Genomic DNA, 69,869 nt, shown 5'->3' with positions numbered 1-69,869 from the left:
GTCAGTGTGTGAGGCGTCGCAGAGTCTAGTCTTGAGGGGGAGAGGTTCAACAGATTCATGAAGAAACACAAAAAAGGAAATGTGCTTTAGTAGAGGAAACACTTGAAAAATGCTGAGTTTACCTTTACTCGCATGTGTGTATATAAAGACCCAGACTGGAGATTATTAAATCCTTTTTGTGTGCATGTGTGTGTGTGTGTGTGTGTGTTGCACACATCTGTCCCCTTGAGGAAGCTCATGATTTTATAGCCCGTTGACTTATTGCCACAACGTAAGCGTCCAATAGCTAGGGGTGAGACCATAATGAAGTTGCCCTTTATTGGTTTAACAGTCAAAGTCAAGAGGCCACTTCCCACCTGCAGGACACAGCTCTTATGCAAAGGTGTGTGTGTGTGAGTGAGAGAATATAGTGTGTACCACTTTATATTTTATAAGCTTGTATATATTTGTAGGGAGATTATAGGCTAGCAGCTATTGACTTGTACAATAACCCATCAGAAGACCTTAAACCCTTAAAAGTTATGCTCATTTTGAGAGTATACATAAAGTAGATAAAAGTTTCAATCAAAACTGTTGACAGTGAGGTTTGTGGATTAGTCAAAGAAACCGGGACACTGTGAAAGTAACTTTGTTGTGAGACCTTGAATTAAATTTCACTCACTTCCAGTGAATCATCAGAAATCTCGGAGGCTGAACAACTCAAACAAGCTACAAGACCAGTTACTCGCAAAACCCAAACTATCTGCCAATGTAAATTGGCCAAATGTAAATGATAAAATATATTTTTTGTGAATTGACCATGATTGATTTGGAAAGTCTGTGCTGCATTCAGTCAACAGATGTAATGAACAGCTCTTCTTGTTATTGAACCATTTAACTGATTAATTGTTTAGTGTTCTTGAATTATCAAAAACTGGTGTAAAAATATCACAACTTCCCAGAGCCCAAAGTGACAGACTGGAATAAAGTGTTTTGTCCAATTAACAGTCCAAAACTGAACGATTTACACTGTATGACGAAGACGAGCAGCAAATGAACCAGAAAACATTTGGGATTTTTGCCTGTAAATGACTGAAAGAGCTAATTACCAATCAAAATATTTGCCCATTACGTTTCTTTTGATTGTCTAATGTTGATGTGACTTTGAAAAAAGTTATGTAATAAGACATGATGTTCTCTGTAATGGACTATCTAATCTTACCATCTAACTAAAGAAAGTTTCAAGAGTCTGCAAATTGATTTTCATGTCATGAAAATTAATAGAAAACAATCTTGGAACATCAAAACACACACGCATCAAAATCTAAAACACAACAGAGTGTGTGGAAAGATCTGTTAAGGTCACGCTGAGGCATCAGCGGCTGTTTTTATGAATAAGGGCCATCAGGGGCCATTCATAGCGAAATGACCAATGACACAACATGAAGAAATGCCACAGTAGAGGGTCTTATGACCAACCGCCCCACTGCCACACTAAATCAATAATCATTAACACTGTAGCTATGTAATGTTAATTACATACATAGCATTTTCAAAGCATTACACTGAGTCACACAAAGGAGAAGCTGAGATGTTTACTCTAATCGATTGCACAGAGCTCTTCTTATGACTCATTGTCCTAATTTTTTTTACAGATATAGATCATGCACACTTCGTTTGTGCTCATCTGAGGAAAATTGATATTGCTGCGGAAGCACATATTAAGGCTAAATAGATAAGCTCCTCGTCTTTCACTCATGTTAAATCTGGAATCCACTCACAGGTTGCAAGCCACAGCATATTTACCCTCCTGCCTGCCAAGCACACACACACACACACACACACACACACATGCACACACACACACACACACACACACACACACACACACACACACACAAACAGTATCGCTGCCAGGCAGGGTGGAATAGCCAGAGATGTGCTTCAACTTGCCCAACGACATTCCCCAGAAACCATGGCAACCTCGCAAGGTATAGCGAGAGCGTGTGTGGTGTGTTTACTTGCCTTTAAGGGTCTCCAGTGCCCATCAGCCTCACACAGTCTGACTGACTGCTCCAGCCCTCACTAGAACCACTCCACATCTTTCAGGAGCTGAATAGGGTCAAGCCTGCATGGCAACAATCTCTTCTTCCTTTGTGGCTGCCTGAGATCCTTAAAAGAAACCAGGAGGGCATAAAACTCATTCACTGACTCACCCACTCACTTGCACACACACACACACACACACACACACACACACACACACACACACACACACACACACACACACACACACACACAGAGGCATGTACTGCTGCAGAATGTGGTGGTCTCATGGGAATGGAAGGGTAAGTGCAATGCAACCTCAGGCTGACCCTCAGTTGAATGAAGGTGCATGCATTCATGCACACCAACACATGTACACACAAATACACTAAACTAAAGAAGAGACTCAAGCCTCAGTGTTTCAAAGGTAAACCCATCCAGCTCGTCCTGTCTTTAACTCTTTCCAGTAAGTGGCTGCTATACTATGACACCTGGGTTGTGTACAGTTGGACGTGGATTCCTGAGCAGAGCTGGCTACGGGTGAGGACAGCTAAGGGTCAGTTTACACATCTCTCCCTCTCTCTTTCTCTCCCTCTCCTCAATTATTCATACACTATAACATCCTCTCCTGCTCCCAGCCAATCACCATATGCCAAGAATGAGGAGAGGAGGCTTGGGGGAGGGCATGGAGAAACTTGGGAGCGAAGAAAAGGGCTGATGAATCCATGGGCTCCACGAGAAGCTGCCACTCACTCATTCACTGTGGGCTCCATTATCTCTTGGAAAGTATAAGACACGGAAGTATCTGATTCCACAGGGGCACGAACTGTAGATGGAACACGCGCGCACGCATGTACACATGTACTCTCATTATATACATCAGCTTGCACGAACACGGGCGCGCTCTAGAAAGTCGTCACTGAACAATGCCGCCACAACTGCTGTGTAAGCATTAGCATAGTAATGATGTCTTCAACACAGGGTCAGGCACAGCTCTTAGGTTATTAGACCCACTCCAGGTGCCTTAAATCTAAAAATGACCCTATTCAGCTGTCATTTTATGTGTCAACGCCACATCTTTCTGAGGGCTCACTGATATTCATGGAATGAAATATGCATCTGTACGCAAAGCAGGCTAAGTGTGGCAGAACGTGTGACAGTGAAAGGTCTTAGAGCACGAAAGGATTAGGATTCTTGCCTGGATGAAGAAATAAAGTGAGAGAAAGACTCACGGCCTGATACATACGGAGAATATAAAATGTTGTCTATTGTGTCAGCATTAAGTGAAAAAAAATAGAGTTTTTATATCGGAAGAAGCAGGAGAAGGAAGGAGTAGAAAAGGAAAAGGTCTACACTGATCAAAAGGTAAAACATGCTCTTTGTTAAAATGAATATCCACAGACAAAAACTTCAAGACATCTTTTCATCCATAAAGTATATATTTCACATTATGATCTTTGTATCTTGATAAATTTCTTCGAGAACATATCCTCCTGCAGTTCACTCTTCCATGAAATTGGGGGAGATAGATTAAAAAAGATGTCCAGGTTTCTATTCTCTTGGATACTGTGGGTCAAGCTCCAAAAACACTGGGTCCTACATAATACACCATAATACAGCTTTTATAAGAACCTCTCTGAACTTCCACATCTTTCAGATCCCACGCTTGCAGTTTGTAATGCAAGCTTTCTCTTGAAAATGTCAAGTTTCAAGCCGAAAGTGAAGTAATTACTATTAAGATTATAATTTTTTTATTTCTAATTATTATTATTTATTTATTTATTTTCAAAGTTTTGAAAGCTTGGAGCCATGGAAGGGGAGGGTAGTACTCTTTATGATAAATAAACTGACTTTAATATGTACAATTAGTGAAGTGCCACTTTAAAACAGACCGTATGAGTAACAGTAAGGTTAGGTCACGTCAGTTACCATATTAAGTGAATGGACATAACCTATCCAGAATGAGAGGCTACATATTAATACATCAGCTATTATCAATCAGAAAACAGACACATGTCCTTAATACATGGCTGTTTACACTTGCATGAGTAGTACATATTGTTGGGAGGGTCTGAGCAAATAGCCTAATCACTGTTCCTCCCTGGGGGTGAGGCTGCCACTGACCACCTTCCCATAATGCACTCTGGTGGCCTCAGGGCAAAGGGTGTAGCTGTGTGCTGCAAGGAATCTTTTCTCCTGCCCTGTAACAGAGCTCTTACCTTTCTTTTATTCCGCCCTTCTTCTCTGTCCCTGCTCTTCCTCTGTGTTTGAACACAAAAGACAGCAGAGCAGCAAGAGGTTAAGACACAGCAGCAGAAACAATGAACCAAAAAAAAAGAAAACACTGACTATATTGGATTATGGGGCAAGAGAGCAAGACAGAGACGCAACAAAAAAGGGAAAATAAGGAAAAAGAAGAAAGAAAGAGAAAGAGAAGCAGATCAAATTCTGTCCAATTACAGTAGGAGCTGAGGCGTAAAGAGAAATGGTTAGAGGAAGGAGGAGGTATTCTCACTTACTTAATGTAACTAGACAGAGAGGAGAGGAGAGGAGAGAAATGTATAAAGGACACAAGGAAGGGAACAAAGTCCATATACAGACATTTAATAAAAGGTTTACAGCACATTAAAATATACTTGTATACACCCATAAGGTCCTTATACTGTAAGTGTTTATGAATGTACAGCATTGTTAGCTATTATAACTTCTCCTATATTGTATATAATTAGGCTATATACAAGGACTTAAATAAACAAACAGAAAACGAAAGATTTATTAATATTATAGTATTTATCTATCTGCTCTGTTTGTGAGGACAATATTAATGAACTATTAATTAATGGACTATTATCAAAGAAAGAAAATAATAGTAATTTAATATAATATTGCTATTTTAACACACCTGCGACATTAATTCTGTTCCATCTAATGGGTAACTAACAAAAATGAGAGCAGACAAAATTCCTCATGTAATGCCGCCAGATGAGCAGCAGCAAAGTGGGCTGTTTCCCCTTTTATGCCTCAATATGCTTATTACTTCAACATACAAAACCCATATAACGGCTTTCTATAGAGTATGCCTTTACTCCACATCATCTGAGGCTTTAATGAGGACCAAAAAGGAAAGGAGAGGGATCTCTGTGAAACTGAGACGTGTGTCCCTTCACAGCATCACTGCTTGATCTTCTAACGGAGCCAGATCTTCCACGGCTCTTTCATGCCATCATCGTTACTCCTTTTACAAAATGTCCAACCCTGAAATGAGATGTTTTCTGATTTCTTTTTTTTTACCCACATGCACTGCTTTGATTTCTCTGTAGGGTTTGAAAAGACTGGTAATTGGAGCATAAGGGAAGCATTTAAACTGACATCAAAGAGAGTAATATGTCCTACTTTTTTTCACGAAATCTTATTGCAAATGCACACGTCTGTTTTTCTGCCGTTTGGTTTAATGACATTTTTGACACTGTGAAACATAGAGGCATGTAATAAATGTGTCACAGTCTTGTTATTAAATGAACATTTATGTTTCGGCAGCGGCCAGTAATTTAATTGCTGTTTTCCACACAAGATTATCTGTGTGATTGCGCATGTGTGTGTTCCAGCGTGTTTGTATGCACACTCTGATTAACATTCAAAGTCAGCCAGTGAATGATAAATTAGGAGCAAGTTTTAATTCACTCACCACTAAAGGGAATTACAATCAAAATAAAGCATGCACACACCCCAACAAACACACACATGCATACACAGAAAGAGAGAGAGCGAGAGAGAGAGAGAGAGAGAGAGAGAGAGAGAGAGAAAGATAACCAAATTAGTACAAAGGGGAGGAGATTAGAGAGCAAATGAGTTTACCCATACGCCATGACGCTGATTACTCTTTGAGACAAATATCTTTCCCATCATGATTTTCTCCTTCTCCCTCTCCCACTGTTTACGACTTGATTGTGCTTTATGTCTCATTACGGAGTGCAAATGAATGAGGAACAGTGGCAAACAGTGGATGACCTCATATTTAGAGGACACTTTGTTCTGTGGAGGGAGATGATGTTTGCCCTGAATGTGGCTTTAATGTGAGACTCCTCTGAAGTGAATGAAGCACAGCTGCAGTTAACAAATGTTTTCTTTATCAATTCATCCGTTGGTTTTGTTTCATCTGATTAAACGTCTGCGTGATTAAATGTCAGACACATTGATAAAAAAAAATAAAAAATGCCCATCACAATATATCAGAGCCCAAGGTGACGCCTTCAAATGACTTGTTTTATCCAATCAACAAAATCCAAACATATTTCATTTACAAGTAAACTCACATTTGACAAACTGGAGCCATGATGAATGTCCGTGTTTGATTAATGGTAGAAACATTAACAATGTTCATAATTGAGTAGTAATTATCAACATTGCTGTATGAATTAGTTTTTGTAGCGTTGACTAATCAATTCATCATCTTCCCTTTTGACCTTGGAAACAGCAGTCAACAAAACCATCTAACCTCAAAGCCATTCAGTAGATGTGCCAGAGCTTTTGATCCAATCACATTGTCTTCATCAGAAAATGGAGTCTGTCTGCTTGTTATAGAAATGTAGCCGGTAGGTAGTGTTTTTTTTTTTTCCTAAGTGTATTTATTGTTGTTTATTTCTATGACCCAGTAACGTTGATACATAGATGCATTTTTATGAGACTGTATGCAGGTATTTGTGTCTCTCGTGACTCTTTCATGTTATATTCCTGTACCTTCACCAAACTAGACGGGAAGGTCAACAACACTGTTCTTGAAGGGTTGTGTTGAAGTGTTAAAAAGTTCAGTCAGCCGAGAATGAGCTTTGAAATGCAACTTTTAAGCAAAGAAGAATGGGGGGGGTCCTTAAAAAATTTAAATGTAAACATCTGCATTTCCATGACAACTGGGCAGACTCCATCTGCTGATGAAGATCGTGTGATATGATCACACTAGGCTGGAGCTTATGTGCTGGGGAGAACAGCTGGCAGTTTTCAAAATGGTACAGAGGCTTCATAGACGTGAATTAGGATTTAATCGCGGGCAATAGAAAAGACCATAGATTTGTTTCAACCTAGGTGTTAAGATTAACTTATATGTCCTTGGAGCAGCTAGTTTACTGAATGCCACTCCTCATAAAATAAAGAAACTGCCATTCTGAGTGGACAAAAGCCAAAAACAGAGACTGTACCACGAAGCAGGTCAGCCAGTCTCTAATTCTTATTTAGCTCTGAAAATGGGATAATGATGATAATGAGTATGATTACCGAAATGGACGTCTTGGAGCACAATAATCTAAACTGTCCATCACAAAGAGGAAAAAAGGATCTGTGCATTTTTTTGTGTGTGCCTGTGTGTTACAGCTTACAGTACTACTCTGTAAATGAACTGGCATTAGCATGCTCTGAAAGGAGCAGAGCCGGGGTTGAAGGGAGCAGGTGAAAATCTCACTTTGAATCATTTCCCCTCCCGGTCCCGGCCATTGTTCCTGTCCTCACACATGGCAGAGGCAGAAAGAAAGGATCCTATTATTCCGGCCCAAGCCTGTTCTCCTCGTTTATCGTTTAAAGAGGGGGAAGAGAGGGGGAATATTCTGATGGAAAGCAGGGCCTCTGTGGCAGCCGAGCAGTTGTGTGCCAGCTGAAAAGACTCCGCGGGCTGAAGCTGCGGCGGTGCCCACCACCTGCCGAGTTCTTTCTCCTTCATCTCTCCCTTCTCTCTCTGCTCTCTTTCTCTGCCTTTCACCGTCAAGCGCTCGGTGACTCAGCAGTCCAGGTTCAATTCAGGCAGAGGCCTCATGAAATAAAGAAAAAAAAAAAAAAAAAAAAGGGTACAAAAAGAGAGTGAAAAGATTAATTTCTTGAGTGGGAGAGTGAAAGGCGGTGAAAGAAGCAGGCAGATACATAGGTACTGTATTTTGTTTTGCATCGAAAGACAGGCCTAAGTTGCACCTGGCTCTGGATTTTGAAGTGATTTTCAAGGGTGTTGAAGAAGGACAAAGTTTATCTAACTGTCCACCAGAAATTCACACAGATTCTAGTTTTTATATCTCATGCAGTGCACACGGTCTGTGCCTTTCTTGGCCTTGTGTTCTTGCCATACTTGCAACACAGGCCTTGGACATCCTCCCCATGCTCCATAAACAGACCCACTGAATTTAAGATCAGGTATTGATGCTCAGAGTGTACTCAGCTGCCATCAATACTGATGGGTTATTGATGAAGGAGTGAGTGAATCCTTGTACCGCACCATCATGAGACAGTACTGTCAGGGAAACATCTGTGTGTGTGTGTGTGTGTGTGTGTGTGTGTGTGTGTGTGTGTGTGTGTGTGTGTGTTGAAATAATGAGATAGGGCTAAAGGAAGGTGTTGTCATATATACGTGTGCACACTCACACAGCAAAAATCAATGAAATCCCACACAAATGGAGATATATACCTTGCCTGCAGCGTTGCACTTTTGTGCCAAGACACGTGTCTTCCCAGTGGGACGGGATCCACTGCACTCTTCCCCAAGGAAGAAGGGGAAGGAGGGGGGCACGGTTAACTACATGGATAGAGGGAACAGCCCCACGGGCAGAGGCAGGAAGATGAAAAGATGCAGCTATGAAGAAGAGATGAAGTGTTGGAACCTGGGATGAACAGGACAGATTTTGTATCAGAGGCAAAAGCAGCAGTGAATCAACATTTCCCCTGGATCTCTCCACTGCTCTTCCAGGAGCAGCATCTCATAACGCCTGTACAGACAACCTGGGGCTCTGAGGCATTAATTCAACACATTGTTAATAATTGATGTGCATCAAAACATTGAAGAAATATGCACACATGATCAGAATGTATAAATTCAACTTGTGGGTGATCCACTATCTCTCAAGAGGGGTCGGATTTGTAGGCAACTCAACAACCAATCAAACAATATATTTCCTCAAGCTTTACAGCAACTTCTGACCAATAGCAGCTTATTTGCATTCATTTTCTGCATGCATAGTTATCACTGCCAATAAACTTTTCTTTAACTTCTACTTTTACATTATGCTCAGCCTGATCGCAGAGCTAAACTTTTACACAGCAAAGGCGGTGAAGCCGAGCACGTCTCTCAGACCTCTAGTGTGTCGGGTTTTATAAAATCATGCTGCTCTGCCAAGCATTTCTCAGACCCACAGAACATGAATATTTCACTCGGTGCAGGCATCATACAGCTTCAGTGACGCACCAGAATAAGCTGAGTATGTGATAATGCCAGAAACAGTATAGAGAAACATGTATTTTTGAAAACTTCTGAGAAATTTAAGGAGCTTTTTCAGGGGTGTGTGTCTGCGTCGCAAATATAAAGTTAGCAGCCAGTTAGTTTAGCTTTGTACAAAGACTGGAAATGTGGGGAAACAGTTCAACAAAATCCAGCTATCCGCACCTCCAACACTCACTAATTAACAAGTTAAATCTCTTTTGTTTATTGACAAGTTGTGGTTTTACGCGGGTTATGTGCTTGACTATTCCAATCTAACCAGCTGCTGGCTATAGCATTATTTTTAGTCTACACACATGAGAGTGGTATCGATCCTCTCATATAACTCTCAGCAAGAACGAAAACAAACATATTTCTGAAAATGTCAACCAATTTCTCACACAGAGGTTAAAGTATAGACAGTGACCAAGGAAAGATAGACCCCTGCTAAATATCAGCATGGAGACAGGAGGGTCATCTGTCACTGGAGATAAAGAAGGGTGTGGGTTGTGTGTGAGTTTCTGTGTGTGTGTGTGTGTGTGTGTGTATATACCACTTAAAACAGACGCTGTCCATCTCCCTCGCCCACCCTGGGCAGGCCAGGCATCAACTCATCCACATTCCTCAGATTATAGAGGGCCATCCAAGACGAGCAGAGGCAAGCCTGGACCCAACCTGGGCAGACCCTGGTAAATTCCACTCATGCTCACAGACCCAGTGGGATAAGAAAGCTGGGGAGAAGTGGGGGCATTTATTTTTCATTTTATTTATTTTTAGGAGTTTCTCTCTTTGCTCTGCAACTGACAAAAATCGAAAGCAGCATTTGTATCTGCTGAGCTGTGTGCTTCGTGTACTCGAGGAGTACAGGGCAGCTCTCAACGTGAATGACCCCTGGCAGGCACTCCAGGTCTTTTCTGTGGGTAATGTCCACCCTGTACCCACCCACCCCCCCCTGCTTTCACTATTGTGTTTGCTTGGCGCTGATGTTCGGGGAGAGAGGGGCTCGGAATGGGGGAGGGCAGGGTAGGGCTATCGACACCAGGGCCATTGTTTCTCAGCGACCCCCCATTCAGGGTCATTTAGCATGTGACACCTCCAGGGGCACAGTGCATTACTAATGGCACAGAAGAGCAATAAACGTGCCAGCTCCCTACTCTCTGACCTGAGTCAGGATGATGTGAAATAAGGCAGGAGAGATAAGGGGGAAGGAAGAGGGGGGTGGCAAAGGGAGAGAGAGAAGTTACAGACTCAAAATTAGGGACAAGAAAGCAGAGGTGAGACATACTGGACGGATGGCAGTGAGAAACACCAATGTAAAGCAGACAGACACTGAGGGAGCTAATCTACATACCTGAGGAGGGCGTGTGCACGAGTCTTTGTGGCCTATGAGTTAAGCATGTGTATACTCTAAGTATTGGGCTGGCCAGCAGCCTGCAGCCATGGGCATTCCTGCCTGGGCATCAAAAGGAATGAGACAGAGACACTGGGGGGGGGACGACTGTGGATAGCCAGGAAAAGGCTAGACGAGATAGAGATGATACTGTACTTGAAACCTATAACAACACAGAAAGAGGAAGCATATCATGCGCAGTTTTCATTGAGATTATTTGACACTTTATTCCATCCAACAGGGATGGTTCAAAATAAGACTTTTTCCAGTGTTTGCGACTGATACAAAATCAACTGAGACAGTAAAAACTGTTAATCCCAAAAGTAGTTGGATACTAGTAGAGTACTAATTAGCAGTATCTCAGTCATAATTAAGGTTTTTTAGGCAAGTTTTATCCCAGCTTCATAAAGAAGCAAGAGATCTGAGAATCATGACAACACATGCCAAATACAAGAAAACTGCATTTGCAAGAGGGACTAGTGAACTAGTTGACCTGTTCATAAATTGTACATAAAAACAAGACTGAGGCAAACTGCATGAGGCAGAAATAACCGAAATGAGACAAGGAGCATGCGACCAGTGAGCTGGGGGACATGATTCATTAGGTATTTCCTTTGAACTTACACCAACGCAGCGACCGAATCCGACTTAGTCTCAAGAGAAGGACACAAAACTAAGAAAAGTCAAAGACAGTTTTGGTTTTCAATCAAGCTTTTAATGAAAAGATCATAAAATAACAGTTTATTTTTCCTCACTGCTGTACATTAAGACTGCAAGGTTGTGAGTGCTGAGGTCAGCTGTATTACACTTTTATGACACTTTGAGTTTTGCGAGCCCCACCGCTATGCACGGCGGTGGCTCTGACCTGAATACGAGCTCTCTGAGGAGTGGAGATAAAGAGAGACAGAGAGAGAGCTCAGCCTGGGTGCTGCCAAAAGCCAGAAAAAAAAAAAGGGGGTCACCAAATCCCACCTTAAAATACTTGTGTGTGAGCGCACGTTAGGTTGTGTTTGACGTCTAGACGACTGCATCTGTGTTTGCATGACTGGAGGTGTATGCGCATGCATGCCAGCAAGAGTGCACCTGGGTGTGTACACCTTTGCATATGAAGTGTGTTTGCCAAGGGGAGGGGGGAAGAGGGGAGGGGGGGGGGGGGTTCTCTGCCTTTAATTATTCAACAGCAAAGACCCTATATGTCCATTGCAGAGCCTCTCAGCCCACAGATCCTGATACATTATTGAGAGGATGTTCCTGAAGAAAATGGACCAGAGAGGAAGCCTGATACACCCACTTCATGGGCACCTCCACTAATCAACTCTTCAAGCACTATTTTTTAGCAGCTAATCGTGTCTTTCCATTAATGTAGTGCACATCAAGGTGACACTGTGCCTTTATATATTTATAAACAGATGTAAATAAAAGGTTATGTATGAAAATATGCTGCTACAAATTCAGAAAAGGATATTTTGGTTACAGATGGACGGCAAAAAAAAAAAAAAGAAAAGAAAAAAGAAAAGAAAATATATAATAATATATAAATAGTGAGATTTAATGTAATGGCAAAATAGCACATTTCTGTAAACACTGAAAGTTTTGAGGTAATTTGGTGTTTTTTGTTCTAGTTACTACTGCACAACATCACTGGAGGCACAGTAAATACTGATGTGAAATATAAAATGCAGCAGAGCGGAGGATACAGTCGCCTGCGCAGTAACAGAGATTACAGAGGGTCAAAGGGCTGGAGCAGGGGGTCAGGTGTATCCGAGATAAAGCAAGGGACAGTAAAGCTTAGACAAGTTTTAATGGCACTGGAGGCCATATTAAAACTGGCTTTGGTTTAGTCTGCCGAGGTAAGAAGGAGCATCTCCATAATAACTGGACAGACCAGCCCCTCTACTATGCAAACGCCTGGAGAGGATGGTAGTAGTAACAACTGCACACGGTGTAACAACAATAATGCCAAGAAATGAGATGGACACTTGAATGCTTAGAGCCGAGTACAGCCTCTCGGTTGAGTTTCCTGCTTTGTATATTCATTTTTAAAGCTTTTGTAACACTGCATAATGATATGATACTTCAACAAACACACAGCAACAATGATGAGGTAAGAAGAGAAAGACAAAGAGTAAACCGTCAGTTAAATGGGAACTGATATGAGAGCGTCCGGGTCTTCCCAGAGGCTTTGAAAAACATACAAAGTGCACTTAGTAAAGCTATCTCACCCAAGGTTTCTAAAATCCTCCAATGTGGAACTAACGGACACTAAAAACAGAAAACGTCATGTAAAAAGAGGTGGAAGAAGTGGCGAGTGGTTTAAGACAAGGATAGTAACAATAGTCACGAGGAGAACACTACCGTTCAGAGGAGAGACGTGTCGATTATGTGCATGTTTCTGCTGTGTGAATGTTTGTTATTTTCAATGGCTGCAGCATTGGCAACACCCAGGGAGAGCGAGCTTGAAAAAAGATACAGTAGCCTCCGCTCTGCACAGGCAGGTCACAGTGTCCTGCCTGTGTCCACAGACACACACAAGGGGTTAAAGTTCAACTCCCCAGGTGTGCAGTCGTTCAGTGAGAACTCAAGAACACATGGGCACAAAATACCCATAGTGAATCACATGAAATAAAAATCCTACAGACTGTCAGGTATAACTGAGAAAGAAGATATTAAATGCCATAGACCATTTTCTTTGAGATGAAAAAAAAAAAAAAAAAAAAAAAAAAAATCAGTTCTCCCACAAAAAAGTAAACTTCACAGATTGTGGTTAATGGCTATGTATTGTGTCTCATTTTTGATTCTCAGCTTGAAATCCTTAAAACGAAAACAAAACAAAACAAAAAATAGGGGGTCCTGCCTCCACCTCAGTCTCACACACTGAGCAAATTCTTTGCAGAGGTGAGGGCAGGACCAGAAATAAATACATTCATCACTGACAATAGACATTTGATAAAAAAAAAAAAAAAAAAAGAAAAAAAAAAAAGAAAAGAACACAGTCAATAAGTGTTTGCACCAACTTTGTATGAGGCCCAGCCAGCCAGAGGTTTGTGCTGCTTTTACCCACAGAACACAGGCAGCTAAAAAAATAAAAACATCATAAAAGCGACAATAACATTCACAGTTAAGACTACCAGATAAGCCTGTTTACATGCAGTGAACAAATCAAAGCTACATTCTCCAGATAGGTTTTCGAGAACCGCCAGCATAAGAGATGTACCATGTTAGTTAAAACCACCCAAATCATTCAAGCATCACCCACCCACTCCTACATATTAAGAGACCCAAGCAGCAGAGGTAGTCCTCAAGTGCATTTGGGTAAACACAGAGACACAACACTGAGCTAAAGACCCTGACTAACAATGCCTTTTGATTAATACGTCAAGGATGCACTGCGCACCCCCATCGTCTGCCGTCCCATCTGAAGACAGGCCAGAGGGCAGGGGGACTGGGGCGCAGGGTCACCCCAAAGCCAGCTGGCAGAGGAGGGAGGGGGATGGTGGGGCGGGGTGGCCCCTAAAATCCACACACCCCTCCTCTACATTGAATATGCAGCAGTTCAACCCATGTTTGACGCTATGCTTTTGTTTTGGCAGCAACCTCTGTGGAAAAGCATCTAAAAAACAAAAAAAAAACAAACACAAAACCACCTCTCTGACTGGCCGAGCCTCGACTGAGGTCTGTAAAACTGTAAGAGTTTATGTAAACAATGAGATAAATACATATGTTTCTTTTTAGAGCCACACATGGTTCCATAATCATTCAAATGTGCTTTGGTTTAAAAAATAGTTTGTGGATTTGGGTATGAGCTTTTTTTTTTTTTTTTCTTCTTAGTTCTTTGTACAACTTTGCAACTATTTCTGAACATACTGTATTACTAACTAAAATGTAGACTTGTTTCGAGCTGCCTCGCCTTTGTCAAGGCTCTTTGTGTTAGTTGAAAAAGTACCCCCCTGTTTGTTTTAAATATGAAACTAGTGTTTTGCTTTTCCCATGATTAAAATACAGAGAAATCGATACAATACTATGTCTTACAAATGTAGCTGAGAGTCTGCATTCACAGATGCAGAACAATCCCTGAAGTATTTGAATAGTAGTAGTACTAGTAGTAGTAGTAGTAGTAGTAGTAGTAATAGTAGTAGTAGTAGTAGTATGGTCACAGTTTGGAGTTCGTAGTTTTTTTTTTTTTTTTCTTTGTTATGTCAAACAAGCAAGCATTCAAATGCAGCTGCAAAGTCTTCTGCAGAGATGGCTAGAGATCTTGTTGTACAAAAACACCTTTTGCATGACAGACATTATGCTGTACTGCAGTAAGTGCCGACAAGTACAATAACGTTTGAAGGCAATGCATTGTGGACTCCCTCTTAAGCTAGAAGAGGTCACAAGCAACAATGGATCAGGCGATAAATAACATGTTTGTGGTTGGGGGGGGGGGGGGGGGGGGGGGGGGAGTGTGAAAAATTCATAGATGTACCATGCAATCACTAAACAGCAACTGCTTCAAACAGCAAGACACCGACATCCAACATAACAAAGTAACAACTCTGGGAGTCCAGGACGCAGGTACCTTAAAACGGTAGTGATGTTTGTAACTGTAGCTGCATCCCTATGATAAACATTTCACAGACCATAACATGAGGACGAAAGAGGAATTAAAAAAAAAAAAAAAAAAAAAAAAAAAAAAAAAAATCAAGAAGACAGATAAACCAACATAATAGAGGAATGCCTATACCAAAAACTTGTAGTGAAGGTTCATGCTCCACAGTGTAACTGTTAAGAGTAGATACACTGGACAGGTTTCAGTGAAACCGACAGACAACAGAGGGGCGATTCCCAACCTATGGTTGCTTATGATGAGGTAAAGCTTTAGAGGTTAAAAATAATTTAAAAATCATTCTGTGATATAATGAAATACAATCAGGAACAAAAGGATGCTGCAGGAGACCGATGAGCTGTCCAGCTGTCCAGTGCATCTCTGCCTCTCCCTTCTTATTACAAGTTTTCACAAGTCTGGCTCAAAAAACTAACAAGCAACTTGAACTTCACATTAAAATTCTGATTATAATTCCTATCTTTTTTTTCTTTTTCTTTTTTTGGTCTGAACAGAACACATACAATGTCATCAAGTCCTGTTTTTAAAGTCAGGGAATATAAAGTGATAAGGACTCTGGAAAAAAACAAAAACAAAAAAACAAAAAAACAAAAAAACAAAAAAACAAAAAAACAAAAAAACAAAAAAACAAACAAAAAAAAAAACATGTTCAGAGAACACATTTTCTAACTTTACCAGTTTGGTTAGGTGGTAAAGTTTACATTATACCGGCCCACCAATCAGCACAAGCTTTCCTTGCAAACCACAAGAACCTTCCTCAGTCTCAGAGTCATTGGCCAAAACTCCATCAAAAGAGTGGATTTCTTTGTCTGGACTTAGAATATAATTCATAATTTGTTTTATACAGCAAAAAGAAAATCAAAAGTGAAATAATTTAGTATGCTATATATCTTAAGTACATCTTTTTAAAAACTTTGGTTATGAACTTGTCTAGCAATGTTTGTTAGTTAGCTCTGTTCTCCTCAACATTCATAAGATCTTTGGAACACTATACATCTAAACTAACTAACTAAACAACCACTATTTGCTCCAGGCAGAAGCTACAGTACACTTTGAGGTGGGGCCACACTGAGCAGGGCACCCGGAAAGCTATATTTGACAAGTACAAACAACAGCTAAAACAATATTAATGTGTAAAATCTATGAGCATTAAAAAAACCTGTGTTGAGAGATGGGCAGGTTAAAGCATTAGGTGAAAAGTTACCATAATCTACACACTTTTTACAATTAATTACATAGGAACTTTCAACTAATCAACATAGAGTTCATAAGAGTAATCAGAGGTAGCGAGGTCACAAGCCTATATAAATAGACTTTTCTTTTTTCTGAGGGGAGGAAAGCTATACAGACAAAAAAATAAACGTACCCACTGAACGTAATGTTCAGTCTAAAACACCCTCTTCTTACCACCCACCCCGCCCCACCCAACCCCAAATCCCTCCCCTCCACAAGAAAAATCCCAAGACCTTCCAGTTTAAACATTCACTGAAACATTACAAGTTCTTTAAGTAAAACAAGTACCTCAAGGGGTTCATCTTTCCAACCAGGAGTCATTCCTAGAAGCACTAGCAGGCAAAACCTAAAACAATGAAAATCCTCTCTCTATCACCATCACTGTGAACAGCTGCAGAGAGGACTTTTGAATATTTGTCGTCTGTAAAAACTAAAATTTATTCCAATGTCATCCCACCATGAACCTTCTTTCAGGACTTTCAGTTAAAGCATGGAGATGGTCCCAAACCCAGTTATCCCTCCTCTTACATACAGATCCCCATCACCAACGTAAAGGATATAAAGCTGTCAGGGTAAAAATAACCTTTTTGCTGAATTATTGCCAGTATTGTTTGCACGGGTTTTTGGTCAAAATAGCAATGGAGTACAGAGTGGACTCTCAAGTTAATCTGTTTGAGGAACAATCTGAAAAACTCAAAGACTCAATGCTCAAAAAGTAGAAGAGAGGAAGGCTGCTGAGGGGTATGAGGTGAGGGGGGCTTGACATTATATTAGTACCCACATTCACATTTGACAGACTTGCAACGCAGACCAGAAGTCATGCCACTCCACATCATGGCTTCGTGACTTTGGAGAGTGACAGGAGTAAATTGTCCCTCTAGAACTCCTGAGAGGTGAGCAGACGATAGAAACGATGACACGATCCTTGCATCAACAAGATCCCACCGTCACCAAGAGCCCACTGTGGCAAACAGCAACATCATTCACTTAGCCAGGGCGTCGTAAACTGGAATTCATATGTAGAATGTCTGCATGTGAACGTGTTCGTGTGCGTTTCTTTGCTTTTGAGATGGAAAAAAAAAAGAAAAAGAAAAAAAAAGAAAGGTAGAGAAATTTTTTTTTTCTATTCCCAGAGTTCTTTGGCTTGATGCATTTCTAAGAGGGCGAGGTGTGCATTCTCAGGTGACTGATGAGGTTGCGCTGCTGGGTAAACTTCCCCCCGCATAGCTGGCATTCGTACGGCTTCTCCCCAGAGTGAACACGCATGTGCTCTGTCAGACGGTACTGGCGTGTGAAGCGCATGCCACACTCTTCACATGCAAACGGCTTGAGGCCAAGGTGGCTGCGCATATGGCGCGTCATGGTGCCCCTCTGGGTGAACATTTTGCCACAGATGTTGCAGGGGAAGGGCCTGGTCAGCCAGTGGCTCTTTTCATGTTGTCTCAGCGTTGCCGGGTCTTTGTAGCTCTTACTGCAGACTGTGCACTTGAATGGACGCGTTTCAGAGCCAAAGTTGGAGGGACCAACAGGGGCAGAGAGGTCCTCGGCCTCCTCCTCATCCTCCTCTTTCACAAAGGTCCCTCCCTCCTCTTTGATGTAGAGCTCATCCTCAGTGTGTGTCTCCACGTGAGCGTTGAGCTGCTCAGAACTGGGGAAGCCCTTACCACAGGGAATGCACACATAGAGGTTGTCTCCGAATGCTGGCTCAAAACCTTCCTGCCTGTACACATAGTTGGCGCCTGCCGTTCCTCCTCCACCCCCTGCACTCTCCCCATCACTTTGACCGCTCTCTTCACTGTGGTCCTGGCCGTTCTCTCCTCCTTCTTCCTCATCTTTACACTGGAAAGACTGATCAGAGGTGAAGCTGCTACCACTGCCCCCTCCAACCCCAGACGAGCGGCCATCTTTAGGACCGACAATCACACCATTAACCAGGGGCCTGTCATGATCTTCAGACTTCAACCCTGATGCCTCTCTCTTAGGCCATTCGTTCTTGCGAGCACCCTGCCGGGATTTCTTTTGGGGTGGGGGCCCATCTGGCTGGTTTTGGGTTTCCTCTGAGGTTTTAGAGGAAGAATTGAGCTCCATGGTTTCTGAGCCACAGGTGTCTACACCTGGTAGGGTGGTCGAGGAGTCGTCCAGTGAGGCACTGTTGGTTGTGGATACTGAGGCAGATTGAGGAGATTCTTGGGAGTTGCTGTGTGGGCTGAGGGCATCAGTGGCTGTGCCCGCAGAGGGAGGGCTCTTCTTGGACAGGTCTAGTCCAAGGTCTGGTTCCCCAGCACTTCCTCCACTGCTGAGGTTACCATTACTGCTGCCATTCCCCCCATTCCCATTCTTCCCAGAGCTGCCAACAAACATCTCATCATCTGAGAGTTTGTCCCGAAGGCCTTCATCTGGCTGTGGCTGGTCGGCATCGGAAGGGGTTGGAGGATAGTGGTTGTTGGGGCCAGCAGGGGTAGAAGAGGAAAGGCGCTGGTTGTTGAGGCGTAAGCGGCTAAGGGGACCTGGAGTGGAGGGTTTACCTGGCAGGGGTTTCCCACCACTGCGCTTGAGCTTCTTTCTGCACAGAGCAGCGAGGTCATGGAGCTGGAGGTAGCTGGCTGCGGTTAAGAGGGCACTGAAGTTCTGCTCACTGCTCTGGTCTGATGAGGACAGGAGCTTCCCAGTGTAGATGAAGTCCAGAACTTGTCTGAATACAGAGGGATTTACCATCTCTGTATCAAGGTTAATGAGGTTATCGTGGAGGACCAAAGACTTAAAGTAGATGCTGCTTGCGGCCAGGATGTTCTTGTGGGCACGGAAGAGCGCATTCTCCACCACGATGATAACGTCACACAGGAAGCCCTTGGCTCTCTGCTGGTTGAGTTGCAGCAGCAGGTGTTTGGCATGATTTGGCAGTTCCATTTCCACCTTCCTTCTTTCCTTCTCTCTCTCTCTTCCTACACGAGCACCACCTGAAGCTGAGAGAAAAAAAAAAATGAAAAGGTCAGCGTTACATTGCAGACATGAAGAAGCATTAGATTGATTACTTGATCAATAACAGGTTGTTCAATACAATGTGTAAGCCAGAGTAAATAAATGACAGAAGAGTAGTGGTCTTTAACAGAGGACACCGAATGTTTCCACACTCAAGTTGGAAATGTATGAGAAAAAGTCAGAAAATGACGACCAAGGAACGTGTACGAGTTCAATGTAAAGGCATGGTAGAAAAACAGAGATTGGATTGTTCAAAGTCAGTCATCAAGTTTGGTTTAGGTTTATTGCAGCCTTCAGTAGGATTAAAGTGTAATAGAGGTTTAAAAAAAAAAAAAAAGCTCCAATGCTTCCATGTCTGTCATATGTAACAATTCAAACTGCATGCGCCATGACTCCCAGTGTGAGGAAATCAATCTAAGCTTTTAGCTCTCTCAGGGAAATTAGGAAAACTGTTAGCACAGCGTGCCACATAATCACACGGCAGCTTAGAAACTGGACCCTTCCCTCCCTATCGTCTTCCTTTTTAAACAAATTGCAACCCTACATGGATCAAGTTCTGATTGTGCACATTGCCACAGTTCTGGCACAAAAGCCGAAGGGGCGGAGAAGCACAAAGGGTAAAGTAACTACTTTTCTGGGATGCCTCCTCTCAGCTTCTCTTCCCTATCTCTGCGGACTAACTCTAGTTTCGATGGGGTGCCCTCTTTGGAGACTCGGCTCACTCTAGTCTCCATTAGGTCACGGTAATGTCAGCCCTACCCCATTGTCTAGGGGTGGGGGGTCGGTGGCACAGCAGGGCCGGGGGGAGGGATTAGGTGACACCTGAGCAGGTAAACTACACAGGAGCTAGGGCAGAAGAGAGGGGAGGGGGGGGGTGTGGCTCAAAGACAAGGACACTACCACCTGATCCGCCAGAGAGGCCCTCATTTATGGAATTAGGGCAGATGAATCTCATTTACTGTTAAACTACATGCTGATGAGCTGTTGCATACCACAGTGCTCCACTTCTAGGGTGACACTGTGAACACAAAGTTTGTTCAAGAAGTTTAATGCAATCAATGCAAAAAACCAACCCACATCTCAAGTATGTTAGCAACAGTAATGTGGTTTAGTCGAGGCAGCACAGTCTGTCCCTGACTCATGTTGAACATATTCTGAAAGGCCTGGGAATGCTGGGAAAATGGACACAAATCTTTAATGCCCCTGATCAGAGCGGGGTATACCGTATTACAGGAGATTACACTTTATCTCAGGCGTAAATACATATGAAAATGTGCCATTTCAACCCAGTGCCAATTTAGAGATTTACTGAAAAAAAAAAAAAAAAAAATCATATTTCATAATATGCAGCAGGGAAGAAGGGAGTGGTTCCTCAACTGAACTGGAGTGAGAGAACCGGCAAGCCCGAAGGCAAAGATACAAAACTGAGTGATGTTTATCAAAAACATCTCGGTAATAAAGGTTGATCTGAAAGCTGAAATCTGGCCAAAGTTCATTCTAAAAAAAATCACAAAACCGAGGGTTGCTTGTACCGTTTTCCTTTTTTTGAATACCAACCAAGATTAACTGCATAAAGATAAAGAATGTAGTTCAGCATCGCCATGTATTTAGTTTCATCAGTTCCTATGAACATTCAATTCAGCTTGTATAAAATTAGGTTTAAGCAAGCTTTCGTTGGATCTGTATGCTCCACCATGCAATCTGAAATTTCCAGAACAATAATGACATACAAGGCCCTACAGTTAAGCTCCTCAATCACTACAGACTCTAATGAGAAACTGCAAACACCCAGTGAAGACGGTGACAATACAGGAAGGGAATTTGTTAGATTGCGGTGGTAAGAACAGCACATGGTTGGAAAATTAGTCTATTACAGGCAAGAGTGAAAATTGGGACAGAACAACAAGGCGGAATTTGTAAGTTGGAGATGGTTGGCTGATGTATCAGACCGGCTCTGCTGAAACAGTCAGGCTAGCTGATACAATCAGCTGGAGTGATCATTACTCTCAGGTCCAGGCCTGGGCTTGCCTTCTCTGCTTTGACACTTCTACTCATGGTCTTCTTCCCCTCCCCCGTCTTTCCTCTGCTGCTCCTCTCTCTCTCTCTCTCTCTCTCTCTCTCTCTCTCTCCCTCCCTCCCTTTCTCTCCTCACCAGCCTCTCAGCGGGCATGCAGACACATCCCAGGAACAGTTTGCCATCCCGAACGTGAATCATAATGTGCTATTCGGAAATACATAACCCAGACCCAGAGTGTGCTACACGGGGCATATGGCACTCAACCCTGCAGGCAGGCAGTAAGGGAGAAGAGGGCTGCTGGAGAAAGAAGGGCCTCTGCTATGATGCCAGCCAGGAAGCCATATATCAGTCAAGTCTCTCTCTTAACGTACACACACACCTCTGCAGGCTTTATGGGGGGATTCAAGAGGCTTTTCCAGCAGACCGACATAAAAGGGGGCTGGGCTCTGAGTAGAGAAGCCAGCTCAGGAGGGGAAGGAGAAAAAAAAAAAAAAAAAAAAAAAAAGAGCCATCCCCCACCCCCCTCCTTTTCTGCGTTCTCTCTCTCTCTCCTCCCCCCATCACCCACACAGCTACCCTCTCCCCCTGGCCCCTCCGGTGCTGTGCCGTGCCGGCTGGATTCCAGGGAGCTGCTAATGGATTACGGCTGATCTATATGCAGCTAGGGTGGGACACGTGTAGGCCCAGCTCCCCTTCCAATGGTGCTGCCCAGGAAAACAGGCTTAATACCACAGGGGACAGATAGGTCTGCACCATCATGGCAGCTCCATCTGTGAGTGCAGGGTGCTCTTTGCAGTTTGTAGAAACATTTCCAATATCATAATGAGGCTGTTATTCTTTTCCAGCATCACAGCCTTACTGTTATGGCGAAAAGGCAGGGATGGATGAACCATTAGAAAGATGATACTGCTAGAACAGCTAGAATGATGTTTCCAGTATGCAGGATGACTAGTTCATATGTATGTTATGTAGTTGGCGAGCAGCTTTTCCAGCAGGATTGGATTCCAGTATTTTTAAGCCCTCGGCAAAGGCTGACAAGGAGATTGAGAGATGGTGAGATAGCTGGTCAGGAGGGCTGTGAGAAACAAGACTTGCTCAGACCAAATATGGCACCACATACCAACCAAAGCCAGCCATGGGCTTGGACTGCAGACCAGGGTAGATGTTGCCCTTCAAGCATAGCCACAGGATCAACTTACCTTGCCTGCAGTGTTAACCTTTTCAAAAACTGACTGTGGTTTAATGATAGAGGCCAACAGCATTTTAAAAACACAGCAACCTACTGTTTGGCCTGAACCTGGACTTGTTTCAGGAGGCTGCTGGTGAGGACATGAGCAGACAGGGATGTTTACAGGGACTTGACAGACATGATCAGGAAACGTATCCATGTGTTGATCCGGGACTGAAAACTAGTCAGTATCGAAGTGCCCCCAGCAGTGAATTAATGTTGGCCTCTCTCTACATTAAACTGGTTACACCAGAGATCTGGATGATCTGGCTTTACTTCATTTACTGCTGCCAGTCATTGCATCCTTTTTTCCCAAGGAGTTTATGGATTAAACAGCGAGCTAGTAAACCTTTCAGAGTCAGCGTTCATGCGGCGAAGGTGACTGAGAGAGCAGTGGGCTGTGGCACTAATCTCCTGAACAGAGGGTAGAGAGCCAGGAGAGAGGGCAGAGGTGAGGCAAAGTCCTGTGGCGCAATAACAAAACACACCCTACTACTGTGAAAGGTCATCTGCTAACAACCAATAGAAAACAAGACTGAGAAGGATTTTAAAAACATATTCAACCGAAGCTTTATTGCAGGGTGATCTTTTACACCATTTCCTTTAAACAATATACAGTAATGACCGTAAACCTGTGAGGATGGTCGCACTGAGCAGGGACAGACGGGGAGCTAGAGTTAGATGTGCAGGTACAAGACTTTTGTAAGCACACAGAGAAAAGGAGCTAATCATGTACCCCAGCAAAAGGCCTTGATGTGTGTGCACACTCGCAGACAGTGCTCTTAAACACATGCACGCAGCACACACACACACCCAGAGAGTATACTGGTGGGCAGAGGGAGTGGGGGAGGGGTTAGGGGGATGGTACAAAGCCAGTTTGAAATACAAACACTGAGCAACCACCTCTGAGCCATTTCAACATGGCTGACGCTGCTGCATGGGTAAGGTTGATCCAAGCAGGACTCATGGGTACTGCAATTATCTGAGTTTCAGTTCTCTCGTGAGCAAAAGGACGGCTCGCAGTACAATGAGGAGATTAGAGAGAACAGCTGTGCTTTTCAGCTACCCACTCTGTGTGTTCCTTTTCACCTGTGTAATATCTGCTGCGTCGGAGGAAACGCCATACACATCTCTCTAATGACTTCGACATGATTTCGGTTTTAAGAAATCAGGCTAAGGCAGCAAATTTGAGAATGCTGTAAAACAAGCAGGTAAATGGAGGTGGTCGGCGTATTAATGGTGGAGAATATTTTCCCTTTTTTCCCCCCCAGAGCATTTGGCTTCAGCAGGCTGCGCAGTGGGAGAGCAGACAATATTTTCTTACTGCGTGCATGTTTTACAAATAGTCTGCTGTTCGGCTGTGGAAAGCAGCTTACTTATCTCTTTTTTTAATCAGAGTTCGGATTGGTTACAAGGATGCACTTATACGAGTAATGATGTTTCCTTTCATCCTGCCACACTGCTGCCAAAGCGATACTTTCCCCATCTGAAGTCTTTGTCATGCACATGCACGCAAGTAAAAGCCTTTTCAGAAAGCCTGTTAAGCGTACACATGGCAAAGAAATCAGGTTTCTCCAGCTGAAATCTAGCAGTTTTAACCAGGTTTGTCTTAATCCCTTACCTCATTTACAAAAAAACTGTTTTTTCTGTTTTCATGTTTAAGAAATCAGACTACTGCAAAAAGTTAAAACCTGGGTAAGTTATGCGCTTGTGACTGCACCAAGCATGATCCAATATCTCTTAAAGAGAAATAAGTAATTTAACACAATCATAGTTTAATTCAAAAACTCAATATAGTCTTATTTATTTGCATTGAATTCAAAGTATGCCATTCAGTCTTGTATTGAATTTTCTTCAGTGATATATAGAGAGCAAGACTATTCAACCAGGTGTCATGTAGAGCAGAATATGCAGGGGGTTTTTTTTGTTCCAACCAGAGACTGCAGAGGGTGAAATAATAAGTGAAATCACCTGCTGCGGTCTTGGCTTGGAATAAAAACCTGCCTACACTTGTGTCTCTGTGGCAAATGGCTGAATAGTTCTGATGCAGAGCATCTGCTGGAATTCTGGAGGCTGATCCAATTCTAGTTATAATCTCGTCAGAAAAGCTGCAGGAGAGACGTCCTGCTGTACAAAAGCTCAAAAACATTTGGACAAGAGGTAAAGGCTGATCTTTCCTGTCTTAGAGACATGGATTTCTGCAGCATTGTTGGATATAAATGCTAGTGAACAGGTGCATGACCCTCGTGCTGCACGGCTGAAGGGGGAAGTACATGAATTACAGTATCCCTGCAGCAGTCTGGGTAGAACTCTTCCAATTAAGACTAATTTTCTGTCAGGCAGTTCAGCCATGTTGCAGACAAACAAGTCCTGCCCAGGGTGCAATGGAATGAAAAGAGCCCCATCCATTTCATCACAGGAGGGGGTCAATGGTTGCTGTGTACCCCACATGTGCCAGTGCTGTGAAGCAAGGGAAGAAAAGGCAAGACTCTCTCTCACACATACGCACAAGCACGTGAAATCTCTTACACGTGCACAACTCAACCTGTAATCAAACCCATGGCTGTATTTCTGTGTGAAAAAAAACATTCCTGTCTAAATAACACCTTTTTTCCATTTCAGGTTTTTCTTGCATCCGGGCATTAACACCAGTGAAATGAAGGAAAAAGATTTTTTTCTGAAGATTTTTTCTTAAGTGAGAAAAGCAGTAGTGTGAGACTTAACCTTTTTTTTTTCCCCTACATCACAATTTAACAACAGGTCATGAATGAATATGTTCTGTGGTGTGCATGTCAGCCACAGGTAATACTAGACACTAAAGCCACAACCAAGTCTAGAGGGAGTAACAGGTATACAAGTAGCACACACACCCAAAACTTTCCCAAACCCACCCCCCCCAATTCATATTTATTGTTGTGACTGTGTTGGATACAGTTGTAAACTGGGCCTCATTTAATTCAAGTCAAAATGATTTAATCAGCATGGGGCATTTCATGTCATGATTAAAAAGGTACGATAAACCATTAAAACATCACGTTACAAAGACGGACAGGACAGAATACCAGATTTAAGATGTAAGTAAGAAGCTACAAAAACAGTGCTGGAAGCCATATGTCTAGTCCTGTATTTTTCCTTATATTTACAGTGGCTACACAGACTTTTTGATTGTTATTGAACAATCTAAAAATCTAAAAACACATTTTCACTTTGTCATTATGATAAAGACTGATTTAATCAATTTAAATTACATCTTTAACACAATAAAGTTTTCAAATTGTGGGTCTGAACAACACTTTCCTTTGCAACTGCATCTGACAAGAACCAGGAAGCAGCAACATAATGGGACCAGGTGGAATTCAATGCACAGTATACACAGCTTATCTTATGTATTTCCTGGTTTGACAGAATTTGAATGAGCCTAAAAATTAAATGTTTAAACTCCTCATATCTCCTCAATCATTTCATATTCCTTATTGAATATATTCCACTTTAGCAAAAGGTTACAGACTTATACATGATTTATGTTTTAAATTATAGCACATAAAACAAACAACAAAAAGAAGTTGCATGTTGCAAAAAAAAAAGCATGTTTGGACCCTTCTCAAAAATAGCAAAGAGTTACTATGCTATTCTCTCTTTCTTTCTCGCTGCCATGGGTTTCTGTGTGCATCTCTGTGACGTCTATGCTGCATTGTATTTTGTGGCTCAGTTGCTGCATCCAAAATGCCCCCTGGAGAAATTAAATAAAGACTGAAATGAACACAGACTTTCACTGAGGCTGCCAGCAATACTGGTTTGCAACCGACACCCACACACACTGAATCCAACTGTCTATCCTCACCGAAAGTGAAGTAATCAACCGCCTCACTAACAAGCGAACATTTGATGTGATAAACTGGCCTCTGTCCTAAGAGAATGAACTTTGTTGATGAGATAAAAACCCCACATAAAAAGCAGCAGACCCACATGACCTGGTGCCTAATGCTTAGGTTAAGGACAGAGGGCATGTTGGGTAAGGAGAGATCCTGTATGGTCCAGTGTTTTAGAGAGCTGCCACCCCCTCCTCTTCCTCCTCCTACTCCTCCTCCAGCCTTTACACACTGCATAACCTTCTGGCTATCAGCACTACATTCCACAGACTGTTTCTTCTTCTCAAAGACAACAACAACCCTGCCCTGAGGTGTTTTAGCCACTGAACGAACAAAACTGCCCTCGAACAGGCAGCACAGAGCAGAACAGACAGATCGGTATAGATACGACAGCCCATCACAATCTATAAGTCCTCGTCCAACATGTCAGCAGAACATATAGCCTAAGTAACCTTCTTACTGCAATGCGCTGCCCACACACGCCACTGTAAGCCATGATCACAATGTACACAGGATACTGTGTGTATACTGGGAAGGGACAAGAAGGGTGAGGCAAGACCAACTTGCCGATCATGAGGATCATGAGGCGCGCGCACGCACACACACACACACGCACACACACACACACACACACACACACACACAGGCCTCAAATTACCCTCCAGGCCTCACTTTGTAATCCATAGTAATCAATGAAACCAGTCACACTGATCAGTTGACTTGCCTAAATTAACTTGTTTGACACTTATTACTAGGTATAATGTATATTTCACAACATATACAAAGTGCAGATGGTTAGGCTTGGCAACAAAATGACTTTATTACACTTTTTGGTTAATGTTTCCCTCTCATTTCTGTTAGGCGTTTTGATAGAGATACCAGTTTACTATACATCTGCCTCTTAGTCTAAAGGAGTGGTCAGTTCAAATAAAACAGTGTGCTCAGTTCATAATTTCTGCATACCTGTATAAGTTTGTATGGGACACTATCTTCAAAATAATGGGATCACATGAACTACACACTGAGTACTGCCAGTCTTCAGAGCTTATTACTGTTACAGATGCAGCATTGTCACCACACTTAAGGCAGTTCAGCCAGGAGCTTTGTTCCAGCTTTACAAGCCTCATCAAATTAGATTATGTACATGAAGTGTAAAATGTGTTTAGATATTCCCCGTCACCAACGCAGTTGAAGAGTTGAGCTAATTGTTTGGCCAGATTTTAGGCTGGCAGGCAGCGCAACTGCACACTTACTGACTACACTTCTGGGTGGGTGTAACCAGCCCAAATATAATCCTATAATCTTCATATTATAGGCTACAGCACCCTTCAGCCCTGAAAAGGATAAGAGGTTGTGAAAATAGATGGCTTTAACTTCACGTTGCGCTAAATATGTGACAAAACCCAAAGAGAAGAGTCTAGAAATGTCTCAGCTTTGAAAAACAACAGTGAAACTTTGCATTTGTCAAAACTCCTGACAAACAGTCTACTTTAAAATGAGTTGATGCAAACAACTGCCCTGGTTGTATTCAGTCTGGAGAATGAAAAAAAAAACAGTTAACTTTGTGTGATTAGGCAACAAACAAGGCTATGCAAAACCATTTTGTCACGCATGACGAGAACAAAAACAGGAAAAACGTTGTGGCTAACCAACTTCAAACCCACATTTTATAGACAGACTTAACTGGTGCCGAACGAGTGAGGACCTCTGGCTTCTGCTGGCAAAACACGTTTTACTCAAGCATCAAGTGTGACACAGTTCATACAAAAACTGGAAAAATTACCATTTCTATACTGTCCCACACATTGTTAGAAATGCATAACAGGTACCCCATTTCCCTGAACCCCAATACAACAGAATTGCATCTTGTGTCATTTCTCCCAGCTGAAATGAAGTAATGTAAAACAGACCTGCACTGGAACTGGAGATGTTTTAACAACTAAAATTTTGGTTATACAAAAACAGCAGCCAGTCAGAGGACGCCACATTACTGACATTCCTGCACCTTATTATCTCCATGCCCCTTGGTACTTTAACAGCTCTAATCACCTGAGAAGCCAAGCTGCCTTCACACCTGAGCACATACATTGTTTTAACAGCTACCAAGTGATTGGTGAGGTTGGCCTGAGCTTGATAATCAAATATTCAACATTCAAATGTGAGTCTTTTTTGACTTTGTCATAACGATAACTTACATGTGGAAAATGAACATCATGCAACACTGTTTCTATAAAGCACAGCAGGTTTGTGTCACGGAGTAACGTTACACCCACACTGTAGCTGATCACAAAGATGGTCGATGTACAGCAGTAGCCCACCTATAGGCTATAAAGACATACACAATCCCCTTCATCCACAGAATTCACGTGTACAAGACAACGTTTTAAACCACGGGGTATATCTGCATACATTGGCCTTGGTATATTAGCAAGTCAATCCCGTTAAATTATTTTTTTTAAGTAGCCATCCCTAAGACCAAGGTGGCTTAACCTACATATAAACAATACAGATTACACTATGGGTATCGGCTGTAACATCTCTATGATTATCGGGTAGATTGCGCAACATACCATGCGTAAAATCCACAGGATCAGCCCGGATTCATTTAAACACATAAGTGCAATTTACTGCTATTTGAGGGGGTGGGGGGAGTCAGCGTTATCATAAGGCTACATGACAGGGATCAATTTAAATGCAACCATCGCCTCATTACCTTACATGTTTGCAAACAATTCATTGAACTCACGGGATTATAAAACGGAGAAAACGAGGTAAAGTGTGGAAACATTTCAGCGTTTCTTTGAAGCGCTGCGACGAGACGTTAGTGGGTCCTTTCTGTCGCCTACTGTGCTTTGCCAGCCTGGTAATTATTTGGTACACACTCGTCCCGTGAGGTATCTCCTATTAGCCCACGACGCCGAAATAAACGCCACAACATTTGCAAGCACATTTATTTGACGGTTTCGAACACGGAGCAGCGATAACCTCGAGCAAAAATAACGTGAGATCCCCTCGGCTTGCCAAGCAGATTGGTAGAGCCAGAATAGGCATCAGCGGAGCCCCTTTTTGTTGGCACGCCGTGGAAAAAACACCACCGTAACGGCGAAAAGCCTTGCGATCCTTGCAGCAGCTGGGAGAAAACCGATCCGATCGACACGGACATAAAAGCAGCTCCGTGGTGCATTCACAATCCAACTCAAAGAGAAATAATTTCTGTTAAATACCTTATTACATCGGTAGGATCGTTCTCAAGCGTTCTTTAGCCTACCATCCTCTTGCTCATCTCACAGCCTTCGGGACGCCATGTTGCAAGCTTATGACGTTAGGCTTCCTCACCCCTGACCCACATTTGAATAGAAACCAGCCCAGAGTGCAGCAGAGAAAACATCCCACTGTGGGAGGGTTTGGCCACTTTCTCAGCCCAGGACCCCTGGCAACTTTACCTGCAAGATGGCAGAGGGAGGAAGAAAGACAGAGGGTGGAAGGGGTGGGGGGTAGGGGGGTTAATGCTGTGTTTTAAACTGTGGTTTAGGCATTCTTCTCCCAGCAGCACGACTCAGCCATGCATGGTCCTAGATACTATACTGCTGAATGCAGGTCTGCGCTGCAAAAATGTCTGACTGATTTTGTGTAATGTTTAGGCCTGTTCCTCCAATTAAAAAAAAAAGAAGAATTAAACAATACATATGTTGTAGGAGAGGGTGTGACCAAAACTCGCAGTTTCGCCTGCAATAAATAAACAAGTGTTGGGCTGGTATTGAAATAAAGTGGTAGCGTTTATGTTTTGCTACAGCATGTTTTTAATCAGGGCGAATGAAATGATCGGGTATGACTTCACTCTGTTTAAATGTAAAATCTGTCTTCACTACTGGACGATGTAAATTCAACATGTCATGTATTTAATACGCCTATTGGAAACAAACCGGGTTCGACTGTGTGGGCCCATATTTTAAAATCACTTTTATTTATTTATTTATTTATGATGACAGCAATTTGAGACTTAGCCTATCTCAAAGACTCTCAAAGAATGACAATGTGCCACTTTTGATGTGTTTTACTGTTTGGTTTTGACAAGGCTCGACAACAGCCAAACTATATATAGTTTGTCAGTATGTTTTTTACTGATATTTTTGGGGTCTTGGAGTGTAGGACTATGTACAGGTCGGTTGGTGACTAATCTTCCGGGCTTGCCATATGATTTAGAGGCATCAGCAGAGAGAGAGAGAGAGAGAGAGAGAGAGAGAGAGATGGCTGAGGTTCAAATATTGGGCACCAGATGTGCGGAAGTGTGGCGATCTGTTGGCTCCTCCTCTCAGTACAGGGAACCGAGACCAGCCGTCAGCCAATAGCAAACAGGACACAACTTCACTGATGGGTTTGACCAGTATACCATTTATTGGATCTTTATCAGCGAGATTACTTTGATGATGGCTCCTGACTGAAGCTGTTAATGAATCTACAAGGCCCCGTGGAAACGCGGACTGATCTTTATATTGTATCAGTCCAGTCCCCCTTGATTCTTGCTCACGGTTCACATCCCGTGGATGACCAAGTTATGGCGCTGTGCCAAAGTGTTCTTCTGACACTCTGTGGTTTCCGCGGAAACTGCATCCTCTGCGGGGAACCGCGGCACATTAGAGTTGCATAATCACGATGGTTAGGCGCACTGCATGTGTTTCTGTTTTATTGACTCGCCCTGGCTGACTTCACGAATAACCACAGCTGCAATGAGGCAAACGTGATAAACTTTACAAATGATGTGACGTGAATCAGCCTGTTTCCAGTGGAAATGTATATAAGAATTGGGTGAATAGCCTACAGCAGATTAATCCGCACGGGTATTTCCCACTTTTGCTATAGATTCATTGACACACGGTTAACATTTACCACAGCAGCAATCTATTTAATGAACGTGTCAGGGAAAGAGTTTCTGTAAAGAGGAAGGAGTGTTATCAGAACAAGTCGCCACACTTGTCGCTGTGCATACTTCACTGTTTTTTCCAATAAGGAAGCTTCTTTAAGAGAATCGATGCTGACTAAAGAAAACCAACATGCCTAACAGAAAAGACAAAAAGCTTTCAGTGACTGACTTCCATGAATTTTTATTAATTGAAATATGTGGTGTAAAAAGTAACAACAAAATTTCCAGCATCTCCCAGGAAGCCCCAAGCCTGAACAATGTTCTCAGCGTTTCACCGCTGGCGTGCTTCCCCACCAGTCTCTGATCACTTTGGTTGCTTTGGCATGTATTTCAAAACATTAACTTTGACAGCCATCCACTTGGAAATGATCCAACTTTTAAATTAAGCCGCGCGGACTGGATAATTAACGGGACGAAGTCGTCCAGGATACACGCTTCATGAAGAGAATGAAAGAGAAGGGGGGGGAAAAAAGACATTTGCATCAATTTCAAGATTCAGTTCCTAATTGACAAACCAACACAACACTTAGGGCATCTGTCATTGAAGACAGGAATACGACGAGATAAAGAATGTCAAGCAAGATCCAACAAAAAAGACAATTTAAAAGCATATAAAAGCATAACGTGTATAACAAAGCCTAAAAATCTATAAAGCATTTGTTTAACTGGAGCCTACTTCTACAGCACGCCAACAAATGGTGTAACTGGCAGATATGTGAGAGGGCATCCAGATTATTGTCAAACATGAATTATAATAAGGGATCATAAAAACAACAATTAAACAGCCGTTTTCTGCACCATGTATAAAGTGACTCTTGGCTTGAGTGTGATCAAATCTTTGCGTAAATCCTCTGAAAACCAGATGTAACTATCACGAAAGGCATCTCAGTAGAGCACTGACGAGTTACCAAGGTGTAAACCCGTCAAACATTGTCACCTTCTTACCTCTTCCTACAGCAGGGTCTCCACACTTTGGTGAACAGCGTCGCTCTGAGCGCACTGCACCCTCTGATGTACAGAATGGGGGTCAGGGCAGCGTTAACTCGGGGCAAAATGCGAAGAGGGTCAGTGCCTTCATTCTTAAAGGTGTAACACGTTAAACCAAAGAAATTACAGGCTATAACGTGAAAGAATATAGGAAGCCAGGTCCCTAAGAAAAACGCAGCCACCACCAATATGAGATAGACCGATGAGCGCTTGCTCTCTCTCTCCTCAGAGGGCGGCTCCCTCTCCAGCTGGAACCTGGCAATGATGAACAGTCTAATATTCAGCCCTATCATTATAATCAGTGTGAATATGTTCCCCACAAACGTGCCAATGCTCGTGATCTGTTTGGCTACCCCGACTGTGACCAGGTTGTTCACAGCCACGATGAAGAACGCATAGACCCAGTAGGCAAAGATGACCGCCAGGGTTCTGTTTCGGGTCATGCGGTGGGAGTATTTAAAAGGTGACACCACCGCGTGGTACCTGTCGGCCTGCGCGGCCAAGATGGCCATGTACGACAGACCTAAAAATGTGGGTGCGATGTAAAAGGTTCTCGTAGGGGAGTCGAAGAAATCCCTCACATCGAGAACACCAACGTAATAATAAGACACGCCGGTGCAGATGTCACTGAGGCAGGTGCTCAGCATGTACATGAAGCGGTTCTCGCTGCGCAGCGCCCCGTTCAGCAGTATGGAGAGAGACACAGACATGTTGAGCAAAATGATGGTTGCAGCCAGGAAAATACTGAAGAGAAGCATCAACACATTGCCGAAGCTTGTGGGGGGCAGCACAAGAGACCAGCCATGGCTGCTGTTACTCATCGGTGCAGAGAAGACGTGTTGTGCAACAGAGGTGCTCAGGTCTTCATTGCACAGCAAAGACTGGCAGCGGTGCAGTGTGGAGACTGCTCAGCTGAGGGGGTTTACTTCTGCTCTCATTTATGTAGGAAGCACAGTCAAGCTTACAAGAAGACCTGGGTGACTTTAATTCCCCTGGCAACAAGTCAACAAGCTCCTGATAAAACATTCAGACATCTTATTAAAGTAACTGAGGTAATAGACCTAACAATTATAGTTAAATCTGACTAAACTCATCTTTAATCTTTTTTTTTGTTTACATTATATTCACATCTTATAGTTCTGGCTGCAGGGCTTCTTATATAAAGTTCTGAGTTGAAAGAACATATTAAAAAAAACTAAAACTAAACAGGTTCTGCAAAACTTCACCCAGAGTCAGGGACAGCCTCAGGGCCTCAGGACCTCACCATCAAGAAAGGCCTTTCAGCATGTGCATCAAACCAACCTTTAGTTTAATCCCCCAAATCTGTTATTACAGCTCAGATCTTATTATAAATTACCTCTGGCAATTTTAAAAGTCTTTCTGGGCTAAACTTTTTACCTCTGTTTAAGTTGTCTGCACCGTTTCTTATCATTCTTATTCTTATTATACTGTTTTACTTTAATGTAAAGTACTGTGACTTAATGAAGGCACCTCAGCTGTATGAAAGACATCAGGAACATTTAGTAATGGACATTAACCTCTTAAACAGTTTGTTTGAATTTAAAGACAAGAAAGAAAGTAGAGAGGGTTTTTGTCAAACATGTAAACAAATCACAGCTGCTGGGGGCCACTCATGTTTCATATAGTGTTTGGATCCTACATGAACAGCAGAGTTTGAACAAAGAAACTGCCAACATGTGTTAACTGTGCAAAGTGTCTATATTCTGACAGACTGACTTTGGTAAAGAGTGTTTCAGTGATGTCATATTTTTACACTCCAGGCCTCTAAAGGCCTTCAAGTCCTATTTGGGAAAAGAGAATGATTTTGTCCAGTGTGTGTGTGTGTGTGTGTTTGTTGAAAGTGAACAAAAAGCATTTAAACATCACAAAATCACTGAAAAATCATGTCAACTTTATAGAAAGTGGGCCTTTTTCAGGGGTTAAGGAATCGGTTCATTTGCAGCTTTACTGCAACAATGGAAGTAAATGAAGCATTGAAAGATAATGCAAACAAATTCTTGAGGTGTCCCAACTTTTGCTGATGATTTACAAACCCCCTATACAAAGCCAGTGTTGTAACACACTGTTACTACACTCTCTGAAGCATTATTTGGACTATACTGTACAGAAGGCAGTAGTGTTGTTTTGTTATCAGAATGGTGAGAAATAGACAAAGGGAGACAGACTGGTTGGTCAGGGTTTCATCCTACAGCAAGATAATAACCCAAAACATTAGAAGAATAGAACTATGGCTTCACATAATGAAAGACTTAAACCGCACGGAGCTGGTTTGAATGGGACAAAGGGTGAAAGCAGAACAAATTATACAAGTGCAAAACATTTGTGGGGACCTCCGCTGCAGTGCTGGGAAGAACTTTCTAAATAATATTTGATTTCCATTGAAGAAACATGAGGGTTGAACTATTAAAGATTAAATAGAGTTCAACAAGATGTCCTAAAACTTTTGACCGGTAGTATATATTGAATATAAACTGAATTCGCGACATAAAACAGACGTAAAACACTCCTTTACAGGCTATGACGGCATGTGTGACAAGAATCGTGATAAGAATATAATGCCAACCGAAAAGACTGTTCATTCTACAGTGAAACGATGGTTCACCCCGCCCTCTAGTGGCTGAAAAACGCAATGACTTTACTGAGGTATGCAAGTGATCAATGCTTATTTGTTTAGAAAGTTTCACCAAACTCTGTGCATGTGTCTGTTATGACGTGTTTATGTTGTTATAATACCAGCTATGTGTGTCGGTTAGGTTTTAAGATTGAAACGAGCACTTTATGTCCATTCAGGGTAATTTGGTGGACATTTACTGTTGCCTATATGATCATAGTCTACAATGGGACAAAATAGACATTTGGGAAAACTGCATCATCCTCCATTACAACAGTGTCGTCAAAAAAGAAAGGATTTAGACAGAAGTGCAAAGTCAAGAAAGAGACTCACTAAAGTTTTTCATTACACAGATGTCTTGTTTTGCCATCCCTGTTTCCTCAAATCACGTTTCTATCCAACTTAACAGCCACAACAAATAGGAGAACAAATGTCTTGACTGGCTCAGGCTGCCCTTTCTATTTGCACAATGACGATATGTTGTAAATTTATGTATTCGGTAGGTCGCAATGTTGATACTGAACACAGACAGTAGTAGACAGTAATAGACAGTATCAGTAGAATATTCATAGACCGTTTTCAAAACATCTGATGTTGCAGTACAACATGCATTTGTAGTGAGCAGGCTACACTTTCTTAATAGTTAGGCCTAAGTTCAGGTACTCAGTTCAGTTCAGGCTAGGAAAAGGTTGATGTCTGGTTTAACAGCCAACAGAAAAGCTGATTTCAGACACATCTCAGTATGACAGTGTGACAGTCGCGCGCTGTGTATGGCAGCCACCCACCTCTCATGCCGCTGCTGATGATAAACGTAGCGCTTCATTAATTTCCTATAAAACCTATTAGCTGCTGAAACTTAATTATATGCAATAATCCACGTTTTTTGGCTGTTGAAGAATATCAGCGTTCATTTAGAAAATAAGTGAGTTTTTACCCTGAAATCAAGGTAGGCTAGTGGTGAGGACAATGACGGAACTGAACTTGATAGAAGTATCATATTTTCTATTTGTGGGTCATCCTGGACCATGCAGACCTCAGACCTCAGGTGAAGGGCCGCAATAAGTCACTAAAACGTGTTGTAGAAACATCAGGACGCACAAAAAGGTGACTTGCGATCGTCTTATTACTTCACCAAACACCCCCGGGACTTCTTGTGATCAGACTTCTTATATTCTTTCCATAGGCCTATCCAGTAAACATTTGTTTATGCGGGAGCCTCATGCTCTCCAGAGATTTAGAGGTGTGCTTGAACTCTAACAAGTGGCACCATTCATGTATAAATATAACGAACGCTCGTCTCGTGGCGGAGCGTCAGGATGCTCCTTAACGGCACCGTCCCTCTGTCGGTGGATTTCAACACTCCGGAAGACTTCATCATCTTCATCTTCCACATTCTGTTCGCAACAAGCGCCGTGCTCGTCGCCGGCTCGGTGGTCATCGGGATCTCTTCCTCCCGGTCTCTCCGAGGCCAGAACCGGTTTATATTCATGTTGAACACGAGCATCAGTGACACTCTGACCGGCTTCTCGGTCTACTACCTCGGCCTCTTCGACGTCCAAGAGGGCTATCCCTCGAGGAATGGGACATACTATATTTTACCCTCATTCCTGGGTGTCAATGTGTTAACCTTCCTCTTTGCTCAGTTTGATCGCTACTTTGCCGTGTGCCATCCATTCTTTTACAACCGCTACATAACGCGGGGTTTTGTCATTGGAATTTGCGCCTTTTGCTGGATTTACACATACTCCATCCTCACGGTGCAGAATATGGTGCCCATCTCAAAGGCGGCGCAAATAAACGCGTTTGGTGTAATGACTCTACAGATTATAGTTCTCATTAAATTATTGATGACAATTAAATTATACATTATAGCCAGGAATCACCTGGTGAGAGAGGCGCCCAGCGCTGAGAGAGACAACAAGAAGGAGTCGCTGCGCATCATTGTGTTTGTGGTTATTTGTTTCTTGGCCCTGTGGTGTCCATCCTTTGTCAATATAATTGTCAGACAGTTGACTAGGAAAGGTCTGAGGTTTAAAAATGAGGCCACTAACCTGTTCGCCATCTTGGCACGCCTAAATGCACTGGTCACCCCGGCTCTGTACATCTGGGGCAGCCCGGCGCTGCGGGGGGTTGTATGGAGAATAGTGTGGCGGAGGATCTGCCCCAGACGGAGGGCAAGGTCGGTCTCAACAGTTACCGTGATTTAAAATGTCCCTCTCTTGTTGTTTAGGAACATTTGATTTTTGTCTAATTGTGTGTAAATAAGAAATATTCTGTAAGACAATTACTTTAACTCTCTCTCTCTCCCTGTCTCTTTTCAGAATTGGCTTTATCTTTGATGGAGTGAGAAACAAATTATAATGAAGCAGACAGCATCTGCATCATCATAAAGGTACCCGAAGGAATAAATGGCCAGGTCACGGGGCTGACATGGCATGTGTTTCAGTCAATTTGGAATTGATGGGATTTTTCAAATGTTGTTCAAAATGTTTCAAATGTTTTTTAAAGACTGAAACAAAACGCACTAGACAGATTGAGTTGGACTTTTGTGTGCGTGAATTCCAAACAATGGTGAAATGTGAAAGGCTGGTTTAAGATTAGGTGAGGGCATTACAGTCGGGGGCTGGGGCCACTAATTCCGACATTTCATTTGAGAAAGGATGTTCAGATGTTTTTCACAAGAAACACACCTATGTACTTGTCATATACACTAATATTTGGATAACGTTTTTGTAAAAACTGCCTCTATTGCTTGAACTAATGAATATGGATTGTGTGTTTTTTATTTTCGGGAATTCATCAAGGTTGGTTACAGAAGCCTATTATTTCAGCATAATTTGCGGACCTGATCTTTTTTGTGTCCAGACCAAATAATAAACGCGACAGCCAACAGGACGGACGTGACAGCTTCTAATAGCAGAAACACAGAGTAGGCCTCTGAACTGCCACACCAATATATTCATTTCATAAAAGCACAACATGCGAAGAGAACACCCATTCGATTTAGCACAAGGTGTAGTCTATATGAAACCGCATATACTTGTAAAATCCGGTTAATGTTCATTCATAAGTTTATGGAATTAAGCATGATGGCCGCTGCCAGCCGCAGGGTCAGGACCACGGACAGCGGTGTCGCCTGAACGACGAAGATCAAGGTCGATAACCGCGGACAGCTCCACTACAGCTGACAGCCGCAAGTTCAGCACCTTGGTCAGCTCCGTATCGTTGTTTCGCCCCTACAAGATGGACCATGAATGATTTTTGTAGAAAAGGGGAAGCTCAACTTCTATGGGCTACGAATTCATCGATTAAAAGAAAAGATCACTTAACTTGGGCAGCTTGTCTGTTGTTGAATAAACATAAAAGGGAAATTCAAATAAATAAGTAGAAAAAAAGCCGGTTTCGTGGCATGTGTTATCATAAACACCCATGTACTTTTAAGACAAGGTCGTTTTGGATGTACTTCGAACAATGACCGGCCTTTCTATCAAATTCGTCGATGTGCGGGTGGGCTTCACGTCTAAAGTGGGACTAAAATAACCCAACCAATGACTGGGTTGGTTTGAACCAAGTGCTGCGTTTTACCTTTTAACCAAACTTGGTGAGTGAATTAACTCTATTGCTGGGTTAAATATTACTTATGAACTGGGTTACTTTCTGTCTCACTACTGCTGGCTATAATACTACTACTACTACTACTACTACTACTACTACTACTACTACTAATAATAATAATAATAATAATAATAATAATAATAATAACAATAATAACAAAAGCATTATTATTGTTGCATACTTTAAAATAATTTCCCATTATCAAACAAACATATATTATATAAAAAGACGCCCCTGTAAATGTGCATTTTACATTTTTGCCAAAACCAATGCATGCATGAATACAAATGTACCACTGCACACACACACATCTGATAGTACAATTGGACAACATAATTTTATAAAACCAAATCACAACTGCCACAATCCTTCAACACATGTCCAAAAAAAAGAACCTTTACACGCACCCAAAGAGTGGGCAGAACAACCTCTTGTCCTCTAAAACGTCACAGATGAGGACTCATATCTATCGATATGATACACTGTCTTCTGGAGAAACTCCAGGTTGTCATATGTTATTGTGCTGCCCCTCCACCCCCCAAAAATGAATAAGATAAAATAAATAAAGTAAGGAAACTGAAATAAAAAGTTTGAACTGAAAAAGCCTTACAGAAAAAAAACAAAAACTTAAATGTTTATCAAGTTATTTGAACAAACAGAAGCCTATTCATTGATATGTAAAGTGATATGAGGTCATGCCTCATGGGGAAATGACAGTTTACATCGGTAGTGGCTTATCAACGAGCTATATAAAGAGAAAAAAAATCAAGCCGCATTATTGAAACAATGCTCCTGTCCAACATCACAGACTCTCTAACTGGAGAAGTGCCTCTCTCAGTGAACTTCGACACTCCTGTGGAATATCTAATTTTTATTTTCCAGATTCTATTCGCTACAGCTACTGTTCTCGTAGCCGGGCCTGTAGTCATTGCCATCTTGTCTACCAGAGCGCTTCGCCTCCAAAACAGGTTTATTTTCATGCTGAACACCAGTATTTGTGATACGCTCGTTGGGTTTTCAGTGTATTATCTCGGTCTGTTTGATGTTCAGGAGGGATATCCTTCAAGAAATGGAACTCACAATATGTTACCTTCTCTCCTAGGTGTAAACATAATGACATTTTTATTTGCACAGTTTGACCGTTATTTTGCTGTGTGCCACCCATTCATCTACACACGTTTTCTAACCCGGCGAGTGGTTATCTCAGCAAATGTCTATTGTTGGTTTCATGTCTACGCTCAGACGATCATTTCAAATTTCTTGCCCCTTTCCAGAGCAATACAGTTGTATGTTTTCAGTATTATCAGCTTACAAGTCATTGTGCTCACCAAAGTGGTCATGACTATCAAACTGTATGTTATTGCCAGATTCCAGGTAGAGAGAGACCCCCCCAGCGCCGAGAAAGAAAACAAAAAGGAGTCCTTGAGAATCATCATTTTTGTTGTCATAAGCTTCTTGGTGTTGTGGAGCCCCTCTTTTATTAATATCGTACTCAGACTGGTGATAGGAAGAGGGTTGATATTTAAGAACGAGGCCACCAATCTTTTCGCTATCATGGCTCGTTTCAACGCCGTGTGCACACCGGCGGTGTACTTGTGGGGAAGTCAGGCTCTGAGGGAAGCCCTGTTTAGGACAGTGTGGGGCAGATTGTGCCCAAGATGCAACAGGAGGTAAGAGGTTAAATGTCCCTATACTGCTGTAAAGATGCTATTCCATTCTCTTAATAGAAAACTTGTCATAAGCAGTTGATAATCTGCTTCTTTCTCAGAATTGGCTCGTGTCCTGTGAAGGGAAGCGGCGAAGGAAGGCCGATGAAGATTCATTGATTGTGACACGTGTTAACCGAGGACTACTGCAAGGATTTGGTGGCAAAGGACTTTATGAAAATAATTAAAAGTAAAAAGGAGAAAATATTCAAACTGTAAATCTAATTTAAAAAATAAATGTTTTTATCACACAATATGTTGTCACCGACAGGTTGCTTCTGACACTGAACTGCAGTTTGCCCGTCTGGTCTGGTCGGGATTTTTGTGAATTTATATTATATTATATCTATATTGTTCAAATAATTAAATAAGAAGAGTAACTCCTCAAAGCTCACTCTTGCGTCTTTATACTTCAATTATCCTAAGGTATTCTAATGCAATGGAATATGACATATCACTGATTTAACGAACATTTTCCTGTAGCATCATACGAAATTGACATTTTGTTGTGGTCAAGTTCAGTTCAATATATTATTATTGACATTCTCATTATTATCACTATTACATTTTAATGAACCAGATAACCGAATGAATTATTTTTAGGTCATGGTAAAATGCCGATTTTCAGCATATGTGGATTTATAACAGTGTAAGAGAAATGTGTGTAGGAGAGAAGTTAGTCAACACTGCACCAAGAAGCCGAGCAGATCTGTAACATCAATATATTAGACTTTTTCTGCTGGACTTTCCTCTTTCATCTGTAGTGCTAAAAAGCTCAAGATAAATTTACTTTATTTGCACAACTATATTCCAAAGACAATAAAATAATACAAAACGTTAAAAAAAAAAGAAAGAAAGAAAGAAAGAAAGAAAAGAGATGCTACGGACCAGACTGACCTACTGTGGATTGCGGGCATGTAATAGGCCCAGGCCTGTTAGCTAATGAGGCCATGCTGTCTGTTGTGGACAGCTCCTGGTGCTGAAATTATGTCTAATAACCCTACCTGACGCAGCCTTTAACAGATGAATGAGTACCAGTTCATTATAATCAACTGTCTCTTGTTTGAACATTTTGAGCCCACAGCAATATTTCACCAATAGTCCCATAAACACAAATGGCGGTTAAAACTGTTTTACTGAGCACTGGTCTGTTTTGGTTAATTAGAATCAGATATATTTTGTCGTACTTTAAGTCTTTTTAATTGGCTATTTCATTTAAGTCTCGGTCTGTGCTGATGAAAAAAATCGCTGTAAATTTAAAATAGCACCCTCTGCTGGTGTTTTTGGATAACATACAACTCAAACGAGTGATAAAAGCTCATGTAAATTCACATATAGCCTAATATTAATGCAGTGATATGTAGTGTTGGGAAGGTTACTTTTGAAATGTAATAGGTCATTGATACCCTGATGTACTGTAACTTTAATCTAGTCCGTTGGTGCCCTGTGGAAATGTCACAACTTTATGAGCTCTACAAGTTAATATTTAATGAAAACTCTGCTGAATTAAGTTAGTGAGTCTTATTATTAGATCACCTATCTGACCCGAGTTCTCCGCAGATATGCCAAAAGAAAGCTCGGCCAAAAGATGCAAAGCAACAGAATGCATCTTATCTGTCAGTGTTTTACCTATAAAAGAATATATTCAAATATAACCCGTTTGTAAACACCTACATTTTGATTAGTAATTGAATTACATATTAACTGAAGGTCTAACAGATTACATTCACATTAATTGTTATTTAATTGCGTAGGTTTGTTTGTTTCTTTGTTTTTTTAGGTTGTCTTTATCAGGTTTACATTCGTTGTCACACATCACTAGAAAATATTTTTTCTTTTTAATGTTTTTGCATTGTTGCTGCATCAGGGTGAGCACGTTTTGTTATTTGGCTGCACAACAAAAGCCGAATAAAAGCCTAATGTGCTGCATGTTAGAAGAAAGAATGAAACATACTATAATATAGTTAATATCTTCAAAGGTTAAATTCGCTGGTGTTAAAGGGAACGATACGGTCAATTACAATCACATCAAAGCAAATCTCAAGAGATCAAGGCTGGTGACTTCAGCAGGTCTACATATATATAAAATAATGGTAGCGCTTATCCATTTGCGCATAAACAATGCTCCTCTCCAACATCACACAGTCTATGACAGGAGGAGTGCCTCTCTCGGTGAACTTCGACAGTCCTGAGGACTATTTCGTCTTTATTTTCCAGATTCTATTCGCTACAACTACTGTTCTCGTAGCCGGAACAGTAGTTGTGGGCATCTTGTCCACCAGAGCGCTCCGAATTCAAAACAGGTTTATTTTCATGCTGAACACCAGTATTTGTGATACGCTCGTTGGGTTTTCAGTGTATTATCTCGGTCTGTTTGATGTTCAGGAGGGATATCCGTCTAGAAATGGAACTTATAATGTACTACCGTCACTTCTAGGGGTCAATATACTGACATTTTTGTTCGCACAATTTGACCGCTATTTTGCTGTGTGCCACCCTTTCATCTACAGCCGCTTCATAACGAGACCGTTTGTGATAGGTGTGAACCTCTACTGTTGGGTTTACAACGCTGCTCACTTGCTCGCCAGGAATGTGTTGCCACTTTCCAAAGCCATCCAGCTGTATGTATTCAGCATAGTATTTTTTCAGCTAATTGTGCTCACCAAAGTGGTCATGACTATCAAACTGTATGTTATTGCCAGATTCCAGGTAGAGAGAGACCCCCCCAGCGCCGAGAAAGAAAACAAAAAGGAGTCCTTGAGAATCATCATTTTTGTTGTCATAAGCTTCTTGGTGTTGTGGAGCCCGTCTTTTGTTAATATCATCATCAGATTTGTGTTAGGCAGAGGGCTGACATTCGGGAACGAGGCCACCAATCTTTTCGCTATCATGGCTCGTTTCAACGCCGTGTGCACACCGGCGGTGTACTTGTGGGGGAGTCCGGCTCTGAGGGACGCCACGATGAGGACATTGTGGGGCAGACTCTGCACAAGGTGCAAGAAGAGGTAACATAAGGAGGGAAAAACACGGGGGAAACTGCTTACATTCACTACCAAGTTCAACCGATTTTATAGTGATTTGTATCCACTGATGCATTCATTGCTCATTTAAATTGTCTATGCCCCCTTTCTTCAGAGTCGACTCCTGTAATGGGAAGGCAGATAATAAAAAGTCATGGAAATAACAAGAACCCGAAGACTCCATGCGGCACGTTGTCCTAATCAACTGCTTTTTTTTCTTTGCCATCTCCCCCTCCCTCCCCGTTCTGTCTCTCTGTCTCTCTCTTTGAATAAGTTCGACTGAAACTATATAGCCTACTCATTATAAGAGTTGTTATGCTCATTCTATTTTCTGAAATGTTTCCATCACTGGATCTTACAAGGTCGTGCTAATGTTTGATCTGAACTAACTGTTGATTCAGTGACAGTGTCCTGATAAGCAGTTACTCCTATCAAATATTAAACTATAGTGCTGTGCTGTAGTAGAGAAGCAATGGTATACAGTAGTTTAGATTAAGGCCAGGGGCAGCCCTCCCCCTAAATCTGTGAAATCTAAATTATAAAACAAATGGCAAATAAAATGGAAAATGTGTAAGTTTCATTTTATAAGTTAATTGGCTCTAAAGAGGTGCTGGGGCAGCTAGGTGGAGACTGGCGTCTTTCTATCCTAGTGATATCCAGATCAAAATGACGAATGGACAACTTGGTATACTGGGTTAGTGAGAATTAGATAACACCCTTATTATTGCTGGCGTTTCCACTGTGTTTTTGTCATGTTAAGTGAATCTGTAGATGTGTCGCTGTCCATGCTCCTTGGTTCTGAATCGCAGTTAGACTGATTTTTAAACGTGTTTCAGCTTGTTTTGGTGTTTGTGGTGTTTTTTTTTCCTCCTCCAGTCAGTGTGTATTCTGTAATGGCTTTGAGTTTTCTGGTTTTGGTCTTCGGTGTGCGGATGAAGCCAAAAACCATTTTTTGTACTAGGAGAACAGGTTAATATCACACTGAGGAGAGATAAGACGAGTCTACCATCCCTATATGCCCAATGAAAGACAAACAATAAAATTCTATGATACTAGTTTCTACTTTAAATCCATCCATACATAAACAATAAATAAATACAGGCATACTTTTTCTCAACTTATTTTTTCCCACAAGTGAAAGACCTTAAATCAAAGCACTTTCATATATATCATTATTTATTCATATATGAATGAAAAGTTTGTGGAAAAAAGGTTATCTGAAAGGACTGTAAAATTAAGTGTTTGTGTTGAGGCCTAGCAGCTCCTGTTAACTTTAGATACAACCTCTTTTACGCCACAGAACCACACGAGCCAACATGCACAACCTCAGATTAAATTTCTCAGATTCAAATCTGAAAATTCAAATAAATTCCGATAAATTAAATAAAAGAAATCTGAACTTCAAACAGCCATTCTGGACTTACTGTACTTTGAGCAAAAATAAGTAAGAAATTGGGCCTTACAGAAGCTAACAACAACTTACTGGTACTATATCATGCATAATGCTTTTCAGGACACAAATTCATGCAGTCTATCAAACAAATTTATATTGCAGCATGTGGGAGGATGGCAAGCAAAAAGAATAAACTGTTTGTGCCATGCACAGGGATTGCCAAGTTGGTTTGAGTTGATTCTTAAAATACATGTACAGTCTAGGCATTGGAAGAATAATGACAAGTGACTGGTTCATAAAGAATAATAACCTAAAATAACGGCAGGTATTGTATGAAGCTGCAAACAGCAATTATGTTCTTTCCATGTAAAGTGTTTTGAACTCTGTACTCTAATACAGTTATACCTTTTTCACCCACTCTCATAGTACCCCGGTGTATAACCTGTCACATACCCTACATGGATCAATACCTATATTAGAAATCAGTTCCTGACCAAGCCCAAGATCTCTGAATACAAGGAAAAACTCATCAATAAGTGTCAGAAACCACATTACGGGAAAATCAAGACCTGGCCCTACCTCCGTGAATAACTAGGGGTGCAATAAGAGTTGTAGATGAGCAATGACAATTATATATATTAAAGAAACCTGTTCCAATTAACAGACCATCTAATATAATGCAAGTGCAGTATTGTATAAGTGTACAATTGTGTATAAGTGTAAGCCGAGTAGTATAGGCTTCAATTTAATTCAAATTTATATTGACCAAAAAGGGGGAAAAACTGTGAATCAATAGAGCCTATCAAACACAAAACTACTCTGAACCTCTTCACCAAGTACTCATTTCAGAAGAATACGTTATCTGATGAAAACATGGAACATCTTTGCAATGTTTATCAACTTGAGGATCTAGCACAGGACATATAGAACTGCTCATATAACCATACAAACAGGTGAGTTCAGTAATAAGATTTATAATCTTGTGGATGCTGCAGGTTCAGGACCATGGTCAGCTTCACCATCAACCATAACACTTGCCCCTCCGCATGTTGACTGAAACAGTCCAGGGGGATTATTTTCTTTTTCTTTTTCACACTTTTGCCAGTTCTGTCACATATATTATTCAAACACATCTTAAATAAAAATTCTAATCTTGCAATCCAAATTTAAATGAAACACGCAGATAATGTCACATTTAACTTAATAACCTTGCTGTTGACTACTCAAGTACACTGTGTTTTAAATATACAATAACAATAACAATAACAATTATAAAACAGCACATTTAAACACTGAAATGTTTAATTAAATGAATCAGAAAGCCGTTAAATGTGTTTTTCCTGTCACTTAATGTAATTCTCCACAAATCAAAGAGGTAAGGTAATGCGAGTGACTTTTGGGTGGCGTAGTGAAATACAAAGTAAGGTGCACACATTAGTCTATTTAAACAGAAACTAAACTGATCATTGCTCTCATTATCTCTGTTGACAAGTAATAACAACAAACATTTTGGTGCAATGAATAAACTTTTCTCCTTCTTTACTCACAGCTTGATTGGGGGTTTAATAGGGTAAAAAGTGAAAGGGATTCCTAAGGGAAAAGGACAACATCAAAGTGGTATAGTTGAATTTCTTTCTGCTGATTACACAAAGAACAGCAATATCTGTGCGTTTGGTAATACACTGGGTATTTATATATCCCTAATAAAAGTCACTTTTCATTATCATTACTTTGTAATCATTGTGTCAATCTTGTTTATCTAAACTGCTGTACACACATTGGTCTGGATAAAGAGTAATGAAAATGTCAATAAATATTGTAAATACAAAGTAATAAAGGGCAATTGGTTTTTACTGCCACAGTAGTCTGGGTGATTGGGCTTCAGGCACATGTGTATGGCCTTTAAAGTTTTACAGATGTGTATCTCCGAAAGGCAATAAATGATAGCCTGTTATGCAAAAAGTTTCATTTTATATTTATTTGCCATAAGAAAAAGAATGTTCACTTCTGACCGGAGTGCTATAGTTCATGCAGATAAACAGGAAGTTATTTACATTATTACAGTGAGACGACATTCCCCGTAAGCGGTTGTGGTGAAGTATAACATATGCTTTCATGACCTGTTCTTTGTTCCCAAATGGCCTGCACAATCGCTTGAACTATTAGACAAGGCAGAAGAAACAGTGCACTTCAATTTGTATGTGTTGTATTAATGCATATTGGATTTTCCAGTTTCACCACTCACTGGTGACCAACAGATCATCTGAACACAAGTTCCTGGAGACTGCTCTGCTGGAAGACACTCACATGACCACTGACTAATTATTCTGAGCATAAGTTCTTCTGTCTTTACCTGGTATAGCATATCCAACAAAGAGGTTTACCAATAGGTTTTCTCCACATGGCTTCAGCTGTGTGTGTACCTGATCTAGTCATGTGTCCATATGTAAATTTATTGGTTCAGCACTAGTGCGTGTGAATTCGTTTACCACCACCAAAGTCTTTCCCTGCAAGGCTGTCAGGTTATTCACTGCTGACATGATATGCACCAATGGAAAAATGTTGACTGATTGAGGGGGTGGATGAAGTTGTGAGTGTGAGTCATTTCTACCACAGTGTCCATGGTGGTTGCTTGAGTGGGAATGAGGCCAGAGAGGAAACATTGACGGGAATGGAAATGACAGCCCACGGCAGTGCTTGTCTCTCAAGAGATCGTCTGATCATCATCCTAGAACACATGGAAAAGGGGAAAATAAATCATTAATATCCCAAAATGTATTGTAACAATCCTTAAATATAATAAAATAAAATGCTCTGAATGGCTGTTTGTGTGTGTGTATATCTGTCTTACCCATCACGTCCCAGCAGAAACAGAGCAGGTATGCTTGGTTTGACAGTGGTTCCATCAGTGATCATATCAAGGTACTGACTGTCATTGTCCACTGCATTATCAGCAATAAGAACAGCTTTGCCCCCTGCTTCCTCCACATGCCGCGCCTTTTGTACAAAGGAACACCCTCTGGAGAAAAAACGAAAAAAACATTAGAAACTAGTTTAAAATGTGCCAGCAAAAACAAGTTGTAGTACTACCAATGACCTGTTGTCACATATTTATTCACATGTTTATGCTTTATACTTCTATTTTTTTAGCACACTGAATGACCTGTGTATGACAATGTGCTATACAAATATATTTGCCTAGCCTTGTGAAACTCTATTGTCCCATAGAGGCAGTTTGATTTGCATTCCAAAAATGTGCGTGATATCATTTCATCTGTACCTCACCTTCACACAAATACCCTGTGTAAGACACCTGAATTCCACTTAATATTCAACATGACACATTACTCTTGGTATTTCTTAAAAAGCCAGAAAAACTGCTCACTTCAGTTATGTGTAAATAGCTTTAAAGCTGAAAAAGATACATTTAGGGTTAAGAGGACTTGACCTCAATACTTTTTTTATTCCAGAGGTAACACATAACTTGCACCTACAATACAACAGCTCAAACTGTCGTTTTTTAAGGCTGTGAGAGGACAATCAATAATGGAACCACACCCAAGCTTAGGACAGTTGCTTTACTAGGAGAAAACTCAAATGTCTCCATTTCTTACAGCCACGCCCTGGGCTTCTTATCTTAAGCTTAGTCTCAGGGCACAGCTTCAATTAGTCTCCTTCCCTTCCCCTCCCCTCAACTGCTAAATGGATCTGTCCAATCTTACAGGTCCAGTTACTGGTTTGTTTTCACATCCTCTCTGGCTTATAGAGGTGCAACTATATGTGTTGAAGCATGTTTGCATACCCCCTTTCCACCAGGATTACTTGTCCCTGAATGATTTCTCTGTCCTTCAGGTCTGAGCAGCCATCTAATGGGTCTGCTGGCACCAGGAAAATCTCATCATAAGATGATGTCTAACAACCAAGGGAGAGAAGAGTAATGTGATTAGAGGGGGCGAGCATACATGTGTATTTAGCTTGAGAATCCTTTGGGCATTCAAATTCAAATGAGGAGTGTACTTACAAAATCTCCTCCAAAGTCTCTAGCAGGTGCTGCACTGAAGATATACCCTATCTCCTCTGGACTGATGACCCGGAAATACAACAGTTCATTGATCCCAAGACCTGGAGCGGTCCAAAAAAAAGAGAAACACTTACCACTAGCTTAGCTCAGAGTTGCGAATAACCAGGATGAAGTCAGTGCAGGTTAACCACAGAAGCAGGCTGACATAGGATGGAAATACACTGGCAATATGACACAGTACACTTCTGACGAACCGTGTGAAATTTGCATGTGTGCGCAGCCAACCTACACGTGTATAAACAATGGATAAATAAAAGCTTTAGCTAACGCCGACCGTTAGCTAAATTAGCTATTTACTAGCATTTGAAATTCGCCTCTGCCTCAATGACTGTTCCTCACCTGACACGCGACTGAACTGCATGAAAAAACTCCACAGGTACGAAACTAAAGCTGCTGTCCGAAGAACCTTTGCCATGTTCAAGACATTTACAACGTTACATAGACGAAACTTCAGTGTGCCTTATATTTGGCAGCGACATTTGGTCCATGTGTAGCGTTAGTTATCGCTACGCCAGTGAACAGCAGGTTAGCAGCCATAACCACTCTTCCTGTCATGCGCATGCTACCATCGTTAAACCGGATTAACGTGCAAGGGAACGCGGGGCAGAAATTAGCTGTTGGGTCCTTTTAATCTGACCCCATCCCGTTTCTACAAATAGTACACCTCTGTGCAGTGTGCAGCCTACACTTTTTATATTCTAGTTTATCTCGCAAGAGCCCCAGTTTGTGCCTTTCATGAATCATATAGGCCTGCATTAATGCACACAGATAACCAATTTCTTTGTTTAGAAATTGCTCCAACTGTTGAGAAAATAATTAAAGTAATAATAATAATAACAATAATAATAATAATAATAATAATAATAACAATAATAATAATAATGATAATAATGAAATAAAATAGAAATAATTTGAGTTAAACTTTATTATATCCTTTTTGATGGTATAGATTTATTGCATGGTTGTTGCACTAGACTGCATTAATTTGTGTATCTCACAAACTGGTAATTCACAGAATCACACAAATAAGGCCTTCAGTTTAAAGATTTTAGATATTCAGTTTAATATCCTTAAAATCCAAAATGTTTCACCTTTGATTAGGCACTCAACAAATGCAATCAAATGTACAATTTATTTACTTAATACTGTATATATATAAGAGGAGTTTGTACACCATAACATTCCCATTTTTATTGAACATGTTCTTTGTAAGGTGTCTGGTTCCTCTTAGCATTTTTGTTCCTTTTTTTATTCCCTCCCTTATTGCATTTCCTTTTGCAGTTGTCCAAGTACCCTGGTGGCAACTCTGGACAGCAAGATTTTTCTGTGTTTCTGCAACAGCACCACTTCTCCTCCTTTATGATCACCTGCAATGAGTTAAGGACAGATTAGGTTCTGAAATGGTGAACTTTATCAGCCTGTCTTTGCAAATTCTGGCTATATATAGCCTACAAAGAATGTCTCCTATTACTGTTTGGTCGCTATCAGTGCCAGGTGTCAGATGTCAGGCTATCACGGAAAGAATTTTTCCCTGTCGATGAGCCGTCAGAAAATACATTTATTTAACATTGTAAGGTTTGGACTTGCAGATAGCATTTCATGCCATAATTCTAGTTGGGATTCAATGTATCATCTTTAACAAATCTGGCTGGTAAAGCAGGTGCAGCTTTGATAAACCTGCTGCATTTTGCTGTTTGCTATGTAGTTAATGCCTTAGAGCATCTGTATTTGTTCACACAGTCTTATCACTGATTGATGGCATATTATGTTAAAACTGAAAGTATTAGCATGATAGTGTAGCTGACAGCCACTGAGAAAGAGTTTCCCCTTGTTGTTACTGTCTCACTTATTTTTATTTGTTCCACTTCTTTAAAAAATGTTGGAGTACAAGGACTATTCAATAAATGCCAGATATGTAATTGTAGGTTTTCTACCTGAACTAGGTGATAAGTATTAAATGAAATAAAAAGGATTCCTTTCTGAAAAATTACTATTGGTCATTCATCACCAGCTAAAAACGGCTGAATATTATAAATAGCCTGTAGCCTTTAATAAAGGGTAACTTGATTACCAATAAATGATAACTTAGAGGGGCTTGTATGCATTAAAAGTGACTAGTCGTCATGATAAGCTAGGACATCCATTATAAATGTTACTGGCGTATTGTAAGTCACATAATAGGGATCAGTAACTAAAACTTGTTGCTGTTCCTCTTTTTTGGTATATAACACCTTTTCCTTTTTAAGATGATTCTTTATTAGAAGCTCTAGGATTAATTATTTTCATACAAGAGACATCAGACATTAAACCTGCTGGTTTGACCTTAGAAAATCAAGGAGCATGCAGTACTAAGATTTCAAATATTTTGTCCACTGCCATAAACTACATGAATGTGGTTTAACACTGAATGATACTGCTCAGGATTTCTGTTTATCTGGCAAGTAGGTGTACACATGTCATGAGCAACACATAAATGAAGAAGGAACATATATAAGGAAGGAAGCAACATGCTCTTTTAATAGCCATTTGTTTTGCACAGCACAAAACCACCAAAACACACAGCAACACCAACTCACTCAAACAGAAATCACAGGGACAAGAAACATGAAGTGCAGACTGAACTGGACTAAAGAGGAAATTTAAAATTTAATTTCTGATGCATCTCTGATGCAAGTTACGTATTATGTAGATATCTTTAGATTTTAATGTCAAGGCTGGAGTTTTGTCCTTAAATGGACAAAACTGTGGAGACCCATTTTATAGTATTTGAAAAAAAAAATAACCCCACCTGATATTTTTGTGGTAGATACAATCAATGATACAGTCGTTGCCTAGTGTCCTCCTTCACATAGACCGCTGATGGTTATCAGACCCCAAATTGGCAAATAGTGCTTTTGAAAGTTTTTCTTTAGATTTATGTGTGCATGATTTACTTTAAATAATAAATATATAAACAAATAAATAGTTTGACCTCAGTCATAAATAAAAATAAATAATGATAGTGTGCTGATGTGTGCAAAACTCTTCTGGTGAGTGCTGTGTTATCTCTTGGCCAAAGGGAGATAGCCAGAAACAAATAGTGAAAAACAGTTTGTGAGAGGACATGACAGGAAATTGTAGACATGTAAGGACAAAGAAAGAGCAAGAACACAAAGTGCTGGCTTCGGATAATGTCAGTAGGTTACATTTTTCCAAGGAGTCCACTGGCTCCAGTTGGAGAGCACCAGTGGGTCTCTGGAGCGAACCCTGAGCATGCTGATCTTCTTCGGTATCAGAGCAGATGGAGAGCCTATAACCTAAAGGCAGACAGATCACACAATAAGGAAACAAACTGCAATGGAGCGACTGACAGGCATTGAATGATAACCAGACATTGTTTCGTTGCAAGCTTGTATGTACCTTTATCTCTTTGCCATCGTCTTTCAACTTGTATTGAATCTCATGCTCCAGACTGAAGAAACTGTGAGGACTGGACCAGCTGGAAGGTGGATCAATGGTCACATTCAGTTCCTGCTCCACCTCCTGACAGTTGATAATCTGGGGACTCTCGGGTTGAACTTGACAGAAGAACAATCAAAGTTAAAAAATTTGCTTTACTTATTGTTTACTTCAAACCTTGATGATCTTCTGCTCAATGCCTTTAGCTCATTCACTCAGCTTACTGATGTCTCTGAGATAAAATCTTTTGGTTCTCCTGAGGATGTTGTTGTTCATGATGGCCTCAGCAGTGAGTACAAGCATGTTGGTTTCCTCAGCGTAGGGTGAGAGGGAGTGGGACAGCTCAAACTGGAATCCCCCATTCAGATGCTGACCGCTGCTGTTGACCCAGTGACACGACTTCCTACCTTCACTGCTACAGAGGCAAGCAGGAAGTCAGACACTGAGTTAAATATGTAACTGAGTGAGTACCATTCTTTCAGCTTCTTGGTCTATCTTCATATACCATAAGCAACAGACCTCTTTACTGTATACTGTCTGTGTTTTTTAAATTTACTTACCAGTCATCTCCCAGTCCAAGGCGCACTGCTGTGTATTTACCCTTGGTCCAGTTGCAGCTGAAGGTACAGTCATAAGACTTTGCCCAACATTTCATGAGAGAATCTAGAGGTTTAACAGAAAATGTTTAAACTTCATCACACCAAAAAATGAAGAGAAAATATCACTGAATGTAAGATATTTACAGGGCTTCAAGAAAGTGTTCAGATACTTTCAATTTTTTTACACTTTGTTATACTGCAGCCTTATATTAAAATAAAAAAACAACAACATTTATGGCACCTGAGTGAAATTTCAAGTGTCTTAGCAAAAGGTCTGAATATTAACGTCAATGTGATATATCAGTTTTTCAATTTTAATCAATTTGAAAACATTTCTAAAATTGTGTTTTCACTATGTCATTATGGGGTATTGAGTTTAGATTGACGAGGGATAATGTTTTTATTTTATTTTAGCATAAGGCTGCAACATAACAAAATGTAAAAAAAACGTTTGAATCGCTCTGAAAACTTTCTAAATGCACTGTATGTTCGAAGTCCATTACAGCATGATTCAGAATGTGCTGACTTTCAATTTCGTTCTCCAGAGAGAGAAATATTCCAGCCAGACTCACATGCAGGGAGTTTCGAGACTTAAATTGGCTTTGTCAGCACCAACTTTGGATATTTAGGTTCCTCGAATTGAGAGTCTTGTCATTTACACTATAAATGAAAAGAAAAATGAGAATTCAAATGAGGATCTCACCAAAGTCATCTCCCTCCTCAGCCTCCACCAGCAGAAAGGTTGATGATAACCTCTCTTCTCCACTCCAGCAGCTGTATTCTCCGAGTAGGGGTGAATCTACATCTGACACGATCAGATTTTTGCCAACCTGCTTGTAAGTGCTGTTCAAATCCTCAATCTCTTCAGCCTCATCCACCGTCTTTGCAGCAAGCTTCCAAGTGAAAGGTCCGTCGAAGTTTGTATTGCAGGTCAGTGTCACAGAGTTACTGTGATCCCTTTTTGCCGTAACAACTAGACAGAGACACACACATGCACAAAACACATAGATTAACAAATCAACAGCCACTGAAGATATGGAAAAATTCCTATCAGAAAAAACCTGTAGACCATAAATGAGACGTACAATTTTCTGGAAAGTGGTGGAGTCCTAGTACTCCAGTGGGGTCGATGAGCAGAAGCCCAAATATCCACAGAGACAAAGTCTTCTGTGGGATTGTGTGACAAGAGGAAAAGATTACTGAAAACGATCCATTACTTGCATTAAAACCTAAGTAATTATCCCATGATTTACCCGTTTTATCTTAATAAAAACTTGTTCATGAGACACTTCAATTGGCTGAATTCTTTTAGTTGAAAAAACATGTTTTGATAATGCAAAAATAATCAGAATAGCAAATTACTATAATATCATTTATCATAACCAATCAGATGCCACATCATCTGACCAAATAACAATAAGTATAATTTAAAAATCTTGAGCATTTTCCTTGCTTTGACTCCCAGTAATTAGTTCTTACCATTTGGATGAAATTACACTGAAGTGATACAATGAAAAAAAATGAATAGCAGAAGTTCAGCCGCAGTAGTTCTGATGACTGTATGCTCTTACTGACCACTGAGCTTCATTTTTATATCTTTGCATACAGCATACATCATCATCACCATAGTCATCACAGTCATACCCCTTTTTTGAGGTGTGAGAGAAACTAAGATAGTAAATGGATAAGAAACATATGGTGGGCAGTGCTGTCAGCAGTTCTGCTGGTGGATTTCCTCCATAGTATTTTGCCTATCAAATTAGTAAAACAGATGCAGTGTGAGTTTCAAATAAGAGGCTGATAGGTAGAGATAAGAAGTGTTAGTGTTAGAGTGAGTGTTCGGTGGGGTGGGGGGTTACCCTCGACCTTTCAGCTGAAATAAACAGTACACAGTATCTGGCCTATGCTGTATCTGATTAAGACACACACACACACACACACACACACACACACACACACACATTTGATCGTCTATCTTTATCATTTAATTTTGAGGCAAATCTTATTTCCCTGAGGCCAGTTCACCTAAAATGAACATAATACAGATGTCCTACCTGTGGGAAATGGAATAGAAATTTTACAAATAAGTTGTTAGTCGGTCTACACATGTTATCTGTCCTTTGTGGGTGTTGTAAAATTGTTCTTTTTTTGTTCTATTTTGTTTTTCAAATGTTTATTTTACTTTTTACTCTTTCCTCACACTTTATAGACCAAATTATTGCTAGGTTGATTGAAAAATGAATATGTAGATACCTGAAATTGAAAAATATAATTAGTTCTCTCCTTACAAGAGACGCTGTATGTAAGATATATTAAAGATAATATTTTCCAAATCTAATTCTAAATCTTAATCCTGGACTGAAATCCCAGAGATGATGACGCATTATTTTGGCTAAAGTGAAGGCCAACGAATATTATCTTCTTTCAGGGGTTTTCACCATCATTCCATCTTTGTGCGGACATTTGATGTCCCCAAGTTCAAGACCATGTGTACTGTACTTGAACTTGCAAAGGAAAAGAGACAGGGAAAGAAAAAAGTACTTTCCTGCCTATTAGTCATGGGGCAACCCATTTCTTTTGCCAAAGGTCAGCTATGAAAGAACAACAAGCAGTTCTTTAGGCCACACTCAAAAAATAAATAATATTTTTATGTATGTAAATCACCTGATAGTATCAGGCGTTAAACATTGGGTGAAGTACTTCTATAGAGAACAAAGCCTTGCAGCTCATGTGCTGGGGGGCTACATTGGTATTTGGTGTTATGTTTATGGTTTTTTTTGTCCTCTTACACTTAGGTAGGTGAGTACATCATAGTGTATATTTAAAATAATTCATCCTGTTCAGTATGACACAAAGCTTTTAATTCCATTTCCAAGCTGACCTAAAATTCTGCGAAACCTCTAAGATCACATGAGCAGAAATAGCTGGTATGAAACATTCATAGAGTTCTAGAAATAAATGCAGAATGGGGGAAAGGTAGTTGATCAATGTGTCATACAGGCACTACATATGTGTTGTTAATGCTGGCCTCTACAGGGGTCTGGATAATACCATAAATATATTGCTCTACCACTGAATTTAGAATTTTATATTTTACAGTTATAGTGCTAAGAATTTAAAGTAATATATGTTTGTATAGTATAACTTTCAATAAATTAGTTTCAGCTTTGTTAATTTCATTGTACCTATAAATATTTTTTTCATTTAGAATTTCTTCCCCGAGGTGAAATATTTTCAATAGAGATTACACTTTGAAGTTCAAATATGGTTTTGAGTCACCCAACTTCTTTTTTCCACTTAATCAGATGATTAATATGAAGCCGCAAAGTCCGGTCTCATTCTGTGTGTTGCTAAGATATTACTCTATAAAAAACAAAGCATCCTTTGGTTTACAGTGGAGTATTACGTCAGCGTCACAAACCATCAACATGCACCCTACAAAAGCAGATTTCATCAATGTCATATATACAGAGACACAGGTATCTCATGTAAACTGTATGATATTTTCATGCTACAGTTCACTGTGACACTTATCTGGCTCAATGAGCAACATATGGAGCATCACAGATAGTGTATATGACCCCATGTGTGGTTCTTATTTTGTAGTTTCCTGTGGTTTATTTGGAAAAAAAACCCACTGTATGTAACAAATGGAAACTGATAGTAAAAAGGAGTCAACGGTACAGTAACAAGTGATAAGGATGAACTGGGGGAGAGGGCTGAAGTAGGAGTTTAGGTCCAATTAAGTGGAAACAAGGCATGTTAATTGCATTTATTTGTGAAATAACTTTATGTATTTGCTAAATTTCTGGTGCCAACAGTTGAATGTATTATTTTGCCTTGTGTTTGTCTAATTTCTGTTTAGCTCTTACATTGCTCTATGAACTGCAAGGAAGCAGAATAAGCAACATTAGATCAATGTAGGCATCCATTTTTTCCACTGGAAAGCTACAGATTGATTAACAGCTGATACTCAGTGGCAACAGTGACCAATGAGTATGTGTAACGCCAGAGATAGGGTCACCTTACCGCTGTTGTAAAAATCCCTTATGCGTGAACACCAGAGATTCAGTGATTAATACATTATCACTTCAGGTGGAAATTTAACTCCAACTACTCATTCACAATGACACAGTACTCAGGAAGATCATTTCTTATTCAAGGTGTATGACAAAGATAATTTGGTTTGGTTTTTGTTAGTTGTAGCTGATGTTATGCTCCAGCTCTCAATGATGAAATATTTGGCTAAATTGCTACTTTTGCCACACCTGCGATTTGAGAGTCAGTAAAATCTATAAAATAACATCATAATCAGATGTTTTTGCAACTACTGTACTGTGTCCAGGAGGAAGAGCGGCACTGGCCTGTTTGAAGCCCACAGCTGTATTGTATACAACAGTCTGGGTTTTTTCCTGCTGTTTATCAGCCTTCAGTTACAGGTTTCCAATTCATCAAGTGCTTCTGTCGACACAGGCCCCTTAATAGCTTGGCTTTAATGTTTACCCACAAATCTTTTTTTTCCCCACTTATACACTAATAAAAAATATACCATTGCTAATGACAAACAATTGAGTGTTTTTTTCTTGTATATTCCTTCTACAATTATCACATGTGAAATTTTAGGAAGCTAAGACCATAGGATTGAAAATAATGTTGCCAACAAAGAATTAAGTAAACACACTTTTACATTTAAAGGTTGTGGAGAATTGGTAGAGCATTAAAAAAAAAAAAAAAAACAGAGAAATTTTAATGTAATCTTTATTACATGATTAATTCCAACAATACATTTTTGATGTGTGGGAATCACAATGCAGGAGCGGCAGTGTGAGAAAGAAAAAGGTCTGCACATTCCACTGAGTTAAATAATATCACTTGTACTGCAGAACGAGGCAAATCAAACAAAAGGGTAGGTAACAAGTGTCATAAAAAGTCGGTTTTGCTTGTTTTAGCCCGATTGTGAGGGTTACAATTAAAAAGCAACTTTTGTTTGTAGCTACAGAGTAATAACAGAGATGAACAACCACAAAATGCTGCTGTGTCAAAGTATGGTGAGCCTAGAGGAGCGCTGAAATGTTCGCTGGTGTTTGTTAGTTTGCCTCGTTCTTTGAAGCCTCGTCAAAGTTTTCAACAAGATCTGAAAAAGGAAACAGAAGGGTAAAGAGTGGTGAAGGATAGAAACAATAACAAATAATGGAAATATGAAAATGTCTAAATAATTCTAATTCTAAATAAGCATAATATTGGCATACAATTAAGACTAAATTACTAAATATGTATATAACAACAAATGTCAGCTGTTTGATAAATCAAAAACTCTGTCCAACCAGATACACAAAAACTAAACCTATTAGATCTAATAAGGTCATACTTGTCCAACTGTGATTAGACATAAAAGCAAACACTGAGGTCAGCCTGTTGTGGACTGTTAAAAATGTGATGATTTTAATGTCAGAATATATTACAGAGTTAATACAAATGATCTTAAAAGGGTATGTATGACATTGCTTACCTGGGACCTCATCATCCTCCTCTTCAGCAGCAACCATGGGAGCTTTGTTTTCTCCAGCTATGAAAAAACAAACAAATAGCAAATTGTTGGCAGAGAGCACACAAAACTACTGATGCATGTAAATACATCAGTAAAGGGTTTTTGGGGTACCTGGTTTGGGCAGGGTCTCTGCTAATCTTCTGAGGCTGGTAAGACTGTCTGCTCCCAGCTGGTTTAGGATTCCTGGGAGCATCTCTGTGAGTTGCTTGTTCTCAGCATGCCCTGTGATTGTGAAGGTGTTGGCAGCCAAGGAGGCCTGAACCTTTGGATTATTGAAGTGGATCACTGTCCCCTGGTTTGTGAACATGTTCACCTTCAGGGCAAAACAAAAGGAGTTGAAGGCAACAAAGAGGAAGAAAAATAGAGTTATTTGAGGTTAAGTGGCAAAGCGGATGACGCAACAGTTGGCAAGGCTCTGCCAGTACCAAACACAATTTTCAACAATTGATTGATTTGACTCACTTTTAAAACCCATAATTATGTTAATTTTACTATTGTTGACTACAGAACTGGTCACCAATCAATGATTGGACAGCATTCATACTCTTTAAAATCTAAAACAACATTGTAGACACTTCACTGTAAGCTGTCAGGATATTCATTATTTTAGACTCCTATTATAGAATATTATGTTATTAGTTATTATTTAAATTACCAAGATGATAAACAGAAACATCAAAGCATATGCTGCTTTTTTGCCAACTTTTCTTTAACAATTGATAAACAAATTTTTTTTCAGTGCTGAAATACAGAAATTAAAAGGCTTCATTTGATGAAAATCTGATCCCATGTGAGTCATATTTGGCCTTTCTTATCATATTTATTATTCTGTTATCAAGTGGGGAAACCTGACCTTTCAGCAATAACATCAGGAAGAAAACATGTCTGCCTACTTATTTCTGTGCATTTCAGACAGAATTTGCTCTACCTCCTCAATGCCAGAGATGTTGTTGACTCCTAGTTTCTTGAGGGAGAACTGCAGCTTCTTGTCATCTGCCGTAGCTGTTCTGTGCACCACCTTCTTCTTTCTGCGGGCTGACCCCTACAGAGCACAACAATGAGCTATAATGTATGAAGCCATAACCCAGGGACAAGACTCATATTTATTAAAAGAAAAAGAAAAAAATGTATTCACGCCATTGACCAGCATGTACTCCAACTCACCTTGCCGCCTATGCGGACCTGCGCCTGCAGTTTGGCGAGCTTCTCCTGGTTCATTATCGACTCCTTCATCTGACAAACCATATTAAGAAATTGAATATTTGCTCACACTCACAATTTACAGTCATTTGGAAAAAGTTATTTCTCACTAGACAGTGCTGGAAAATATACGAAAGCGCCAACAATCATTCCAATAATGTCATCACAACACTGATATGATGTAGGTTTAGATATTCTTATTGACCATGAGATAGTAATCAGAGAGAGAAAGGTACACATGGCACACAAGTCTAAAATTTAACTGGAAACAGACTTTGCATTTACAAATAACTGTGAAAGCTAAAACTCCCCAAAATCCCCCCGTCCCTTTGCCACAAACTAACAAGAATTCACAGCTGCCACGAGCCCCCAAAATAGCTGCACACTTTTCTAGAATCTCGACTCAAGTTCTGCTTAAATCAGACAGAAGTGGGCAGCTAAACTTAGTGGCTAAGTTAGGCTCGCAATGTTCGCCAAAGCCAAGAGGGATGCATTAGCATACAACTTTACAATGTTTGGAAAATTCCCTACTGTCCCCTAACGAGAAGCTCAAGAATGGGAATGTCTTTTTAACCCGTGTTCTCAGAAATTATGACACTGAACTGCCGGCTAGTTAGCAAGCCATGCTAAACAGCTAACTTAGGCCTCTTCAAACTGATGCTAGCGTTGAGGAATGATTGACGTTTTTCTCGCACTTTAACACATAGAGTGGCAACGTGAACTGTTCTTTCTTCATAAAGTTTAAATTATGTCTCTGAGACAGGTTAAAAATGCCACAGAAACGTGAACTGACCTGGGAGTGTGTAAACACGCGGGTCACACCGCAGATAGAAGCTCGGAGAAAGGAGGAAAGCCCGGAAATGACGTAGTCTGATCGATAACTTGCCCGGTGTGCGCACAGTTTTTCAAAATTCATGCTCAAACTTTTATGTGATTTTAATCTTAATCTAGTGTTTTCTAATCTTAAAGCTGTCCTATCATGTTTTTGCAGTTAAACAGATTACATCCAACAATTGTATGCGTACTTAAATGGATCAAAAGTAGTAAACTGGGAAAAATTTGAAAAGGAGATCATATTTATTTTTACGGTAGTAGCAAATATTTTAACTGTCACATAAAATCTTAGTAATAAACTACTATATAAGACATGAATAAACATCAAAAGGTAAAATCGATGCAAGATTTCTCTCTCTTTTTTCAACGAAAATGAAATGTGTTTAATCATAAAAATTCATACTTTCATATTCATACTTTAGGCACATTAGGCCTAAAATAATAAGAATAAGAAGAAAATGCTAAGCAACCCGTCAGTGCTTTGTAAAAAAATAAAATAAAAAAAGTTTTGAAATCCATGTTATCCATAGCGGAAGTAGTCACGTTTATAGTCATGGCGTCCTCCTGTGCACCGAGAGGCAACGTGATCACTCGTTAAAATGAGTAACTTTTGTTTTACTTGGACAACCAATATCGATATCATCTAATTTGAACACATCACAGTTGAAAGAACAAGTTTTCACTCCTGGATATTTCTTTCAAAGGTGAGAATCGTCAGAACGTGGTTTAGTGGAGAATGCTAGCCGGCTAAAGCACACTGTGCTAACTAAGTTGTGCTGCACTGAACACGTTGGGTCAAGTATTTGTCTAATAAACCGGCTTTGTTTTCAAACCAGTAGCCTTACGTGTAATTTTAGCTCTTAGTAAAAGCTTGACTGTAGACATGGTTTATTTTAACGAGCTCTTTATGCACACTTTAAAACTCAACTGAATTAATCTTTTGCCTCGAAATTGTGAACTTGTTAGCTTAGCCTTCTGCATAGTTCGGTGGGTTGTGATGATGTTGTATGTCAAGAATGTGAACTCTTTTTGCCATTCATTTCGCTGAAGTCGATGCCTTGTTTTTGTTCTTGTGGATCAAGCTAATATTGGCTAAACGATTAACCCCTTAACGACCAGTTTGTCACGTTGATTTCCCCTTGAAATAGCGCAATAGCTCCCTTTTTATATGGGGGAAAAAAGCTCCTTATTCTGCGTGAAGTATCATATTCTGTATAAGTTTGTGCCAGCACCTCATTGAAGCTATATTATCACCATACTCTAGACTCCCAGTCTTTTTATGGCTTAATCCATCAAATTAAAGCATTATCAATGTCTTGTGCCTCAATTTATACGACCCCTCTAAGTGGGGTCGAAGAGGTTTAACTAGTCCAGGTGGCATATCTCTATATCTAACCCTATGTTAATGTCTATGTTTGTATTTACTATATCTTCCCAGGTGTAGTATTTAGTGATCAACACTGAAATGGCATCATTTAAACCTACAAAAATCCAAGTCTATCCTAAACTTGGAGAGAAAGTCACACAAGACACACTGTACTGGAAAAACTACAAGGTGAGTCTCTTCTATTGTATGCTATTTGTAATATTTCTGTGAGCAAAAACTGTCATGTATTACGTGTGGTATTTATATTTGTTTCACATTCTTACCAAGGCATCTTTATTTCTTCTCTCACAGGCTCCGGTCCAGATAAAAGAATTTGGAGCAGTCACTAACATAGACTTTTCCCCTGTGGCTCCACATAATTTTGCTGTGACAGCATTCACAAGAGTATGTTGTCTTCACTTCTATCAATTCTGATTTGGTTTTTAAAAAAATTTTTTACATGGTATAATCAGTATTCATTCGTAAACTAAACAATTCTGGTTCCATCATTTCTCGATGAATAATCAGCTATCTAGTAGGCAACATTTGTTTGAGATTTCTTCTCATTCTGACGCTGGTTTCTCTACAGATCCACATTTACGGGCCGTTTTCCCAGGAGCCTGTGAAGTCATTTACACGGTTTAAGGACACTGCATACTGTGGGAGGTTTAGGTCAGATGGTCAGCTGCTTGTGGCAGGATGTGAGGACTCTGTGGTCCGGTTGTTTGATGTCAACGGCAAGGTGGCACTCAGGATGTTCAAAGGGCACACAAAGTATGTATCCCACACACCACTGATTAATTAGGTTTTAGTTTGCGCCTAGCCTAAAGGCTGAGTGTCTTTCCTATGGTTTTTTTTGTCTGGTGCTCTCATCATTTCAAAATAATTGAAGGAGTACACAATGCCTCATTATTCATCATTATTTGCCTTGGAGTATACTGGTGGAAACGATGCATTGGATATAGCTATAAAATGTGACAAAACAAAAGGAGCAAACATGTTTTCTAAGCATACTTGCTTGTAGTGTTTCAGCAGCATACTTTCTGCTGCATATTACAATTTAAGTTCTCACATTTTCAAATTGTGGAACCAGTCCCTGCCAGTTTAAAAGATCTACAGACTGCATATGCTTGTATCAGCATGCACATCATTGTTTTTATGATATTGCATTAAAAAATATATACATTTCAGACCAGTCCGCCACCATTCAAAGCTGCTGCACTTTTCAGGGGCACAGGAGACTTTTATGTTGTAAAGAGAAATTGTTGAATGATGATATCTTGAGTGATCCATCGACTGAAATTCATGATGAGCTCAAGAGTTCTGACAACGTGCAAACTGTCTTACTGACTATAAACATCTCGTCATGAAAGAGAACTGATGTGAATTTTTGTCTTGTACTTTATTTCTGCTCAGGGCTGTACATGTAACTGACTTCACCTCAGACAGTTACCAGATCCTCACGGGGTCGGACGACTACACCTGTCGACTTTGGGACATCCCAAATGCCACGGAGCTCAGCACCTACCAAGAACACACAGATTATATCCGCTGTGGCGTCACGAGCAAACTCAACACAAATCTCTTCATTACTGGTGAGATGGAAGCCGAGATTTTTTTTGAATATGGTGTGAGGAAATTAAGGACATACAATTTTTGGTTCGTTTGCATCAATGGTCGGTGCCTTCCAGAATTATTTATATAGTTTGACAATTTTGTAGCCAGTAGACTTTTTGAATGGAACCACACAATGGCTTTGAGATTAAAGCAACGCAACAGGCATAGCCAGAATCTACCAATGTGTTATTTTCTTCCGTTTTTGTTTTCTACAGGATTTTAAAAATTCTTAATATAAACAAATATGAAAAGGAAGTAACTTGTATAACTAAACTAGCTGAATAATTAATATGAAACTCAGTAGTAACTGCAGAAAATCTGAGTAATCACACTCCAAATGCTGCTGACAGAGGACCGCTGTGCATGGAAGGATGAGGACCAGGATGAAGGATGACTTCCATCTGTTTTTCTGTGACTAATATGTTGTATGTTGTGACTAATTTGTTTTTAATCCTAGGATCATATGACCACTCACTGAAAGTGTTTGATGCCAGAGTGGATAAAAGTGTGATGACCATGGACCATGGCCAGCCAGTGGAGAGTCTGCTTCTCTATCCTTCTGAGGGGCTCCTAGTCTCTGCAGGTAATCAGCAGTATAATCATCACATTCTGTCAGCGCATCCAGAAAATGTGCTATGTAACTTGTTGTCATACCATAGACAAAATACATTATATTTACTGATGCTCAGCCAGGACATTAGAAAACTTTTAGACCGAATTCTCTCTGTCACTCTCTTTAGGGGGCCGCTATGTTAAAGTGTGGGATCTGCTAAAAGGAGGCCAGCCTCTGGTGTCCCTGAGGAACCATCACAAAACTGTCACCTGTTTGTCTCTCAGTAGCAATGGACAGAGACTACTGTCAGGTTCTCTGGACAGGTATGGGACAGGTGCATGCACAGTTGCGTCTCTGACATGGCAGACGAAGGACAAAATGTTTGAAATTGTGAAAATCACAGAGGCCACTTTTGTATGAATCTGATTTAATGCAGTGCTTGTATTTGTCTTTCAGGCATGTAAAGGTGTACAACACAACCAGCTATAAAGTGGTCCACAACTTTGACTACGCTGCCTCCATTCTCAGTCTGGCTTTGGCTGTAAGAAATTACATTCAACCCTTTTTTATCTTTTTTTTTTTATTATTATGAGGTTTCATGTTTGAAGATGAATTAAATGTAGAAGGGTTCATTCAAGTAAGTGAAACAAAATGTTTTATAATTTCACACTAGTTAATTATAGTCACCCAACATGTGAAACTCCTTATTTGGCTGACTGGTCTATAAATGTGCAAAAAAACAAAAAAAACATTTGCACAAATTCGTACAAATACAGAGAGATGAAAAGTGATGGATTCTGTTTCTGCAGCAGCCAACAGAAATATCCCTAACCCTACTGCCAGAGATTTAAATTGAATGGAGAAGAAACAGTACATCCTCTCCTCACGGCGTTGGCATGAGGGTTTAGGGTCTCCAGAACACAATGTGCAACTTCAGATAGTGAACTGACAAGGCTTTCGGATTTCTCCTTTCAATCACCACCACCATCTTTGATTTTGTAGAAAAATGCACTTTAAAAAGAAGTGCCCTCCCAGGTATATTGATGGTAGTATACCATATTGTTACATCAGTCATAGCACAGCATGAAATGGATTTTGTCAGACCCGCTTGCTGCTCCTCAAAGAGATGTGTGAAAAAAGAGTTTGAATTCTTGACAGTAAAACTATGAATATGTCTTTCTCCTCAGCCGGATGATGAGTCTATTGTCGTTGGTATGACCAACGGTATTCTGAGTATAAAACACAGGAAAAGCCCCGAGGAGTCAACGGAAATCTCTGGCCAACAGAGGCGAAGACCATCATATCGTGTTTTTGTGAAGGGGAAGAACTACATCCCTAAACAAGTATGTTTACATTTAGCAATGTAGCTGTGGTTAATGGTGTGAGACATGATGTCAGGTCTGTTGGTTCTCCTTAGTTTTCCCCTAGTGATGCATTGACTGAATGCTACAAAGGACAAGGTCAAACTGTCTCACAGTGGCTAATGTCTTTATTTCTATGTAAAGCTTATGTAACTGTTTTCTTTCTGACTATTGTCAATGTATTTCTTGGTTCTACATCTTTTTCCAGGATGATTATCTCGTCAGTAAGCCGGTGAGACAGCATTTGGCCAAATATGACAAGCAGTTGAAGAAATTTAATGTATCTAAGGCTTTGGATACAGCTCTGGAGGTATGCATTTCATGTATTTATAACATTAACAAAAAGGTTAAATCAGTTGGTATCATTTTTTTTTTTTTTTACATTTAAAGTTCAATTTGCAATATAAAGCAGTTATGTGCTACTTTCCTGTGGCTGTCCTGGATATTAGAATCTGAACAACATTCCTCACACACAAACATATGTGTCAGCAGAGGTAATAAAATATATTTGATTTTATCTATAGTCATGGACAAGACACAGAAAACCCGAGATCACAGTTGCTGTTATAAAGGAGCTGAATCGAAGAGGAACGCTGAAGAATGCTCTGGCAGGAAGGGATGAACAGGGGCTCGCTCAGTTGCTCAACTTCCTCATAGGGTAAGACGCAGATAAAACTTCATTACTCAAGGCTTTATCAAGTGTTGACACAGTGTGTTATTGGGTACACTGAAGTTTGTAGTTTGCAATTGTAGATAAAGTTCTGCAGAAATGTTTTGACATGCGTACGCTAAAACTTTTTCTGTTTCTTCTCCAGGAACTTGGTTGACCACAGGTTTGCTCCGGTCCTTGTAACAGCGGCTGAGATGATCCTGGACATCTATCGGTCAGTAATCGGCCAGTCACCAGTTGTGGATCGACAGTTGCTCCGTCTGCAGGAGCTGCTGGAGAAAGAGATCGACTACCAGCAGGAACTCCTGGAGGTGCTGGGCATGTTGGACACCATGTTTGCCTCCGCCCTCCCTAGGAAGGAAGTGCCATGCTCTGCTATCAGCAGATCAAATGGCCTGACTCAGGGAGAAGCAAGACCACAACTTCAGGCCACCTGAGGCTTGTAATGGGGGGGAAAAACTGCTTTAGCCTGGGTTAGAGTACCTGTACAACTCTGAAACCTCTTTTTGAAACATCAGACACAAATTTCCTGACATGTCAGGCTACATGTCATCAAACAAACATTTTGGCACAGGTTTTAAGAGACTGACCAATCTGTGGTCTCACTCTGGTGTTTTAACTCGGCGTGACTGACAACCAAGCAACAGACAGCAAAGATAACATACATTTAGTGTATGAGGAGTCTTTAAATGTGTGGATGTAAAGCAAGATGTTGCTTTTATCGGAAGTCTTGTAATTACACTTTCAATTGTAAGTGTGTGTGTGTGTATGTGTGTGTGCGTGCGTGTGTGTGTGTGTGTTTGGAAGATTTCACTGTGAATGTCTGCTTTATGTTTTCATAATATTTGCCATTGACAAATGTTTTATAAGCAGATAAAATAAATCTTTGTAATATTGAAATGGATCATAATTGTGGTCAAAGTGTGAAAAATTGGCTCAGCTCACTGTGATGATACTGATTTCAACAGAAACACATATTCAATCCCTCTACTTAGTATTTATAAAATATTGAATTATAAGCATTGAATTATAACATTGTATTTATAAGTTAACATAAGGGCAGTGTTGAGTGTTATGTTATGCACAATATCCGTCAACAGTTCCATGAAGACATTATTATGATGGTGTTTGAACTCATTATCTCTTCATACACAAATACACTAATAACTACTTATATCTGCTTACAGCTACGTCATACTCTTATAAACGTATAAACCATTTATTTTTGAAGTGTTTATATTGCATAACTGCTAAATAGGAAGATTTGAAGTGCGACCATTTCAACGTGAAGGGATCATAACTCTGGCCTCCTCGCTGTTTTATCGCCCTCCATTAGAGGTCGCTGTAACCTCAAACAAACAGTTAACTTTCGCATATAAGGAGGAATTTCCATTTGAGCAGCAGACGGAAGACTGACAGAAGGAGTCGACGCGGACAGAGGGGAAGGATGCTGTGTCAGTGGAGGGAGGCTGCAGGTCAGACTGGAAGCTGCAGCGGCACCGACCGAACCCATTTCTCAACCTGTAGCTTCAACACCCACACCTGAGTTAGCGGTTAGCAGCAGGAGGATGAGTCTGAGCTGAGGTGCTCTTGTGTTTTGCTGAATTAAAGCGCGCTGCCAGGTTTCCTCCGCTGGAGTTTCAGCTCCTGTGAAGGTAAGCACATCAACCATATTTCACCATTTTTTCTACTTTGTTCAACCTGTCTGTTTCCTATGATGTTATTGACAGTATGTCAACACTCGGGATGGTGAATTATAACCCTATAAAGAGAGCCTCCTTTTTCTGCGGCTAAATAGGTCAACATTAAACTATGAGTTAAATTCATTTAAATAATGTTAAAACGCACATAAACGTGTCCAGAGCTAGACTGCTCAGTTTGTGGTGTTTAATAATAAATATCCAGTGTAATTCCAGTAATATCCATGCTGTAATGAGCAGTTTTGCTGTGTCATAAAGCTAGCACACTTCCAAAAAAGTCCTTCCCTCTTTGTTTGTTTATGCCTTACCCTCAGTGTAATATTTGGTCTAATATGATTAGAAATATGTACTTATAAAGGTAACTGCAAAATATAATGTAATTTCATAGAGAACAACTGCCTGAAAAATGGTTGCTGTGTTAAGACCTTGCTGTTGTGTCCAGTTTACGAAGTGGCCACTGATAAGGAACAGATCTGAACCCTGCAGCACTGAAATCAATTGATCTCCTACTTTAGCAGAAACACACACACGCACACATGTGAGAGTACACTACATATCGTCTGCATATCAGATCTGGGCACATTTGATTTTATGGTACCGTCTCTATGCACCGAGGAATAAAGTTTCATCATTAAAATCATTATTCACATACTTGGGATCAAAGGATTATCCTGTCTCATCGGAGGACCTTTGACTCTGCTTGGCACAGATAAGGTTTGATCATCTCTTTAGGATCAGACGAGCACGCAGAATAACCAAACTAACCGAAGAAGTAATGAGCAGTTGCGTGACTACAGTGGCAAGAAAAAGTAAGTGAGTCCTTTGGAGCTATCTGCATTTATGTATAAATTTGTCTTAAAATGTGCTCAGATCTTCTTCTAAGTTACAATTATAAACAAACAATACACTTTAACAAAAAATTGTTTTTTATTCTTGTCCATATGAAACATTCAAAACAATCCCAGTGCAGGCTGGAAAAAGTATGTGAACCCCCGAGGCAAATAACATCAACAAAAGCTAATTGGAGTCGAGAGTTATCAAACCTGGAGTCCAATCAATGAAACAAGATTAGAGGTGTAAGTTAAAGCTACTTTGAGTTGTTAAAAAATACTTAAACAAGCTGAGTTTACTATTCACAAGGATTATCTGCTGATGTGAGCCATGCCTCGCAAAAAAGGGATCTCGGAAGACTTATGATCAAGATATGTTGATTTCCATAAGGTTGAAAGAGTTACAAACTCATCAGTCCACAGTCAGACAAACTGGTGCATGATTACATGGAGCATGGTGTCCATGGAGGAAGCTTCTGCTCTCCGAAAAGAACATCACATGCACGCCTGAAGTTTGCCAAAGAGCAGCGTAACACTACTGGGAAAGTGTTTTATGGAGTGATGAAACTAAGGATGAATTATTTGGGGATGTAGCGCAGTGTGTGGTGTAAAAACAACACTGCACACCAACATGAAAACATCATCCCAGTGGTGAAGTGCGGTGGAGGGAGCATCATGATTTGGGGCTGCTGGGCCTAGACAGCTCGTCATCATTGAGGGGAAAGTGAATTCCTAAGCTTAGCACCCAGCACCGTGAATGTGTAGTGTCTGTGTTCATTAAAGACACGAAAAATTGTAACTGTTTGTGTGACATTAGCTTTAGCATGTTTGTGTTTGTAAGTACTTGTTGTTTAGATGAAGATCAGATCACATTTTATGACCAATCAATGCAGAAAACCAGGTCATTCCAAATGGTTCGTTTACTTTTTCTTTCCACTGTACACTGAGTGTGAGTTTTTCTTTTTTCTTTTTTTTTTATGTGTGTGTGTCTCATATATTTCTGTCTAATGTCTTTGCCTGCAGTTGCTGTGCAGATGGAGCTGAGCAGGAGGAAAGTGCCTCTGTATGTGAGTATGTGCTCCAGTATGCAGTCAAGTTTGAGACCAGCTTCTCCATTTAATCTCAAGAGTTAGTTATCCCTCTGCAAAATCTCTGCAAATTGGGTTTGGCATTCATTGAGAGATCAGCAGCCTCTTTTATAAAAACCAAAAGTCTGTGGCAGAGAT

General features: G+C 40.5%; 9 protein-coding genes and 1 long non-coding RNA gene across 11 annotated transcripts in view; 5 read left to right on the top strand and 5 right to left on the bottom strand.

Annotated features, from left to right (window-relative positions):
• Positions 1-17,634: 17,634 nt before the first annotated feature.
• hic2 (HIC ZBTB transcriptional repressor 2) lies at positions 17,635-19,386 on the bottom strand. The gene has a single exon (XM_022765292.1). It carries the CDS (start codon positions 19,384-19,386, stop codon positions 17,635-17,637), a length of 1,752 nt encoding a protein of 583 aa, XP_022621013.1.
• Positions 19,387-32,434: 13,048 nt separating this feature from the next.
• Positions 32,435-33,301, bottom strand: LOC111236461 (adenosine receptor A2b-like). The gene has a single exon (XM_022765195.1). It carries the CDS (start codon positions 33,299-33,301, stop codon positions 32,435-32,437), a length of 867 nt encoding a protein of 288 aa, XP_022620916.1.
• A 3,127-nt stretch (positions 33,302-36,428) lies between these two features.
• LOC111236460 (G-protein coupled receptor 183-like) lies at positions 36,429-38,026 on the top strand. Its single transcript, XM_022765194.1, has 2 exons — positions 36,429-37,291; positions 37,978-38,026. The coding sequence occupies exons 1-2, from the start codon at positions 36,429-36,431 to the stop codon at positions 38,024-38,026; spliced, it is 912 nt and encodes a 303-aa protein (XP_022620915.1).
• A 1,487-nt stretch (positions 38,027-39,513) lies between these two features.
• On the top strand, positions 39,514-40,401 carry LOC111236459. Its single transcript, XM_022765193.1, has one exon. It carries the CDS (start codon positions 39,514-39,516, stop codon positions 40,399-40,401), a length of 888 nt encoding a protein of 295 aa, XP_022620914.1.
• Positions 40,402-42,554: 2,153 nt separating this feature from the next.
• LOC111236458 (ovarian cancer G-protein coupled receptor 1-like) lies at positions 42,555-43,442 on the top strand. The gene has a single exon (XM_022765191.1). It carries the CDS (start codon positions 42,555-42,557, stop codon positions 43,440-43,442), a length of 888 nt encoding a protein of 295 aa, XP_022620912.1.
• Positions 43,443-46,172: 2,730 nt separating this feature from the next.
• pradc1 (protease associated domain containing 1) lies at positions 46,173-49,464 on the bottom strand. Its single transcript, XM_022765265.1, has 5 exons — positions 49,267-49,464; positions 48,868-48,968; positions 48,649-48,758; positions 47,698-47,865; positions 46,173-47,574 (listed from the first exon to the last, which is right to left on the bottom strand). The coding sequence occupies exons 1-5, from the start codon at positions 49,340-49,342 to the stop codon at positions 47,454-47,456; spliced, it is 576 nt and encodes a 191-aa protein (XP_022620986.1). The 5' UTR covers positions 49,343-49,464; the 3' UTR covers positions 46,173-47,453.
• Positions 49,465-50,033: 569 nt separating this feature from the next.
• On the bottom strand, positions 50,034-54,521 carry LOC111236515 (interleukin-12 subunit beta-like). 2 transcript variants are annotated; one of them, XM_022765271.1, is made up of 8 exons: positions 54,444-54,510; positions 54,050-54,131; positions 53,668-53,937; positions 52,926-53,028; positions 52,590-52,780; positions 52,327-52,484; positions 52,113-52,223; positions 50,034-50,294 (listed from the first exon to the last, which is right to left on the bottom strand). In XM_022765271.1, exons 1-8 carry the CDS (start codon positions 54,444-54,446, stop codon positions 50,118-50,120), a joined length of 1,095 nt encoding a protein of 364 aa, XP_022620992.1. In that variant the 5' UTR covers positions 54,447-54,510; the 3' UTR covers positions 50,034-50,117. The 2 variants fall into 2 exon arrangements, with proteins under 2 accessions (XP_022620992.1, XP_022620993.1); XM_022765272.1 differs by lacking the exon at positions 50,034-50,294 and having other exon boundaries at positions 51,422-52,223; positions 54,444-54,521.
• Positions 54,522-57,767: 3,246 nt separating this feature from the next.
• Positions 57,768-60,641, bottom strand: LOC111236478 (transcription factor BTF3 homolog 4-like). The gene is made up of 6 exons (XM_022765218.1): positions 60,506-60,641; positions 59,677-59,745; positions 59,441-59,554; positions 58,624-58,825; positions 58,474-58,530; positions 57,768-58,098 (listed from the first exon to the last, which is right to left on the bottom strand). Exons 1-6 carry the CDS (start codon positions 60,626-60,628, stop codon positions 58,052-58,054), a joined length of 612 nt encoding a protein of 203 aa, XP_022620939.1. The 5' UTR covers positions 60,629-60,641; the 3' UTR covers positions 57,768-58,051.
• A 456-nt stretch (positions 60,642-61,097) lies between these two features.
• utp15 (UTP15, small subunit processome component) lies at positions 61,098-67,013 on the top strand. The gene is made up of 12 exons (XM_022765255.1): positions 61,098-61,250; positions 61,985-62,101; positions 62,225-62,317; positions 62,502-62,686; positions 63,329-63,507; positions 63,987-64,112; positions 64,270-64,405; positions 64,539-64,623; positions 65,270-65,425; positions 65,652-65,753; positions 65,968-66,101; positions 66,259-67,013. Exons 2-12 carry the CDS (start codon positions 62,012-62,014, stop codon positions 66,548-66,550), a joined length of 1,578 nt encoding a protein of 525 aa, XP_022620976.1. The 5' UTR covers positions 61,098-61,250; positions 61,985-62,011; the 3' UTR covers positions 66,551-67,013.
• Positions 67,014-67,655: 642 nt separating this feature from the next.
• Positions 67,656-69,869, top strand: part of LOC111236543 — a 5,148-nt gene continuing 2,934 nt past the window's right edge. Inside the window, exons 1-2 of the long non-coding RNA XR_002665726.1 lie at positions 67,656-67,768; positions 69,667-69,710. This is a non-coding gene — a long non-coding RNA (uncharacterized LOC111236543). The remainder of the gene's footprint in view (positions 67,769-69,666; positions 69,711-69,869) is intronic.

The sequence above is a fragment of the Seriola dumerili genome, unplaced genomic scaffold (assembly GCF_002260705.1).
Source record: "Seriola dumerili isolate Sdu_G_001 unplaced genomic scaffold, Sdu_1.0 BDQW01000668.1, whole genome shotgun sequence".
NCBI lineage: Eukaryota > Metazoa > Chordata > Actinopteri > Carangiformes > Carangidae > Seriola > Seriola dumerili.
The sequence above is the reverse complement of the archived record's forward strand: the minus strand, read 5'-3'. Positions and strand labels throughout refer to the sequence as shown.

Excerpts from the sequence above, each read along its gene's own strand:
- hic2 (XM_022765292.1), bottom strand. The coding sequence starts at position 19,386 with ATGGAACTGCCAAATCATGCCAAACACCTGCTGCTGCAACTCAACCAG.
- LOC111236461 (XM_022765195.1), bottom strand. The coding sequence starts at position 33,301 with ATGAGTAACAGCAGCCATGGCTGGTCTCTTGTGCTGCCCCCCACAAGC.
- LOC111236460 (XM_022765194.1), top strand. The coding sequence starts at position 36,429 with ATGCTCCTTAACGGCACCGTCCCTCTGTCGGTGGATTTCAACACTCCG. Across the intron at positions 37,292-37,977 it reads TGCCCCAGACGGAGGGCAAG|ACCAAATAATAAACGCGACA; the intron begins GTCGGTCTCAAC and ends TTTTGTGTCCAG.
- LOC111236459 (XM_022765193.1), top strand. The coding sequence starts at position 39,514 with ATGCTCCTGTCCAACATCACAGACTCTCTAACTGGAGAAGTGCCTCTC.
- LOC111236458 (XM_022765191.1), top strand. The coding sequence starts at position 42,555 with ATGCTCCTCTCCAACATCACACAGTCTATGACAGGAGGAGTGCCTCTC.
- pradc1 (XM_022765265.1), bottom strand. The coding sequence starts at position 49,342 with ATGGCAAAGGTTCTTCGGACAGCAGCTTTAGTTTCGTACCTGTGGAGT. Across the intron at positions 48,969-49,266 it reads GCAGTTCAGTCGCGTGTCAG|GTCTTGGGATCAATGAACTG; the intron begins GTGAGGAACAGT and ends GGACCGCTCCAG. Across the intron at positions 47,575-47,697 it reads TTTCTGCTGGGACGTGATGG|GATGATGATCAGACGATCTC; the intron begins GTAAGACAGATA and ends CATGTGTTCTAG.
- LOC111236515 (XM_022765271.1), bottom strand. Across the intron at positions 53,938-54,049 it reads CCACCACTTTCCAGAAAATT|TTGTTACGGCAAAAAGGGAT; the intron begins GTACGTCTCATT and ends GTCTCTGTCTAG. Across the intron at positions 52,781-52,925 it reads CTTGGACTGGGAGATGACTG|CAGTGAAGGTAGGAAGTCGT; the intron begins GTAAGTAAATTT and ends TTGCCTCTGTAG.
- LOC111236478 (XM_022765218.1), bottom strand. The coding sequence starts at position 60,628 with ATGAATTTTGAAAAACTGTGCGCACACCGGGCAAGTTATCGATCAGAC. Across the intron at positions 59,746-60,505 it reads GCGTGTTTACACACTCCCAG|ATGAAGGAGTCGATAATGAA; the intron begins GTCAGTTCACGT and ends ATGGTTTGTCAG. Across the intron at positions 58,099-58,473 it reads GGAGGATGATGAGGTCCCAG|ATCTTGTTGAAAACTTTGAC; the intron begins GTAAGCAATGTC and ends TTCCTTTTTCAG.
- utp15 (XM_022765255.1), top strand. The coding sequence starts at position 62,012 with ATGGCATCATTTAAACCTACAAAAATCCAAGTCTATCCTAAACTTGGA. Across the intron at positions 64,624-65,269 it reads TTCTCAGTCTGGCTTTGGCT|CCGGATGATGAGTCTATTGT; the intron begins GTAAGAAATTAC and ends CTTTCTCCTCAG. Across the intron at positions 66,102-66,258 it reads TTGCTCAACTTCCTCATAGG|GAACTTGGTTGACCACAGGT; the intron begins GTAAGACGCAGA and ends TTTCTTCTCCAG.